The sequence below is a fragment of the Oryza glaberrima genome, chromosome 1 (genome assembly GCF_000147395.1).
Source record: "Oryza glaberrima chromosome 1, OglaRS2, whole genome shotgun sequence".
In the NCBI taxonomy this organism is placed as follows: Eukaryota; Viridiplantae; Streptophyta; class Magnoliopsida; order Poales; family Poaceae; genus Oryza; species Oryza glaberrima.
The window spans coordinates 4,415,148-4,476,095 of record NC_068326.1 but is presented as its reverse complement, the minus strand read 5'-3'; the positions used below and the strand labels follow the sequence as shown (position 1 = coordinate 4,476,095).

At 43.0% G+C, this 60,948-nt stretch overlaps 8 protein-coding genes across 13 annotated transcripts; 5 read left to right on the top strand and 3 right to left on the bottom strand.

The window, feature by feature from the left end:
* The first annotated feature begins 6,821 nt into the window (after positions 1–6,821).
* LOC127760545 (BTB/POZ domain and ankyrin repeat-containing protein NPR1) lies at positions 6,822–11,470 on the top strand. The gene is made up of 4 exons (XM_052284826.1): positions 6,822–7,508; positions 9,233–9,980; positions 10,189–10,389; positions 10,953–11,470. The coding sequence occupies exons 1-4, from the start codon at positions 6,954–6,956 to the stop codon at positions 11,189–11,191; spliced, it is 1,743 nt and encodes a 580-aa protein (XP_052140786.1). The 5' UTR covers positions 6,822–6,953; the 3' UTR covers positions 11,192–11,470.
* A 4,440-nt stretch (positions 11,471–15,910) lies between these two features.
* LOC127761659 (protein IQ-DOMAIN 6-like) lies at positions 15,911–18,659 on the top strand. 2 transcript variants are annotated; one of them, XM_052285995.1, is made up of 5 exons: positions 15,911–16,224; positions 16,762–17,052; positions 17,132–17,359; positions 17,472–17,609; positions 17,811–18,659. In XM_052285995.1, the coding sequence occupies exons 1-5, from the start codon at positions 16,156–16,158 to the stop codon at positions 18,399–18,401; spliced, it is 1,317 nt and encodes a 438-aa protein (XP_052141955.1). In that variant the 5' UTR covers positions 15,911–16,155; the 3' UTR covers positions 18,402–18,659. The 2 variants fall into 2 exon arrangements, with proteins under 2 accessions (XP_052141955.1, XP_052141948.1); XM_052285988.1 differs by having other exon boundaries at positions 15,913–16,224; positions 17,808–18,659.
* Positions 18,660–30,972: 12,313 nt separating this feature from the next.
* LOC127774989 (uncharacterized) lies at positions 30,973–34,643 on the top strand. Its single transcript, XM_052301290.1, has 4 exons — positions 30,973–31,446; positions 32,615–32,809; positions 32,920–33,348; positions 33,449–34,643. The coding sequence occupies exons 1-4, from the start codon at positions 31,102–31,104 to the stop codon at positions 34,292–34,294; spliced, it is 1,815 nt and encodes a 604-aa protein (XP_052157250.1). The 5' UTR covers positions 30,973–31,101; the 3' UTR covers positions 34,295–34,643.
* A 14-nt stretch (positions 34,644–34,657) lies between these two features.
* On the bottom strand, positions 34,658–43,534 carry LOC127774966 (protein ALWAYS EARLY 2-like). 3 transcript variants are annotated; one of them, XM_052301263.1, is made up of 16 exons: positions 43,268–43,534; positions 41,710–41,883; positions 41,489–41,584; positions 41,331–41,393; positions 40,974–41,051; positions 40,273–40,444; positions 39,709–40,092; positions 38,848–38,931; positions 38,602–38,747; positions 37,820–38,080; positions 37,562–37,743; positions 37,187–37,469; positions 35,997–36,191; positions 35,575–35,790; positions 35,344–35,490; positions 34,658–35,254 (listed from the first exon to the last, which is right to left on the bottom strand). In XM_052301263.1, exons 2-16 carry the CDS (start codon positions 41,815–41,817, stop codon positions 35,057–35,059), a joined length of 2,613 nt encoding a protein of 870 aa, XP_052157223.1. In that variant the 5' UTR covers positions 41,818–41,883; positions 43,268–43,534; the 3' UTR covers positions 34,658–35,056. The 3 variants fall into 3 exon arrangements, with proteins under 3 accessions (XP_052157223.1, XP_052157239.1, XP_052157231.1); XM_052301279.1 differs by having other exon boundaries at positions 40,273–40,441; XM_052301271.1 differs by having other exon boundaries at positions 43,295–43,534.
* Positions 43,535–46,157: 2,623 nt separating this feature from the next.
* On the top strand, positions 46,158–50,291 carry LOC127761343 (uncharacterized). 2 transcript variants are annotated; one of them, XM_052285632.1, is made up of 10 exons: positions 46,158–46,792; positions 46,878–47,063; positions 47,609–47,718; positions 48,195–48,303; positions 48,492–48,647; positions 48,808–48,923; positions 49,085–49,251; positions 49,376–49,506; positions 49,604–49,787; positions 50,256–50,291. In XM_052285632.1, the coding sequence occupies exons 1-9, from the start codon at positions 46,199–46,201 to the stop codon at positions 49,709–49,711; spliced, it is 1,677 nt and encodes a 558-aa protein (XP_052141592.1). In that variant the 5' UTR covers positions 46,158–46,198; the 3' UTR covers positions 49,712–49,787; positions 50,256–50,291. The 2 variants fall into 2 exon arrangements, with proteins under 2 accessions (XP_052141592.1, XP_052141584.1); XM_052285624.1 differs by having other exon boundaries at positions 50,248–50,291.
* A 1,459-nt stretch (positions 50,292–51,750) lies between these two features.
* Positions 51,751–53,991, top strand: LOC127760502 (F-box/LRR-repeat protein At4g29420). The gene is made up of 2 exons (XM_052284772.1): positions 51,751–52,297; positions 52,803–53,991. The coding sequence occupies exons 1-2, from the start codon at positions 51,784–51,786 to the stop codon at positions 53,648–53,650; spliced, it is 1,362 nt and encodes a 453-aa protein (XP_052140732.1). The 5' UTR covers positions 51,751–51,783; the 3' UTR covers positions 53,651–53,991.
* Positions 53,992–54,092: 101 nt separating this feature from the next.
* Positions 54,093–55,668, bottom strand: LOC127760503 (uncharacterized). 2 transcript variants are annotated; one of them, XM_052284773.1, is made up of 3 exons: positions 55,534–55,666; positions 54,602–55,434; positions 54,093–54,517 (listed from the first exon to the last, which is right to left on the bottom strand). In XM_052284773.1, the coding sequence occupies exons 2-3, from the start codon at positions 55,423–55,425 to the stop codon at positions 54,229–54,231; spliced, it is 1,113 nt and encodes a 370-aa protein (XP_052140733.1). In that variant the 5' UTR covers positions 55,426–55,434; positions 55,534–55,666; the 3' UTR covers positions 54,093–54,228. The 2 variants fall into 2 exon arrangements, with proteins under 2 accessions (XP_052140733.1, XP_052140734.1); XM_052284774.1 differs by having other exon boundaries at positions 54,602–55,668.
* Positions 55,669–56,152: 484 nt separating this feature from the next.
* On the bottom strand, positions 56,153–57,611 carry LOC127760504 (dof zinc finger protein DOF3.1-like). Its single transcript, XM_052284775.1, has one exon. The coding sequence runs from the start codon at positions 57,238–57,240 to the stop codon at positions 56,593–56,595; it is 648 nt and encodes a 215-aa protein (XP_052140735.1). The 5' UTR covers positions 57,241–57,611; the 3' UTR covers positions 56,153–56,592.
* Positions 57,612–60,948: the final 3,337 nt, after the last annotated feature.

The window sequence follows — 60,948 nt, the reverse complement described above, 5'->3', positions numbered from 1 at the left end:
GGAGGAGGATCCCACCGGCAACGGGTTGTGGGATTTTTTTTCTGACACTTAACAATCGGCGTCACATTGTGCTCTATTCGTTCATCTTTGCCCATTATTCGATTTATGCTCAACTGGAGTTGTCCTAAAAGCAAGTCAGTATCTTGTGGAGTGTCAGTGTTTCATACAGAGAACATGGTTACTTCAAATGAGATCTGAGTGGGCCAAGTTTGAGGAAATGATGAGTTTTTTTTTAAAAAAAAGAAAACTCACATATTTCTTCAATATAGGGAGTTCACATACAGATTGCATAATTGATTTTAACATATCTCAAACAAAGAGAGATTAGGTTGCTCGCAATGAAACAAGCTGATAGACGTACAACAAAACTTGCAAAAGGCCTCCAAGAAATACAAGTTACAGAAGGCCCCTGAAATATGCAAAGGACTCCAAAAGAAATAGAAAGAAGCAACTCAGTCCCTCCCGATTGACCCAAATGTTGAAGCTGACGGAGAAATGACGTTGACCATAAAAGATGGCATCCAACCACAAACTCAACAGGGACCTCGCGAAAGCGAAGGTTGAAGCAGACTCAATGAACTTAGTAAGTTTCAGTTTAATCTTGAAGATGACTCGTCGAAGACATGGAAGGGCACCAAATCGACAGCAGCAACCTTGCCAAAGAGGATTTGAAAGGCCAACGCCACCTCGTCATTGTGGAGGAAGAAGACTTCCCACCACATGGAAAATCTGGTGTGCTTGGCCCAAACAAAGGTGAATAACTCCATAGCAACCTTGCAGACAACATGAGGTGCAACAAGCTCTAGTTGAGCTCAAGCCATCCATGGAAGGAAGCATCCTAGACGAAGAAGACGAGCGTCGACATCTCCTACGAGCTATGTACAAAATGGGAATAGGAAAAACCTACAACGAGATAAACCCGACAGCTCCTTGGACCGTCCCCCTTCGTCGGTGAAAAGCAGCCGTCGGAAGCGAAGGGGAGAGGGCCTTCGACAAAGGGGAAGGAAGTTGCCTTTTCACTTTTCACCGCCAACCGATAGGGAGAGAAAGGATAATGATTCCCGAGGAAAATAACAGTTAAGAATATTTTGATGAATATAGGAAGAGGAAGTTGACGAAATGATATCTACATTTCTTAAATTATTATATTTACCTATAAATTTTAATTAAAAATATAACAGACATACGAGTGCACATAAATAAGTTTATGTTTAGATTCAAATATAGAATTTGACTTTTTATTGGACGAGTCACGGATGGTGTACTCCCTCCGTCCCAAAAAAAAACCAATCCTAGGTTTGAACCTGAATCCATGTGTGGTTCAAACCTAGGATTAGGTTTTCTTTGGGATGGAGGGAGTATATTGTAAGGGGAAAAGGGAAAATGTGAGAAGTACAATACAGTGAACACTATCCACAATTGCATAGCAACCGATACTATCAATGTTCTCAAAAAGAAAAAACTGATACTACCAAGGGGGGCCACCGGACACTGACAGAAGTAGGGAGTAACCATTGGGCAAGCTTCAGCCAGCTGGAGTAACAGCCGGTCAAGCTTAGACTCAGACAGCTACGATCGGACGTGCTGGAGAGGGTACACTTTATCTGTACGGCGACGTATAAAGCGATTGCATCCGTTTGCGACTGCACTCCTCACGATGTATTTGTTCCGTTTCCATTTAAACCCCTGTTTGAAATACATAATCTGGAAAAATAATTACAAAATTTTAGGAGGGGAGAAGATCAAAACCATCCTAAATGGAGTATGACAGACCAACTTTCTTGAAATTTTTAAAAAGTTGAGGCCACGGTAATTTAGTTCCATCTGACATGGGTCACTGCCAAGTGAGTCCATGTATCACTGATATATGAACCCTCTGCCAAGTGAGTCCATGTATCACTGATATATGAACCCTCTACCAAGTGAGTCCACGTATCAGTGACTCGAAGTCAGAAAAAAGTAGGGGACACATCAGGCATGGAGAGACATCTAGAGAGAGTAGTCAAAGGCTGCACAATTGTGATATACTCTTGTCAGTTTTTAACATATGAAATCATTGATTTTTTTATGTTTGATTATTCATCTTACTAAAAAAATATATTTATCATTTATTTGTCTGTGACTTCATTTAGGTTTTAGGCATGACTTATATTATTGATGTTTGCAAAAAGAATTTAACAAGACCAATGATTAAATGTATGTTCAAAAGTTAGTAGTGTCATATTGATAAAACTGGGGAGAAGATAGCCTCAAGGAGTAGGGGAGAGGGGGAGAGGGTTATCATTTACAATATCAAGGATAATCACCAAAAATGTCTGTAGGAATTTGAGCCCCGAGACGATATGCAAGCCCTCAAGTTTGAATCAAACATTTGCATTACTTTCTATTCAATCAATCAATTTGATTGAATTATGATCTACAACTATTCTCAGGGTCATCTCAGCTTACTGGTCAGGACTAGGTTGAGTCGTCATCGGTTGAGGCCGAGGAGTCGAGGATGATGACGAGGTAGCAAGCTCAGCGCTCCCCACTCACTCGTCTGTTGGCCCTAGCCACTCATGCACTTAGGGTCGGGGTGTCATCGTCTCACTTGTTGGTCAACGTGAGTTGTGACGTTGTCGATCTCGGTCGTCCTATCGCATCGAATACTCGTACTTGGAGTCATAGACGCCAGACATACATCCTATTTTTATGGGACTAAAACTTTTAAGTCTCTATCACATCGGATGTTTGGATACTAATTATAAATATTAAACGTAGACTATTAATAAAACCCATCCATAATCTTGGACTAATTCGCGTGACGAATCTATTGAGCCTAATTAATCCATGATTAGCCTATGTGATGCTACAGTAAACATTCTCTAATTATGGATTAATTAGGCTTAAAAAATTTATCTCGCGAATTAGCTTTCATTTATGCAATTAGTTTTGTAAGTAGTCTATATATATTTAATAATTTAAATTAGTGTCTAAATATAGGGATTAAAGTTAAGTCCCTAGATCCAAACACCACCATACTCGTTAGTTAGGAATTTGAATCGACAAGACGCGATTGCGACTCGATCATTTGATCTCTCATCTTGATCTATGAGACTGCTTTCTGCTCAGCCAAGCCCTTTCTGATTTGGGGGTCTCGTGTCGTCGCTAAGCTAGCTCGCACGATATCATCAACTGCTCTAATAACCACTTGTTATCAAGATAAATCCATTTTTATGTGTAGCGGAAAGGGGTTGCGATTTCTTCTTATTCCTATAGAACACCGTGTTCTGGAAATCACTTGGTAATTCGAACAAGTTAAACAAAATCCAAACAAAAATTTATTTTAACTTCACTGGATTTCATCCCATAACCGCTTTGAAATCGTTGCTGAGCGGTTTTCTGAGCCTAAACAATATTATAAGGAGATGGCAAGTCAATCTTTTTACGTATTTTCTTTAGAAGCCCTAACAAAAAGTCACCCTAGTATTTTGCAACTCACGACATTTAATTAGCATTATGGCAACTCATGTTACTTCTCCACGGTACTCCATCAGATAAAACAATCTCTATACCCACGTGTGTCCTACTAAGATCATCGACCGGATGGCACTCACAGCCCGAATTAACTTGTCAGCAAGACATTGTGGTCCATGCTTATCTCCCAGTGGACCAACACTATCTTATATATATATATCTAATCACCCTCTGAACTGTCCCATCAAGCTAATCATAGATTACTGTTTCAACATCTATCTGCTATACTATACTACACTCACTATGCTGCCTCAAAGGAAACTATTATATACTCCCTCCGTTTCAAAATATTTGACACCGTTGACCTTTTAGCACATATTTAACCGTTCGTCTTATTAAAAAAATTTGTGAAATATATAAAACTATATGTGTACATGAAAGTATATTTAACAATGAATCAGATGATATGAAAAGAATAAATAATTACTTTTTTAAATAAGACGAACGGTCAAACACGTGCTAAAAAGTCAACAGTGTTAAACATTTTAAAATGGAGGGAGTACTGTACTACTCCCTAGTACTCCCTCCTTCCCTAAATGTTTGACGCGGTTGACTTTTTTAAATATGTTTGACCGTTCGTCTTATTCGAAAACTTTTGTGAAATGTGTAAAACTATATGTATACATAATAGTATATTTAGCAATAAATCAAATGATAGAAAAAGAATTAATAATTACTTAATTTTTTTAAATAAGACGAACGGTCAAACATTTTTAAAAAAGTGAACGGCGTTAAACATTTTGGGATGGAGGGAGTACGTACTAGTAGTGCATGCATCCAACCAACGCCTGGAGCTACTTACATTAAAGCTAGCTCTTGGACTAAACTAAAGTAGGGTTCGTCTAAACAACGGGCTGAACTGTCCGATTCAGTATATATCTCATAGAGGTAGGACTAGTAATTAATAAGCAGGATGGCCTTGTTTCAAGTAAAGCATGTAGGGGACATTGTATTATGTGAAATGAATTAGTTTAGTATAGTTTAGCTAAGGACTGGGGCTCACACATGCCACTCCCTTCCAACTCCGTGCAAAGTTTGGAGCAATGACAAATGGATCCAACTGGTAGAGTCCATAGCCAAACACAATAAAATTATGGGTACACATCCAAGGCGAAAAAGCAAGTCATTAATCTTTCTCACATCGACGTGTAGATGTGATCTCTTCTTTGTCAATCTTTGTTTTTTCACTTTCTTTAATACGGGCAGCTTCGTTTTGCAATTTGGTCCTTTCAGTTCCTGGAAAATATAGAGTAAACACTCCTGCGTGTGGTGAACTGGTGACAAGTGACAACTCCTTTTATCTCTTCTTTAATTGGAGCTGTTTATTACTTTATTGTAAAACTAATATAAGTTAACTACTCCCACTATTTCATAATATAAAACATGGTTAAATTTGGTACAATCTCCAATACTAATGTTTAGCTTATAATTTCTCATATAAGGTTTGTAGCAACAAAATTATAGACATATGAAAGTAAATTTAAATCTCAAACTAATGATATAATTCTTAGCAAATAAAATTCATTTCATATTATACTAAGTGTTGGTCAAATGTTTTAAATGTTGATTCTTGAAATACGTGCGCGCCTTATATTATGAGATGGAGGGAGTATAATCTTGTATGAAAAGGATAGAAGAAGAAAATTAAGAAATGTGAACTCTTATGTACTGAGCTAACTGTATATTCCATTTTTTAGTTTTTCCAAAAGTGTAAGTCCTATTTGTAGTCACTAAGTGCTAAATTAAATTGTTAATTGGAACCCAAGAAGCCATTCTATTACTTATTCGTTGTATGTTCATTGGTTTTGGAGTATCACACAGTGAATAAATTAATTGCTTCTTAGTCTTGGTGAAAAGAAATAGATTTTAGACTTTTGGAAGGAGGCAGTTCATGCTTCAAGGTAAATATATTAATTATATAGGTGAGAGGAAAAGAGAAAAATAATTGGATGCACCCTCAGAGTAAGTTTAATAGTATAGCTCACTACTAACTCCAATTCATTTATAGCCAATCTAATAGTCAACTTATACAATAGTTGCCTACTATACTATTAATATATGGTCCCACCTGTCATACACATACTGCGTCTTGTAGTCCGTACTGCAGCTGGCTACAGATCTGTAGCCCACTGGTCTTCTCTCTTATCTTTTATCTCATTAAAATATACTTATAGCTGGCTAATAGTCTGCTATTGTACTTGCTCTCATAGCTAATATATTATATATGTTAGTATTAATACTACTTTATGATTGATTTGTAATTATTTTACTACTAGTATTTGCTCTTGCTCCAGTTCATACTGCTTACTCTGTCCACCAATGCAAGAGATTTAAACTAAAAATTATCCATAAACATGTTTAGAGTGTATACAGCTTCACCGACCCACTGGTAGTTTAGTCATTTGGCTTTTCAGTAAGCACTTGATTAATTAATTATTAATTACTATAAATTTGAAAATAAATTTATTTAATATTGTGAAACCTTTTATTTAGAAAAACTAAAACACACTATTTAGATGTTTTGGAGTTTGTTAATAAAAACGAGGGAGTTATCATCCTAATATGCAAAAATAAACTAAGCCCTAGGGGCATAACTTCAACCTTAAACTTTGCCAATAACCTACTCCTTTCATTATAAAATATACTAGTAGGTCTTTACTACAAAACAAACATATGATAAAAACATATTTAATGTTAGATTTAATAAAACTAATTTAATATTTTAAATAGTACTAAATTATTCCATAAATTTGGTCAAATTTAACAAGTTTGACAAAAGAAAAGTTAAACGACTCATAATATGAAACATAGGAGTATAGGTTATTACAGTTGAGGAGAAAATATCTGGGTGTCACATGAGAATTTGTTGGGGTGAGAGGCTAGAGTAAGATAAAAAGAAATTTAAAAAGAGGATGAGGGAGGCTAGAGTAGAATACATAGTATTATGAATACTCCTTCCGTCCTGAAAAAGCTGACCTAGTTAGGGATAGAAGACAACATAGTACGATGAATGTTCATGTCTAGACTTGCTACGTTAGGTTGTGCTCCATCCTTATTATTTTTTTTTTATGAAGGGAATAATTTCTCTCGGAAGAGAGGAGGTGTGTAAGCCATTATTTGTGTGGAAGCAAGAGGTATTTACGTTTGTTGGCTTTCACGAGGCACCACCAATTGTGCATTGTCAGTTACTCCAGTCTGGTCAACGAAGGAATAACCTTGTAAAATCCCTAAATCTACAGGTGCAATGTGCAAAATTGCGCTTTGCACCTCACTCCTCGTTTTACTACTCCATCCCTTTCGCCTTCGACTTCCTCGCGCCTTCCCACCAGCTCGGGCGGGAGGCCTCCTCCTCGCCTCGCCTCGCCTCGCCTCGCCACGCCGCGCCGCGACGCGACGCGCCGTGGTCAGCTGGTCGCCGGTGCGGGTGCGGGTGCGCAATGGAGCCGCCGACCAGCCACGTCACCAACGCGTTCTCCGACTCGGACAGCGCGTCCGTGGAGGAGGGGGGCGCCGACGCGGACGCCGACGTGGAGGCGCTCCGCCGCCTCTCCGACAACCTCGCCGCGGCGTTCCGCTCGCCCGAGGACTTCGCGTTCCTCGCCGACGCGCGCATCGCCGTCCCGGGCGGCGGCGGCGACCTGCGGGTGCACCGCTGCGTGCTCTCCGCGCGGAGCCCCTTCCTGCGCGGCGTCTTCGCGCGCCGCGCCGCCGCCGCCGCCGCCGCCGGCGGCGGCGAGGATGGCGGCGAGAGGCTGGAGCTCCGGGAGCTCCTCGGCGGCGGCGGCGAGGAGGTGGAGGTCGGGTACGAGGCGCTGCGGCTGGTGCTCGACTACCTCTACAGCGGCCGCGTCGGCGACCTGCCCAAGGCGGCGTGCCTCTGCGTCGACAAGGACTGCGCCCACGTCGGGTGCCACCCCGCCGTCGCGTTCATGGCGCAGGTCCTCTTCGCCGCCTCCACCTTCCAGGTCGCCGAGCTCACCAACCTCTTCCAGGTCCGCCTCTTCGCAGCTGCCTCTCCTTTTCCCCTTCCATTCGCGATGCTCATGTCATGCCAGTTCATCTCTTCCCTGTGCTTGCTTGGATGCGTATTGCTCATAGAAGTGGGGGTTTAAAGATGCATTTTTTTAGTTGCGCGCGTGGAGCTTTGCTTTAGGCGGCAAAATGAACTACTTCTGAAGGAGAGGGGAGATGGTCTGAACTGAATCACTCCTAATCACGTTAATCATTGCAATTTGGATTACTGCAATTGGAGGCCTGTGATAATTGCATTGTGATTAACTTGCTGTCATATTGGCGATGAACAGTATTCAGGTTTAGTTGTTTGCGATTTTGGGGATTCACGTGTGCTTGGTGCTGTATGCATTGCAGACAAAAACAAAAGCTAACAGTTGTATGAACGTGTGGATGCGACTCCCTGCTTCAATTGGAAATCGTCCAAAAAGCTAGTACATCTTAAGCCATTAATCAACTCAGATCATGCACTGTTACATCGGTTATGTTTGATCCAATCCTCCTAATCAGTTTATTCTAATGTCTGAATCGAACTGCCTGGCTAACTGTCCTTATCTAACATGTTGCTGCTTACTGATCTTGGGGGTGCTTGCCGTTCTCGTTGTTATTTATCGGATTCTTCTTGGTCATGTTGACGCGAAAATGGAAGTTAACTGTGTTTGATATCCAGCAAGAGTGGTGCTGATATAGTAAAGGTGTTTCTTAACCTTTTCTTTTCTTGCAAAAGAGCAGTTCCTTATTGAAGTATCTTCAGATAAGGCGATTGGACTGTGCACCATCCTATTCTAGGCTGCTTCAAGTACACATGTTTCACTCAATTGTACCATGATAGGGACATACTCACATACCGCACATTATCCTTCCAAATTTGTCAATGCTGCATTAATGTGACAGTGATATTCATGCACAGAAAGCACAATCATATGTTTTCCACTTAAACTTGACTGTATCTCAGTGTTTTTAAATTGAAATGTCACACATATTCGAAGCAATAATAAACGAACAACAAAAAAAAATATGCATGTATCTTATGGTAAAATTTGCCTTGGCTATATTACAGGGGGAAAATGAGTGGCTACACTCCAATCACAGCATGTTTATCCAAGAACACAAAAGGAAATTTCAAAATTTTAAATGTAAAAGCCTAAGGTCACTAATGTTTATATATATATATCAACTTTTATTCTCTTTACAGTCTTTGGAAGTTGTTTTTAGGAGTTATGGGGGTTGTTTTTCAGTAATTCTGTCTCAAAATTATATTGCTTGCGTGGCTGCGCCATACGTGCCAATCTGACAAGAACCAAACATGATTGTACTAATTGTATATATAGCCTAGCTTCCTTTGGTCCAATTGATGGCCCTCAGCCTTGTATTTATATTTATAAATCTTCTGGCGTTAACATTACTCTACATTGAACTTGCTATTTCAAGTATTATGTTGGTGTTTGGCTTGTAATATTTTGGTTTCTAAAAAGAATTAAAACCAGGAAGTTTCCTTTTCTAATAAAAAATGGGCCTTGATGCTACTTGCTTTTGTTGACCTTTGTTTTAGAACGTGGTACTGTTTTTTTCAGATAAGGCTGTTCCATACTGAATCCATTAATTATTGCTAGTCCAATGCATGTCAGTCGGTTATCGTTTGTAATGTTTCACTATTTTAAGAAGCCAGAACCAAAGCAATGATATATTCTTCTTTTTCATGCAGCGGCGTCTCCTTGATGTCCTTGATAAGGTTGAAGTAGATAACCTTCTATTGATCTTATCTGTTGCCAACTTATGCAACAAATCTTGCATGAAACTGCTTGAAAGATGCCTTGATATGGTAGTCCGGTCAAACCTTGACATGATTACTCTTGAGAAGTCATTGCCTCCAGATGTTATCAAGCAGATTATTGATGCACGCCTAAGCCTCGGATTAATTTCACCAGAAAACAAGGGATTTCCTAACAAACATGTGAGGAGGATACACAGAGCCCTTGACTCTGACGATGTAGAGCTAGTCAGGATGCTGCTCACTGAAGGACAGACAAATCTTGATGATGCGTTTGCACTGCACTACGCCGTCGAACATTGTGACTCCAAAATTACAACCGAGCTTTTGGATCTCGCACTTGCAGATGTTAATCATAGAAACCCAAGAGGTTATACTGTTCTTCACATTGCTGCGAGGCGAAGAGAGCCTAAAATCATTGTCTCCCTTTTAACCAAGGGGGCTCGGCCAGCAGATGTTACATTCGATGGGAGAAAAGCGGTTCAAATCTCAAAAAGACTAACAAAACAAGGGGATTACTTTGGGGTTACCGAAGAAGGAAAACCTTCTCCAAAAGATAGGTTATGTATTGAAATACTGGAGCAAGCTGAAAGAAGGGACCCACAACTCGGAGAAGCATCAGTTTCTCTTGCAATGGCAGGTGAGAGTCTACGAGGAAGGTTGCTGTATCTTGAAAACCGAGGTAACCTTCACATATATCATAATGGGTTCATAATGCTGGTTTCTTTGGAATTAACTGTTTTTGGTCTTGGCAACAAAAAGAAGGTTACATTTCAGTTTAGTGTGTTTCATGCAGAGTGCAGTTTCAAGAGTTTCCCAGTGCCCATTTTTTAGAACTTCCATTTTGTTATGAAATTGTATCTTGATATTATAGTTTTTGTACGATGTAGTTGCTTTGGCGAGGATTATGTTTCCGATGGAGGCAAGAGTAGCAATGGATATTGCTCAAGTGGATGGAACTTTGGAATTTAACCTGGGTTCTGGTGCAAATCCACCTCCTGAAAGACAACGGACAACTGTTGATCTAAATGAAAGTCCTTTCATAATGAAAGAAGAACACTTAGCTCGGATGACAGCACTCTCCAAAACAGGTAATACACGGCACCTCTGTTTATTCACACTGCCTCCAAGCGATGTATATTTTGAATCTAATGCTACAAACTTGTGTGGCACACTGCTACACATGCGAATATTTTTGATGTTTCATATTTTCTGATGGAAGCTAAAACTATAGATGCTCCCATTTTGACTGATAGGTTCACTGTTGAATACCCTGAGAGGTTTATGCAATGTTGCATATCTTTTAGCTCTAACACTGTCAATGTGAACCATGGACAATTTTGCTCTTTTTTGTTCATTCAGAATGATAGTTCATACTACCTGAAGATTAAATAATTGACAAAGATATGTACACTTTACTGTGGTAATTTCTAATTTTAATCTGGTCTTGAATAGGTAGCCTAGTTAATCTTTCTTGGGGTGCATGTGTTGTCTATAGACTTTTGTGGTTGAAAAATCTTTGTACATCAAGAGCACAGAATATACTTAGGTATATCTATAGGAACAACTGCTTGAGATTCATCACAGAAGTTGCAAAGACATTACATTCTCTTAATTGGACATAGACTAATTGCAAGCTGAATGTGTATACCAGTGGAGCTCGGGAAACGCTTTTTCCCGCGATGTTCGAACGTGCTCGACAAGATCATGGATGATGAAACTGATCCGGTTTCCCTCGGAAGAGACACGTCCGCGGAGAAGAGGAAGAGGTTTCATGACCTGCAGGATGTTCTTCAGAAGGCATTCCACGAGGACAAGGAGGAGAATGACAGGTCGGGGCTCTCGTCGTCGTCATCATCGACATCGATCGGGGCCATTCGACCAAGGAGATGAACACCATTGCTCCCAAATAGTTGCCATATTGATAGCTAACTGTCCTCCTGGAGCTACTCACCTGATGGTTGCCTTCTGTCAATTGCCCCCCAAATATATTCTCAATGGTTTAGGCTTGTACAGTATTAGTTCTTACAGCTATTGCCCCGTCAATTGTGAAACGCAGAAGTTTCACTAGTGCTTGTACTCGAGGTGTAATACAAGTGCTTGAATTTTGAGTTGTACTTGGAATTTCCAGTGGTTTGCTCGTAAAAATGAGATGATTTCTTGGCTCCCAAATCTGATAGACTGATGAAATAGACTCTCTGCTTGCTAGTGGTCACCAGAGATGGCTGAAGGCCACTGAAGCATCTACTCTACCAGAGATGCACTAAAAACTACACTGTACTTGTTACATCTGGATGAAGCAGTAGAACAGTAAACTCATCTCTTTACTGTTCCCTCTGCCATGTCGAGTGGTAAAAATACAAAATTACATGATGGATCAAACTCTGTTCTTTACTGCTCTCTGTTTCAAGTTTCAACTACTACCAAACTGTGGCCAAATGCCGTTAATGCGAGGCAAGGACCTCCTCCTGAATACTGAATGCAGCAGCTAGCAGACGAATGCAGCATAGGAACTCCAAAAAGCTTGAGCCCTTTTTCCTAAATCAGCTCCAATCCTGGCGCGTAGGAGGAGTAGCCTTTTGGCGCGCAACCACTGGTCCATCGCATTTGCATGCGTTGGTGTCAACCACCTGGAAATTGCACTGATCGTCGCCATTGCAGCAGCAAGAAGGCAAGGAAACCTCATCCAAGAAATCTCTGAATTCTGAAGAGCTCTAGTTTCTGAAGAGTTCAGACTTCATAGTAGTAGTAGTAGGTAGCTGAAAGAATTCAGCAGAGGGTGGAAGTGCAAGTGCGGCTCCGCCATGTTCGATCCATGAGGATTCTAGCTGATGCTCAACTCTCTCTTTCTCTCTGCATTCGCCTTTGATCTCCAGGCTGCTCTCCTCAACGATCCTGTTTGTAGTTTAAAAAAGAAAAAAAATAAAAGAAAACACCCTGTTTGTTGTAGTACGTGGGCCACCTGGTCCAGCACTGTACGCAGTTGCTCTCAAGAAAGCATCTTGGCCCGGCCCAATCATACTGCGGCCCGCTAGGCCTCTCATTGTCCTGTGTACTTGCTGACTCCTAATCATGGACTCATATATGGTCATGGTTTCGTAACTTCACTATTGGGGTTTTAAATATCGGTGACGTGGTTGTACTTCACCATTGCATAATGTAACTTAGGGCTTGTAGATTTATCCTTAATCTCCGTTTTATTTTCGTTGTAGGTGTGTTAGGAGGCGTACTCGTTTGCGACAGACATTTGTAATAAAAAAACACCCAATCAGCATTATCCTTGATAAGCTACCAATGTTAATAATTCAGAGTTGGGTGCTTGACACTGACATGCAGTACTAGAGATAGAGGGGCAGACAGGCTCAACTTTCAAATTACTACTCCTACCTGCTGCTCCTGATTATCTGATCCTAAACAATCTTTCTGGCATTTTGTTTTGGCAGGGTGCACCAATTTGGGATAAAAGCTGATCCATTGTTTCAAATCTCAAGATTCTCTTTACTGCATGCAAATAGCAGGAAACATATTCCTCTCTTTTAACCTTTCTTGCATGATGCCCTTCTCCTTTGAATGAATGGATCAATGCCCCCTTTTCTCTTTTTGAGGCACCAAACACTTTGTCACTCACTCATGTCTGACTCCATTTGCTGGTCTTCCCTCTCTCTTTTCAAATTGGTAGACCATTTTAAACAAGTTTGAACTGATGATCTGTACATGCAAGTAGGGAGCAAATATGCCATAGGCATCAGGGTGGAGTACAATAAGGGCCTCTTCACTGTACTACTGTACCAATCTTGCAGGAACTAGCCAGTGTAGATCTTTTAGATTACTAGTGGTAGTAGTAGTGTACTAGTTCAAACTAAGAGCTTAATCCTACATTGCTCCATTAATAAACTAAGATAAGCTTTGCAGATGATGGGCCCATGATGCCCAAATGATGCCAAGAAAGTGTAGCAGATGGGAAGGATATCAGGCTACCAGCCAAGGGAGCCAAGTGGCTTGTAATGAAGACTTTTTTTGTGCATTTGGTTGGAAGTACATGCTTTTTAGCCCTGCACAAGCCAGGTTTTTGTGAAGGATTGATAGTGTGTCGGACCCTCAAAGTCGGATTTGTGTTCCTTTATTATTATTTTTTGGAATATTCCTCTCTACCTCTAGCAAGTCAGGGTTTGTGTATGGTTCTCTGATGGTTTTGTGATGATGGTTAGTACTTTTGAGTGTGAATTTTTTGGTAGTAATGTGTTAGATTTCAGCTATTTTTTCCTCGAATAATTGTCATTGTTGATTATGGTTGTCTCAATTTAACCATATTTACTTTTAAATGACTATGTTGTAATTAACGAAAAACAAGTGACAACACATTTAGGTAGTTTACATATTTTCAACTATTTACAATGTTTTTTTTAAAAAAAATACAAGTGGTTACGTTTAAACATGAATAGTGTCAGTGTCAATTATTGAAAGGAGTACTACTCCCTCTATTTCAGGTTATAACACATTTTTACTTTGGTCAAAGTCAAAATCCTTTTAAGTTTGTAGAAAAAAATAGTAACATTTTCAACCCAAGACAAATTTATTATGAAAATATATTCAATTATTGATTTGATGAAACTAATTTAGTATTATAAATATTACTATATTTGTTTATAAACTTAGTTAAATTTGAAACAGTTTGACTTTAACCAAAGTCAAAACGTTAACTGAGGAAGTAGTAATCTAGCTCAGATGAATATTGTTGAGGCATGCATAAATATGTTTGGCTCTACTCCAATAGCCATAAATATGCTTTGAAATACTAAACCACACTACTCCTTCAAGCTAATAATATTTGTTGTTTTGAACAAGATCGATGTCAAACTTTAAAATATTTAACTATAAATAATATCTAAATTTATTTGTCTTAGTAATATGGAGACCATATGTATAGATTAGTCTTAATAAGTACTTCAATAAAATTATTTATTGATATTTCTATATATATTTTAATAAAAAAAGTAGTGGTCAGATTTTTTTTAGACTGTGCCCTTGTCAAAATGCCTGGAAGGAGTAATACACACCATAAATACTGGCCCAATCCTTTCTACTCCATCCAATTATTGGCATGGATTACATACCCTTTTAAAATATGTTTTGTCATAAAACTCTTCTATTGCGTTATCTAGACCAATTGTAGTTGTTTAGTTTATTTCTTAGAATATTAAAATTTATCCCAATGATCAACTGTGATAATAAATCCCATGAATAATCTGTTTCAAACGGGGATACATGTTTGATTTATCCCTATGATTAATCCATTTTGTAATGCACTAGGAAAAGGCCATAGAAAAGATACAAAAAGACCCAAACAGCTCCATAGCAATGTTACATCAATCATCCACAGTTGCCAGTGTGGCTAGTATATCCATCAATCAGCCCCCCAAATGTTCCAAATCACATCCTATGTGCATGTTTAGATCCCATAGCAATTTTTTTCACCCTATCACATCGAATGCTTGGACACATGTATAGAGTATTAAATATAGAAAAAAAATAATTATACAGATTACGTATAAAATTGTGAGACGAATCTTTTAAGCTTAATTGTTCCATGATTTGACAATGTGGTGCAACAGTAAACATTTGCGAATGATGGATTAATTAGGCTTAATAAATTCATCTCGTAGTTTACAGTCGAAATCTATAATTTATTTTGTTATTAGAATACGTTTAATATTTGACACAAAGAACAAATTTTCATCGTGGATCAAATCACAGCCTATATCTCCATGCACCATAGTAGGATATGGTCACTCAGTCACAGGTCACACAAGAACAAACTGGAAAGGTGAAACAAACCACTTGACCACCCAGATGCAAGGGTCCCCCAAACCATTGTTTAAGCTTGTTGCACTCTTCACTCAAAGCCAGAAAAGGTGACCAGATGAAGCAGTCTACTCTACTCCACTGACCAAAAACCGCCAATCCAGCTTTTCTTCTCCCTGCACTCACACACATCTCACTTGTGGTGGCTGGCTTTCGCAAGAACCCAGAAAAGGAGGCAAGCAGGCAGCGAGAGCTCCTCTCCTCTCTGTCTCTTCTTCTCGCTGCTCCCAATGCCGATGCAGCGAAACGCCATGAATTTTTCGGGACCAAAATAAAAAGAACACACCCCACATTCAGAGAAAGAAAGAGAGAGAGAGAGAGTAGGAGTAGTATGTGAGAGCTCCAATGAATGTGTCACAGATGTCCATCAGAGTATCAGACCCAAGAACAAAGACAAAAGGATTAAAAAAAAAGAAGAGTAGCCATAGTAAAAAGAGGATCCAATGCAATGCAATGCAATGTGATGTGAAGTTTTACCCGGGAAGTTTTTACATAGGATCCTTCTTGTGCTTCCAAGTTTTTTCCACCCGTGTTTTTGGGCGTCGCTTCTTGAAAGGATACATTTTATCTGTAGCGGCTTTTCACTGGTTGCTTCTTGAAAGTATTTGTCGAGTAGTAGCAGTATTCATTTGTGTGATTAATTAGTGGTGAGTAAACAGTGGTGGTGAGCAGCTGTCTCTCTCTCTCTCTCTCTCTGCTGTGGCTTTTGCATCGCATGCATGCGTGCTTTGCCTGGCTGGTTGCCTCTGCTCTGCTCTCCCTCCATTTCGAATTTCAAATTCACAGCCACCTCCGCTCCCCCAACGCCTAGTTTTTTTTTTTCCTCTCCTCTTCCCTGCAAAGCCAAAGCCCTCGCACGCGTGCCTGCCTCTTCTGTGTCTCTCTGCGACAGCCATCGCCACCGACTTCTTCGTCTTCCTCGTTGGTCTCCTCTCTCTCTCTGTGTTCTTGGTGTTCCCTGTGCTGTTCTTGGGCAAGAAGAAGAAGGAGAGCAGATGGGAGGGTCAGGGAAGTGGGTCAAGTCGCTCATAGGGCTCAAGAAGCCTGACAGGGAGGATTGCAAGGTGAGAGATGGGTGTTCTTGCATCCTTGACATTGGAAAAAATAGATTCGGTTTTCACAAGCTCTTTGTTTCTCTCTCTCTTTTTTTCTTGTGTTAATTTCGATTTGTAAGCTTGTAATGATAAGTAGTACTTGTTTGCATAAACTTATTGGAGTTGGGTTATTGTACTTTCCCCAAAGAGAGGAGGAGTACATCTAAGATTTGGTTAATTGTTGCACTCCCTTAAGGGGCATGAACTTGTATGCCTGAAATGTGCTTCCTTTCTTTTGCTAGTACTTGTCCAAGATTCAACCTCAAGTGTACTCTCCTTCTTGAGGAATAAAGTTAATGATGTACTACAATACCGTATTTAGTTTCAAACCTGAAGTGTATGATTCATCTGGTCAAACTCCTGCTTTGACCAGTTTTTGACCTTTAGTGTTCATTCATGCCAAAGCCCCAATCTTTTTTCATTGAGTATTTCTCTTGGAATCTCAAGAAGTTCAGATGAAAGCAACAAATTTTGATGTGTTTTTTTTTCCTTTTTTTGATGGGATAGGAGAAGCTGCAAGTTCCATCGGTCAATGGCGGAGGAGGAGGCAAGGGGAGGAAGTGGAAGCTGTGGAGGAGCTCCTCCGGCGACCACGGCTCGCTATGGCGGGGCTCGAGGGGCGGCGGCGGCCACCACCGCTCCGCGTCGTCGGACGCCTCCGACGACGCCTCCTCCGCCGCCGCCGACCCCTTCACCGCCGCCGTCGCCACCGTCGCCCGCGCACCGGCCAAGGACTTCATGGCCGTCCGCCAAGAGTGGGCCGCCATCCGCGTCCAGACCGCCTTCCGCGGCTTCCTGGTAAAACCTCACCTCGCCGGAGACCTCGTCGGAGCTCTCCTGCCATCTGGGATTTGATTTGGATTGGATTTGTTCGCAGGCGAGGCGGGCGCTGCGGGCGCTGAAGGGGCTGGTGCGGCTGCAGGCGATCGTGCGGGGGCGGCAGGTGAGGAAGCAGGCGGCGGTGACGCTGCGGTGCATGCAGGCGCTGGTCCGGGTGCAGGCGCGCATCCGCGCTCGCCGCGTGCGCATGTCCACCGAGGGCCAGGCCGTGCAGAAGCTGCTCGAGGCTCGCCGCACCAAGCTCGACATCCTCCGGGAAGCCGAGGTGAACCAGCCCTGACTGATTGCTTCTTTTGGGATGGGATTTGATGAACAATGCAGCGTATTCATGGGGGATTTTGTGTTCATCTGTGTTGTTGTTGTTGTTGTTGTTTCAGGAAGGATGGTGTGATAGCCAGGGAACATTGGAGGATGTGAGAGTGAAGCTTCAGAAGCGTCAGGAAGGCGCGATCAAGCGTGAACGAGCTATCGCGTATGCGTATTCGCAGCAGATCGAAGGCGCTACGAAATGCAATGTATGACTGAATTCCTTGCAGAAATTCTGTGGCAGTAGTTGTGATCTGAATTTTTGCTTTGAACTGCATTCTATTGCAGCAGTTGTGTCCTGAATTTTTGTTTTGAACTGCATTCTATTGCAGTAGTTATGATCTGAATTTGTGTTATTTCAACTGCAGTTTTGGACTGAATGTGTAATCTTTCTTGTCTTTGCTCAGCAGCAACCGAAGCCTACTTCGTATGGTCGGCTGAACCAGTCTGGAATGTTGCTTAAGCACCAACATTTCGACAAGAGCAATGGCAACTGGAGCTGGCTGGAGAGGTGGATGGCGGCGAGGCCTTGGGAGAACAGGCTGATGGAGGAGCACAACCAGACCAACTCCAGCTCGCCGGACCTCCTGTCCTCCAAGAACTGCGAGGATTCGTTCGGCATTCTTGGGGACTTCTCCGAACCAAATTCAGTGAAAGTGCGCAAGAACAATGTCAGCAAGAGGGTCTGCGCGAAACCGCCGGTAGTATCACACCACCAGCGCATCAAAGCTCAGTCGATCTCGTCTCTGAGCACTGAATTGCACAATGATGAGAGCTCGGCATCGTCATCGTCGTGCTTTGCTTCGACACCGATATCGTTCTCCACCTTTGTCACGACGGAGAAGACTGAGGACAGCATCAGGGCAAGGCCAAACTACATGAACATGACGGAGTCGATCAAGGCGAAGCGAAAGGCGTGCAATGCTCAAAGAACGACAGCAGGGAAACTGATGGAGGATAGGAAGGCCTCAGGTGTCGAGTTGAAGGTCGCTCAAGTTTGAATTTGCAATGTTCTTGGAGCTGTAAGCTGAGATGAAGCCAACTTCTACCTCTCTAGGGTGTTTGTTAGGTGGATTGCTCCATCCACAGGTTTTTCGATGTCTTGCTGCTGCATTCTTGAGTTGTGTCTGTGTCGCCAATCTCATGTTCAACATCTTGTTGTCGAGTCATCCCATTTTTGGGGATGTCCTCATTGTCAGTGGCAGTGTCTTTGTAAGATAGCTCTTTGATTGGGAAAAAAATGGTGTGGATTTGTTGCAGATTGTGAATTTCAGAGAAAGGGTGTCATTACCCATCTCACATGATCCTTTAGCACTTCTACCATACTGTACTACTCCTATACTGTGGTCTCAAGCAAGTTTCCAACTTCCAAAGCTGAAAACCAATGTGCTATTACAATGCAGTGGTTCTTAATCATTGACCATTAGGCTTGGAGTTTTCTTGTTATTTAGGGTCCATTCTCTAAAATGACCAATTAGGTTGTGAGAAACTATGTTTATATTTTCTCTTGCCGACAGACACACCTAGCTGAACATGTAGGCTTACATGCCTACTACAGCTTAGGGTCAAATGACTAGAGACAAATGATTCTAAACTTGAACACCTGATGCTAAACTTAAGTACTAGTATAAGACAACAGAAATCCCAGATCACTTAAACAATGGTCGAAAGGCATTACATTTCAGCTTAGCGATTGCCAAGACCAAGAACGGGGCAGCATGACACTGCAGCAGATGCTCGGTAACAACGTGCAGATCGCACGCTTTGAGAACTAATCTATGTCCTGTGTGCACTTTTAACAGGTATAAACTAATGGTTGGGCATTTAATGGCCTCAAATCAATGTAGAATCTGCTCAGAAAAATGACATGGTTAACCTTGTTTGACCTCCTTGAACTGCTGATGTCTCTGTAAACAGGAAATATAGATAATCTCGGTCAAAGAACTGTGTTGTCCCACTGATGACAGAACAAAGCACCTAGCGATCTTAATGGCACATCATATGCTACTAGCATTTTAATAGCAGAGTAATCCGTAAAATACAAGTACACGCACAGTCTTATGTACTTTCTGTAATTAATTGTCACGAGAAGACACTGCTGTTTTCATGTAAGGTAAAAACTGAACTTTTCATCATCTGAGAACTGATGCACTTTCAGAGTTGAGAAAAGCTCAGTATGCATCATGGATCACTTTGTTACTATCGGCAGAGTTATGAAATATTGTGATCATATTTTGCAAAGTGGTTCACCCTTTTGATTTGCTTGAATTGCATGCTGGCCCTGAAATTGTCACTGCAATGATACTCAGTACTGAGTACTGACTGAGTGGGCAAACATTTTTATTGCTGTGCTGAATATGATTCCGGCTGCAACCATACTGAAAGTGCATTGATTGTGCTCGAGGTATCAGAATCTCATTGCGAACTTCAGGACCACCTTATTGGTATCACAATTCAGTCCATCAATGAGTGTATCCACTGGTCCGGACCAGGGTTTCCCTTGCCGCTGGTAACCGCGCAGTTACCGCGGGGGTACGGTAATATAAATATCATGGTAACCTCCTTAAATTTAAATAAATTTAAAAAATAATTTGAATTTTTGATAAATTTTGCACGGTTTTGTACGGTTTTTCACGGTTACCACGGTTACCGCGCGGTAACCGTGCTTACCACCGGGGCGCGGTAACCCCGGGCCCGGCGGTTTGGGAAACCCTGGTCCGGACACACTGGCGCTCTGCCTCGTATAGTGGCATGTAGTAGTAGTAGTAGTAGTAGTAGTAGTAATATTCAGCTCAATTCAGGGGCTGTTTCTAAGCCCCTGTCACATCGGATATTTGGACACTAATTTAGAGTATTAAACATACACTAATTACAAAACACATTTCATAACATTGGACTAATTCGCGAGACGAATCTTTTGAGTCTAATTACGTCATAATTTTAACAATGTGATGCTACAGTAAACTTTTGATAATTATGGATTAATTAGGCTTAAAAAATTCGTCTCGCGGATTAGCTCTCATTTATGAAATTAGTTTTTTATTAGTCTATGTTTAATACTCTAAATTAGCGTCCAAACATCCGATGTGACATGGGCTAAAAGATTTTAGCCCCATCTAAACACCCCCTCAGTCCATCAAAGTTCACTGAAAACTCCATTTTCAGCTAGTGCACAATCAATATTCAGCTCAAAACTCAGCTGTCAAAATGCTTCCTGCAACACAGAAACTTTACAAACATACACATCGCTTGAATAAACTGTTTCTCTTTTTTTTTTTGCGGGGAAATAAACTGTTTCTCTGCAATGTTTCTGCAGAAAGAGCTTCTCTTTTTCTGAATTACTAGAACTGTAAACTGTTAAGTACTCCCTACATAGTCCAATGGAGCTGTTAGTTAAGTACAGTACTCCAAATTATCTCTTTTTACCGTGAGACAGCAACCTGATCCGCAGGTAGGAGTAACTTTTTCAAACTCGATCAGTTTTGAAAGTTGAAACTGGCAGCAGCAGCAGCGATGTCTCTCACGGAGGAACGACGCATTACATGCTGGAACAGTGAACACTAGAGGTAGCAGCAACCAGCAGCTAGCGAAGCGATACAGGTGGTCTCCTGTTGAGTCATTCATGAGAGTACTTACAACGACCCAGTGCAGTCAGAAAGCTGAAGCAAAACTTCTTCTATTCAATGATGAGGCATGACATGAATGCGGCCGCTCTGCTTGTTCATGTTCATGCCCGGATGATCCATGTCATGACGGCCAGCAATTCGTAATCGTATCCTTTGTTAAACATTAGTTGTGCTACGGTAGGTAGTACATCAACATGGTCCTAAATGTTCTTAAAAGAGATGTCATTTTAAGTAGTATTGGTTTTTTGAGTTCAGAGCTGTTGTGAAAGTTCAGTGTTTGTAAGATGATTTTATTTGTTTTCAAGTGTGTGAACATCACAACCACCCTCTTGTTCTAAACTAGTGTATCGTTCTACCAACGTCCAATCCTTTAGGACAAGTAGAGAACAAAATCTCACCGACGTTGCCTACAGTACAGTATTGTTGGAGAATCAGAAAATTCGCATATGTAGTAATTTAGGTTTGAGTAGGATTCGAACCATAAGAAACCATTTCGTCCATATGGTTTTAATACTGAACATGTAAGATCAATGTGTGTTTTGATTCTTATTCTGTGATGAACAATTGGCATCTGTAATTATTGGTTTTAATATTTGGAGATTATCGTCGAAGTGGTTTTGGAGATAATCAATTTTCAGGTGATGATCAGATTCACTGTTATTTTATGTGACCGGTCCGAACGGGTGGAGGTTGCCGGTCAGACCGGCGCTATGTGTGCGGTAAGACCGGCCAGGCCCGCGGTCTGACCGGCCGACGCTGTGTCGGTTTCAGTTTCAGGTTGTTTCTTTGGATATCCGTGATTGTTTCATGGTTATGGCTTCTAGATGATACTATACGTATGTAATACTGTTGTTTGCTACTAAGAGAATAAAATATGAAAAAAAATGAATAACAAATCCTTGGAAACAGTCTTGACGACAAGGACGTATTCGATGTGAGCAAAATAATGGGTGCCGAATCCCTGGAAACAGTCTTGACGACAGTGACGTACTTGGAATAAAAGAGAAAAATATGAGCAAAAAGGCTCAAGAAAAAGAAAAAGTTAAAAATTTCTCTTGGTTGTTTTGTGCAAAAGGTTATTTGAGAAAGAGTGATAAATGCAATAGGTATATGTATTTAGTGTTTATTCTTCAACCTATGTGCTTGTTAAGATGTTGCATTATAAATCGTATGAAATCATGATTTGATTGTTGATTCAAGCTTAATTGTAAAATCTTTGGTTCATAGTTATACTTTAATGCATGCTTGTTCTGTTATAGATGGGTTCATCTTCTTTTTATTGCAACACATGACTTGATATGCTATATGTATGCTAAGCTCTTGAACACTAATGAACATAATTCCTATGCTTGATGAATTCATTGTCAAAAGGGGAAGAAGTAATGTGAAAATTTTTGGATTTTTGGGAAAAGCAAGTTGAATTTTTGAGAAGAGCATGTTTATGTTTTTGGTTCAATTGGGAATTTCTTTCTTTTAAAAAGGGGGAGAAGTTTTCTTTTGGATTTTTTAGCACGATGTGTACATTTGTCCGAAGTGTGTTTTTTACTGATTTTGTTTATATTTTTCCAAACACCAAAATATTTTTGATGAGGTTTGCCAATGTGTTCATCAAAGGGGAGATTGTAAGATCAATGTGTGTTTTGATTCTTATTCTGTGATGAACAATTATCATCTGTGATTATTGGTTTTGATATTTGGAGATTATCGTCGAAGTGGTTTTGGAGATAATCAATTTTCAGGTGATGATCGGATTCACTGTTATTTTATGTGACCGGTCCGACCGGGTGGAGGTTGCCGGTCAGACCGGTGCTATGTGTGCGGTTAGACCGGCCAGGCCCGCGGTCTGACCGGCCGACGCTGTGTCGGTTTCAGTTTCGGGTTGTTTCTTTGGATATCCGTGATTGTTTCATGGTTATGGCTTCTAGATGGATACTATACGTATGTAATACTGTTGTTTGCTACTAATGAGTCAAGTTGGAGATAGCTTGGTCTAGGAATATGGTTTATTTGTTTATTTCATGTGTAGGTGACTCGATGCCTCGGGAGAGTATTTGCGGTGATGGACTGGGAGTCGGTTTGGTGGTAAGACGATGTCCGTGGTGGTCAGATATTATGCGGGATACTAAGGCTAGAGTTGATGCACGTGGTTGATGGAGATTCCATATGGCATACGATGGAGGTATTGTGTGCGTATGGGATGTGGAGTCGAATTTGGAAGGAGTCCAAATTTGGTATGATTGGTTATGTAAAGTTTGTATCTTGTAATAGAGGGTTTCTTAAGGTGTTTAGGACTCTTAGTATGAGTTTGGTTCGTGGATTAGGCTGCCTACCTCATGTATAAATAGAGGGGGAGCGTGAGACTTCCCGGTATCGCTTTTTGAGAGCAATTAGTTGCTAGTTTAGTTAGGGTTTCGAGTTTAGTCGAGATTTTTGTAAGGAGTGCTGTTGGTGCACTTTGTAAACACATAGAGAAGTAATAAAGTTGTCATCTACTTTGAGAGTTCTTCGATTTGTGTTTCACCGGGTTTTCAGCGGTCTAACCGGCGACTCACCGGCGGTCAGACCGGCGACGCTCCAGTGGTCAGACCGGCTAGAGCGAGGCGGTCAGACCGGCGGCGACTTCACACGCGGTAGGCGATTTTCAGGCGGTTGGACCGAGTGATCAACACTGGTCAGACCGGCGGCGCGAGCGCGGTCAGACCGGCGGATCAACTTCGATCAGACCGATCTACATCGAATTTGAGGGTAACTTTTATTTCCGCTAAAAGTTTAGGTTTATGGGTATACCAACCATTCACCCCCCTCTGGTTGGTTTAGTTCTTATGATTCGATCATATAAAACCAACTTACTTTTACAGTTTACATAAACCGAGAATAATCATTCGACGGTTATGTCGTCACTTTGTCATATAGCGGCTAGCGCTAATAAAAATAACTAAAATCATTACTTTCTCAGCTTTATATTATAAAACGTTTTGGTTTTTTCAAAGTTAATCTTCTTTATATTTGACTATCTTTATATTTAACTAATTTTATAGAAATATATAGCAACATTTACCGTATAAGCTTCATTAAATCAAATATTCAATATATTTGATAGAATGATTATTTTGTGTTAAATATATTTCTATATTTTTCTACAAACTTGATAAAATTTAAAGAAATTTGAGTTGAGAAAAAACCAAAGCGACTTAATATAATATAAAACGGAGGTAGTAATTAAATTAAAAGTAGCAACTATCAAACGTTAGAAAACGACATCGATCGACATGTGTCACTGACGGTGGGCCCAGCTCCTACCAGCCATGCTTTTCAATTAGCACATGCTAATTATACTGTTATTATATACTCTGTCTGTTTCGAAATGTTTGACGCTGTTGACTTTTTAGCACATGTTTGACCGTTCGTCTTATTCAAAAAATTTAAGTAATTATTAATTCTTTTCCTATCATTTGATTCATTGTTAAATATATTTTTATGTAGGCATATAATTTTACATATTTCATAAAAGTTTTTGAATAAGACGAACGGTCAAACATGTGTTAAAAAGTTAACGGTGTCAAACATTTCAAAACGGAGGGAGTATAACGGAGAAATTGAAATCCTCCCAAATAGAAAGAAAAGGATGGGCCAGAAGAGGCAGCAGAATCGTTTGTGTGGTTGCACTTGCATAGGATCGGACGACGCCACGACAACGCCCGTGTCGCCGTCGCTTAGCTAGCTGCAGAGCGCGGGTCGCCGTCGTACGCCGGCCACCGCTATAGCTCTCGTCCACGCACAGCGGACGACGGCGACGTCGTTGGTGACGCACGCCGGAGATGAGGTGTGCGTGCAGTGCAGAGACAGGTACACGACGACATATACATCGATGGCTTCCCCTTGTCCTCGCGCTTCCTTTCCGCGCACCAACAATGCCGTTGCGCCGCTGCTGCTGCTGCAGCGAGAGAGAGAGAGAAGGGACAAATGGCGGGTCGCGATCGGCGGTGGCGCGCAGGTGTCATCGACCATGGCGATCGGCGGTGCCTCGCGGTGCGTTTCTCTCCTGGACCACGGGAGGATGGATGCATGTTTAATTCAAAAGTTTAAACTGATTAGAGAAAAAAGGATAATTCATTTTACTCCCTCCGTTTACGTCTTTGATTTTTTTAATCAAACTTACTTAAATTTGATTAAACAATTAGAAAAACTTTGCAACGTATCTAACACCAAATTAGTTTAATTGAAACTAACATTTGAATATATTTTGAGAGCATGTTTGTTTTGTGTCGAAAATATTACTCTCTCCATCCCAAAATTTTTGACGCCGTTGACTTTTTTAAAAATGTTTGACCGTTCGTCTTATTCAAAAAATTTAAGTAATTATTAATTCTTTCCTATCATTTGATTTATTTGATTTATTGTTAGATATACTTTTATGTTTACATATAGTTTTACACATTTCACAAAAGTTTTTGAATAAGACGGACGGTTAAACATGTTTAAAAAATTCAACGGCGTCAAACATTTAGGAAAGGAGGGAGTACTATATTTTTTTATAAAATTGATCAAACTTTTTTTAAAAAATGATTAGAAACAAATGAAAACAAATTCTAATATGAATGAGAGAAGGTATATTCCAACGGAGAGAGCTAAACAAACGCACGTACACATCGCGTTAAGTTTGTGCAGTAGATGGCGATTTGTTTTCTGTTTATTTTGGCATCTGCAGGTCATTGTTGATTTGTTGGCAATTATTGGCATGAACCGGTAAAATACTAAAATCAACGGGGAGGGTTGGATTGACCTGGCCTGGCTGCCTGCCTGCCTGCATAATATATCCCAGCTGGCCCATTATACCATGTGGTCACTGTTACAAATCTACAATATACCAGTTAAATTTAGATAGTCTAGTTGGCATGCACGCGACGGGACACCATACTGCTGCTCCATGTTGGCAATAACTATAATTGACCATTTAGAAAGTGCAGCACATTTCATAAACCAACTTAATATACAATAGTCATTTTGTAAAATGCAACATTATCAATTTCAACAACTTTTACTACCCCAACTTAAGATACAATAATCATTTTGTAAAATGCAACATTATCAATTTCAACAACTTTTAGTACTACTCCGCCTACTCTCATCTAAACCAAGTGGCAGTAGACCGGGGTGAAAATGGTCGGAAACTATAGGAATCTGTAGCATCTCTTCAAAAACAACGCTCGGTTGTCCTCATATTTATCATTTAAACTATTCATTGTCAACATCAATACGATACGAAAAGAAATTACGAAAAATAAATTTTCACCCCATTGCTAATGGGCCCCTAGGCGAGCGTCCATATATTATATTCCTCTATCTTATTGTTTTGAACTGAAACAACAAAAGAACTGTCAAGTATATTTTAATAATTAGGAATAAAAACCCAGGTGTGTTACATCAAAAGAAAACAAAAGTCGATGAGAAAATCCAACGTCAAACATGACTGGCTGAACAAGCATACCGCACACGTAACAACACTTCACACTAGCCCACCGACGCAGCATGCACGCCTAATCTCTCTACCTTATTCTCTCTCTCCAACGCACATGAGATGGCAACTCATCCCATCCATGCACAACGAAGAGAAAAGATGCGGGAGAGTGGCTTCCCTTTGGAGAACCCCCCCCCCCCCCCCTCCCTCCTCCCCCCTTTGGTGAGCTTCCTCCAATGAATAAGAGAACACTCAACGAGTCCCCTCCTCCACCTCCTTCCCACGAGCTTCTCCCAGCAAAATCTGGAAACTAGTTCAGCTTATTTCTTTGTCGCCACCACTCATTGCGCCGCCACCCCCCTCGCTGCCGCGGCCAAAAGTGGTCAAAGTGCTAGAGTGCCCAAGCTTGGCCGGCCTACTTCCCCTCCTCTTTTCCCAACTTTGACCCACCACCATCACTTGTCCATCCCGGCCTTCATGGCAACTGAGCCCGATCCGCTCACTTCCCTCCTCTCCTCCCTACCCACAAAAAACCTTGACCTATTGGAAAGCTTTCGCGCACGTTATGGGAGCGGTTATTTGCGAATTGGGATTTCTAGTTGTTGCTCGCTAGCTAACTCCCACACATACACGTATATACGCGCGTAAGCACGCGCAAAAAAAAAAGTGTTTCTACAACGAATCGACTTCTTGTCGTGTGCATTTGGCATGTTGCCGCACACTAGCTAACTATGAAAAAAATATGTAGTTGCAAATTATATATATAGTGAAAATCTGTAAACTAAATGGACGTTTGAGATTTGTCCATGTTATCCAGAGTGTAAGTTTTACTCCCGGATTCAATCATGAGTAAAAATTTTACCATGAGTAATTTGTTTTTTACTTTTGATGACGTGAATAAATCTCAGTCATCTATTTTTGAATTCAATGATAATTTTTAGATTTGCACTACATGTATTAAGGGGTGAAAACGGTCACGGAAATTCCCAATCGACCAGGCGCCGTTTCCGTTTAAGAGGTACTGTTTCTGACCATACCCTTTTTGCTATTTTTAAATTTTATTTTATCTAATTTCTTTCTGCATTATATTAATATCGATACTGAGCAATTTAAATGATAAATATGGTCTATTACCGGCGAGCATCGTTTCCAAAGAGATGCCACCGATTCGACCGTTGCCTATCGTTTTCACCCCTACATATATTACATATATGCTTTGCGCATTGCGCTGCGTATTTTCCCAGCTGACTCGGCTTGCCAACTCGATCTACCGGCCAATCTCGCGTTCCTCGTGGCGGAGATGAGATGAGATAGATGAGATGAGATGAGTTGAGATCACACCAACGGTAAACCCGCTCGCGCCGCCGCGCCGTGGCGTCCCAGACCGACGTACGTCCTCAACCACGGCAAGCAAACCTACCAACCTACGCGCACGCACTCGCGGCGAAGTAGGCGTACGTAACCTGCAATTTGCACATATTATTGCCTCTCGGCGAAGGCTCCATCGGTTAATTCTCGAGTACACGGATATACTATATGGATGCTAATTAACTCCCCTGCGCTAAGTAATTACGTGTGCGCGTGTTCGATCTAATGCCGGAATTGAAGGTTAATCGATCGTCAAATCGCGTCCAGGTTGGACCGTGCGTACGTGCAGTGCAAACGCAATGCCTGCACGCCGTTAAATTTCCTTCCCGGCACGTACTGACAAATACTACAAGATTAGTTTTCTTTAATTCTTAAGTACTTCCTTCTTACGCACGGTTACCTGGTCTGCAAGCAAGTAAAACCTGGAGACTCGATTAATCTACTCAATTCCTTGTCACCATGCAAAAAGTAACCACAAAACGACGGTCGCTGACCATCGATTAACACATATATGATGTCGCTTTTGCTTCTTACTCCCTCCATTTCAAAATATTTGACACCGTTGACTTTTTAAGTACGTGTTTGACTATTTGTTTTATTCAAAAAAATTTAAGTAATTATTTATTTTTTCATATCATTTGATTTATTGTTAAATATACTTTTATGTACACGTATAGTTTTACATATTTCATAAATTTTATTGAATAAGACAAATGGTCAAACATGTGTTAAAAAGTTAACGGTGTCAAACATTTCGAAACGGAGGGAGTAATTAATTTCCTGGTCTTGCCACAGGCACAAATTACCTGCACGTGCTGATGTCGTTAATTCGTACGTCCATCTATATATCGATCGAGAAGCAAGCATCATCGCCAGCGAGATGATCGAGCTAGCTAGCTCATGTCTGGCCTTGCCCAATGCTCATATTGCTGGAATTAATGCGCCACCATCAGCCGAAATTATGATCCAGATCGATTGATCAATCAAAGGACAACTACAAGATAGCTAGCGTGTTACGCTGTTTCGATCTCTTCATGTACTATGTTGTCCATCCGCCTATTTATATACTCCCTCCATCCCAAAATATTTGACGCCGTTGACTTTTTTAAAAATGTTTGACCGTTCGTCTTATTCAAAAAATTTAAGTAATTATTAATTCTTTTCGTATCATTTGATTTATTGTTAAATATACTTTCATGTATACATATAGTTTTACACATTTCATAAAAGTTTTTGAATAAGACGAACGGTCAAACATATTTAAAAAAGTCAACGGTGTCAAATATTTAGGGATGGAGGGAGTATATCAACCTGATTGACCATCGATCGATCCATATCGAAATTAAGGATGAACAGGTCAGATAGATCTAGATTGTACTATTCATTTCCATAATGTACGATGCTATTGACTTTTTACACAACGTTTAATCATTTATCTTATTTATTTTTTTTAGAATTATACAGTACAACGCAGATACTCACAACACACGCGCACTCACCCCTATGAACACACGCATATAAACAGTATAAGTTAAGTTTATATTTTATAGCATGATAAAACAAATCACAATAAAATTAATGATATTTATATATTTTTAAAATTTATATTTATATATTTTAAAATTGAGGGGGTATATAGCTAGCTAGCGACATAACCCATCGATCCATTCGCTGCCTCTAATTAACTAACGACCGGTGGTCATGCGTTCTGGCGACTTATGTACGCAGTTACGCACGGCCCGGCCGTCGTTCTGGAAGATAGCTATATGATCGTACAACATTATGGAACAGGTCAATTCTTCCATTTTGACAAGGCCTATCCCGGCTCAGTCCACGGTAATAGACCCACTTGATTAATCACCCAGTAATTAACTAATCATTAACAAAGCCACAACTACACGAATCAAAGATCAACTTAATTTGACCTAAATTAGAACTAATAATCATTTAGATCGAGGATTAAGACCCTCATATGAACTCTCTTTGCTAATAAGAACCTATACATGTCACAGTGACTTTAAATTAATCACCTAATCTCAATCCTCAGATCGATGGACGAGTTCAGTACTGTGCTGTTGGCCGTTGGTTCCGTTGCGGCGTACGTACGACCGACGGTCAGAGTTCAGTACGGTGTCATGGCCGTTGTTGGTTGGTTTGCAGAAAAAAATCAGAATATATATATACGTGCAAAATACGGAGTGAGTACGAGCGGCCGTAGATGCAGCCGAGACGTACGCATCTCGGGTCGAATCGAATCAACCCGTCAACCACCCGGACCCCGACCAACCACCTAACCGACCGACCGACTCACTTGGCTTGGCTCTACTACTCTCCATTTCTCTCGCTAGCTTCTCTCGCTGACAGGTGGGCCCCACCGTCTGGCTGTACAGAGAGGCTCTTGCCACCTGTACACATAGCACCGCGCCTACAGCTCACGGACACCAAATACACCATTAACACCATGGCCACCGGTGCTTCGTTGGATTGGAGGAATGGAATGGATCCAGTGGCCAAAGTGCCAAACCACCAAGTCACCAACTGTGCATAAGCTTGTGTTTTGTGTTCATGCTCTAACCTGGCAAGATCTCATGCCCAAACCATCAAATTTTATCAAAAAAAAAGGGCAAATAATAGTTGTAGTAATAGTGATGCTAATAGTACTGACCTGACGGCGACGACTTGAGCAGAATCAGCCTGAGGAGATACACGGTATAAGTGGCCGTATCACCAAGATCACACGCGGGAGAGGGAGAGGTTTTAATCATGCCGTGCATGCGCCATGTGATTCGCGCGCCAAAAAATACACACGCAATAATGACGTGAGAAACAAATCAAATTATATTTACTCCATTTCTTTAAACGCGGCGAGGAAAAAGAAAAGAAAGAAAGAAAAACAGAAAAAAAAAAACGTGCATGTGCGATTGGTTCCCGCCGCGTTTGGGTTTGGTGATGTGGCGCGTGGCCACCGTCGGTGACTTGCCACTGGGCCCCACCCGCGCGGGCGCCCACCGTGTGGATCACTGACGAGTGGGCCCTACCCCCGCGGTATATTCGGGATCCCGTGTGGCCGAGCTATATTAGAGGCGCGCGCGTCCGCAAGGAGAGGCGGAGGCCGCGGCGAAGCCAGCCCGAGTCGTCGTCGTCGTCGTTCGTCCACGCGACACCGCGTCGTCGGCGGCGGCGAGAGGAGAAAGCTCAACGAAGGTGATCGATCGATCGATTGTTTGCGAGGTGGAGGAGGGAGTGGGGATGGTGGAGAGGAGGGCGTCGCCGGCTGCGGCGGTGGCGGGGGGGAGGCGGAGGTGCGGGGTGAGGGTGGGGCCGACGAGGCTGGAGGGCATGCCGGCGGCGTGGCCGGCCGTCGCGGCGGTCAAGGCCAAGTGGCCCGTCTCCGGCGGCGCGCTCTCGCAGATGATCCTCGGGAGGTGCTGGGGCCGCGGGGTCACCGCCGTCGAGCCCGTCGGCGGCGACGGCGTCGTCCGCTGGGACGGCGCCGGCGACGCCAACCGCTTCCGCTTCGACCTCGACCAGCCTTCCGCCGCCGCCGCGCGCGCCGCCCGCCCGGAGCGCGGCGTGTCCTTCTCCATCCTCTATGTGAGCACTCCTTCTTCCTCCCTTCTCTAATCATCTTGATCAATCAAAGATTCAATCAAACCTTCCAATTTCTCATACCAAGGTTGTTTTTCCCCTTCCCAATCGCCACTGAATTCACAGCATCAAATTCATTAACTATAGCAGTTAATCTCAAGCTCAAACTATAATTAATTTAAGCCTGTAGTGGTTAACCTTAAGCATAAGCATGATTACTGCTGATGTTAGCCTGATTTATTATTGTTGTTTTTTTAAAAAAAAATTGATCCTATGATATTTTTCAATCAAATTATTGTCGGTGTTTTGGGGCCAGTGCTCTGAGCTAAGGTGTGGACACCATTTCTTACAAAATGGAGGTTTGTGACCGTAATTGCGATGTATAGAACGCTTCAGGTCAATGCATAGCTTTTTTGCAAGTAGCAGTCAGCAATTTGGAGTGGACAAGTCAATAGTTAGGTTAAGCATGCTTTCATAATTCTTATATCTTTAGTGCGGAGTTGAAGAAAAAGAAAAGGTAAATCTGCTCAAAGTCCGGCGCATTTTGTCTAAAGGAGTAATGCGAGGTTTGAAATTGAGGAGAGGTTGATGTGGCCACGTGGCGCGCTCCGATTGGCCCAGGAGGTTTTGACTTCAGTTATTCTTGTTAATTAGTTTTAGGTGGCAAGATCTATGTCATGATATTAAGTTTTGAGGGTTAAGTTTGAACAGTACCCTTCGCTTTCATGTACGTTAAAGTTGCATTCCATTAGTGCTTCTCTCTGAATCTTTTGTTTTCATATCAGTGTTGATATGTGGAGCATGATTAGTGTGTTTTTTTGTGTGTGTGGTTATGGTTCTTCGCCTATTCATCAACCAACAAAATCATTAGTAAATAGTTCTTTTAGATGTAAATAGTAAATCTTCGGTAACTGTTTTACTATAACCTCCCATGGAAGAGAACCAAAGTAGGAATAAGAGCATATTTTAGGTTCCTTGTAAAGCAGCAGCCTTGAGGAGTACTACAAGCTAGTACTTACTACATGACAGGGAATTGTTGTTCCTTAGTGATCAACCATTGCCGATTTCAGGAAAAATCTTGAAAGTTACAGAGGAATCAGTGTAGCAATCAAGCATCTTTTCTTAGGCTTTTTCGCCAAGTGAGGCTGGCAATAAGAATTGCTTTGTGATGCAGGGATTCCAAGAACAAGGAAGAGGCAAGGACGTGGTGAAGCTTGAGGAGATTGGGACAGCCATGATAAGCCTGGAGGAATGCTGCTGGGAGATGCAACTGCAGCAGCAGCAGAAAAGGGGGGCAACTCAGCAGCAGCTGGTGGTTGTCCCCATCAGGGTGAGGAAAGATGGATGGGCAAGTGATGCCATGCTTTATGTAAGCAAATATCTTCTCCATTTTATTTGCCTCCCAATTACTATATTTCTAGTGAAAAATGTTTGTGGTGCATTTTTTTAATGAGTTGTATGGGTGATGATTGATTTCAGGTGAATGTGGAGCTTGTGGACGCGAACACGCCTTCCGAGAACATCGGAAGGACTGTTTCATTCAGGGAGAGCAGGGCGAGGACGACGACTCCGGCACCGACAATGCGGGACAATAGGAAGAGCTTGGAGGCAGGGACGTACCATGAGGTCCTTGACCTGAAGCAGCTGCTTGATCTGGCTGACAGGGAGCACAAGGTGGCTGTGTACAGCAGGAGCAAGAGGAATTCGGACAGCAGCAGCGTCAGCAGCATGAGCAGTGTCAGCAGCAGCAGCACCATCAGCATCAGCAGCGCCAGCTCGAGCGGCGGCGCCAGCCCGGAGCCCGGCCTGTCGTCGAAACGCCGGCTTCTACCGTGGAGGAGGAGGAGCCGGGACTTCGACAAGAGGAGCAGCGAGTCGCTCTCCCAAGAACTGCCCATGAAATACATGGTGAGAATTGGATTAGCATTTTTTTTCTGATCATGGAATCATGTTTGCATTGGCAATGGTGAATTGGTGATTGATCGAGATGGTGATCTGTGTCTTACAGGATGATGATCTGGCGGGAAGCTGGGAGACTCGGGAGTTCACGAGCAGGGACTCGGAGACGAAGCTGAGGACGCCGGTGTTCTTCGCGTCCATCGACCAGCGAGACGACAGCGCCGGCGGGGAGAGCGCGTGCACGGCGCTGGTGGCCGTGCTGGCGGCGGCGCTGCACGCCAACCACCCGACGATGCCGACGCGGCCGGAGCTGGACGCGCTCATCAGGGACGGCTCGTCGGAGTGGAGGCGGCTCTGCGACGACGAGGCGCACATGGCGGCGTTCCCGAACAGGCACTTCGACCTGGAGACGGTGCTCGCGGCGAGGGCGAGGCCCATCGCCGTGCAGCACGACAGGGCCTTCGTCGGCTTCTTCCAGCCCGAGAGCTTCGCGTCCCTCTCCGGCGCCATGTCGTTCGACGACATCTGGCGCGAGATCGCCGCCTCCGCCGCCGCCGCCGGCGGCGAGCCGGGGCGCGCCGACGTGTACATCGTGAGCTGGAACGACCACTTCTTCGTGCTCAAGGTGGAAGGCGACTGCTACCACGTCGTGGACACGCTCGGCGAGAGGCTCTTCGAGGGCTGCGACAAGGCGTACATGCTCCGGTTCGACGCCACGTCGGAGATGCGCTCCGTGTCGCCGCCGCCGTCGTCGCCGTCGCCGGAGGAGGAGGTGATCGTCACCGGGAAGGAGTGCTGCAGGGAGTTCATCAAGAGGTTCTTGGCGGCCATCCCGCTGAGGGAGGAGCTGGAGATGGAGAGGAAGGGCTGCGCCGACGCGCCGCACCGCCGGCTGCAGATCGAGTTCCACTTCACCGTCCTGAAAGAAGAAGAACAAGACCAAGCAAGAAGATGATGATGATCAGTGGTTGTAGCTCTGCAAGCTGACTCAAAGCTGTAGTCTGTACTAACAAACATTCATGTACATTTCTATACATATACAGTACAAGAGGAACAGGAAATCACAGCATTGATACATACGGATACTACAGGGATTTTTGGATAGTAAATATTATTGTAGGCAGACACAGGAAATTTTTACAGAAAAAAAAACAGAGTTCATGGTTTGTCTTACCTTTTTTTGTTTGGAGGCAGGAATAGGTCCATTTCATCTCACCTGTCAAAGCCATTTTGTAAGCATGCCCAGGACTCACTGCACATTATTTACATTTAGTAAAATCTAGGGGCTTATTTGACCCCGTTTATCAAGATGGTGTTCTTCTCTGTGACACATGGTTTCCTTCTGTGACACATGGTTTTTTCATTCAAGTAAAATCTATTAACTATCAAGATGGTGTTCTCTGTGAATCAACTGGACATTGTATTCATGACTGTAGGAATCGTTATTATTAACTACAACTGGAATGTCGATTCCTCCATTCCTAAAACCATATTGAGAAATCTATGAAACTAAAAACTGTAAGAGCTTATTCCTCTAAAGAGTTTATACACAGTTTACAAGAGAGCTGGACAGTCAACGATGACCCGCCGTCTTCTGATGCTGTAGATCCAAGCTCATACATTTTCAAACCTCCCCCAGACGCTATGGATTCATCAATTCTTCTCGACATCAAGGAACCAGGCACCGCCTCTTCGTCTGCTGGAAGCCTGGAAGTATTTACATGTACATGGGTAGCCTGGCATTGCTTGATGCCGATGGCACAAGAGCTAGTATCTGGTTCTTTATGACAGCGATAAAATTCTCTATTTCGTTATAGATGGGCAGGTTCTCTGCACAGCTTGGTCGCAGCATTAAGCAAGCACGCTCCAGGACGCCTGCTATGTTAGGTGGTGGATGTCGGCCCTCGCTAAAATGCTGCATAATTGAAAAGGAAGATGTACTGACTTGGAATAATTCTAGTAACCATGGAGGATTAGTGCTAGTGAAGCAGGTGAATGTTTTACCTTGATTGCAAGAAGCGTGGCAATGCAGTTGAATATCAGGTTGCGCGGAAGTTCAGAATTAGCAGCAGATTCCGGTTCTGGGCCTTTACACGCTTCATTTGATATGCCTGTTTCTTCTAGAGAACTTTTACCATTCTCAGAGATTTCCTGGCAAAACATCAAATAACATATTGAGTGAGAAATGCAAAATTAGATACCTTGAGGGAATTGATCAGCTAAACTTTAACCTACCTTCATGGCTTCGTCAACCATCTGCTTGGCTTGTGCCAATGACATTTGGACAAAGGAAGTAATATAAGAATCTAGCTCATCATTGTGACCATTCCTGTGCTCTGACAAACCTCTACTCCGTACATTGTCATCAACAGACTGGAGCGGCTGTAATGGTCCACAATTACCAGATGTACTCTTGTTGGATAGTCTTTCAATATCCACAGCAATTTCAACCTGTGATAGTAAATATATTAATCAGCATTAGAACATTTCACAAACGTGAGCAGTTGGCCGGTTGCATTTCATGGAGCAGTCAAGGAACAGGCAGCATTTGCTGCATGGCCATAACTTGTAACCTGCCCATGGATAGATAGACTATGATCGTAATGACTATGATCGTAATGCTTCTTAAAAATAGATTTGGACAGCAAAACCTCAACCTGTTCATCTGAAGTTATGTGCATGGTTTTGGATGGCTCGGCCTCTCCGCTGATATGATCCCAGTTCTCTTTTGAAGTAAGCTTTGGAATTTGCTCAACCTCTACTCTGTTGTGTGAATTATTTGAAAGGAAGCTCCTCTTTTTGAGGTCATCAGGCAGATTATCCAACCAGTTTACAGGCATACAATCAGTGTCCTGAAAAAGAAACAATTACATGTCTTGACATAATCATATAACTGCCATAACAGTATATCTTTATGCTAAAATATCATCTCAAGATTCTTGAATATAAATTATATGAATATGAAATGAATAAGTTGTGAATTGTTGTTAAACAAATGGTTACCAAGTGAAAAATAAAAATGTGAGGAGTCTCATAAATTTATTTCCATGATATAAATAACTGAAGTACCTGACAGCTTTGTGTTGGGCCATATTTTTTTTGTTTGTTTAAAAAAGATGGATAACTCAAATTCGAAGAATGACTGATGGTGAACTCCTGGCAACTATGCATGGATGATTCAGCATACTGTGTGGGATGTAATTAGTTATCCTTAGGAAGACTAAAATTTTATGAACACTACTGGAACTAAAAGGGCAGATCCTCTACTCAAGTGTGGTGGTTATGGTACTGGGGTGTAAAATTTTCTCGTAGTTCAAAAGCTTGATAACATATTTTGATATGAATTACTAACTAAAAAATCACAGAATTCAATTGCAAGGTCAGTGTTTAGTATACTAGAAAGTTTATTCCCTGCCTATAGTTAAAAATAATGGTTGAAATCTTTTGCAGTGGCTGAATTCATTGATTATCCTAGATGTTGGGAAATTTGGAAACACCGAAATGACTGCATATTCAACTGAGTGAATCCAAACGTAATGGAGATGTTGCAGGCAGAGTCAACAGAAGTTAGTCTTTAGTGCCTAGCTGGAGCTCTTGCGCTCCAAGTTTTCCTTTGTACTAGGCTGTCGTAGGGTGGTTTTGGTCATGTGTCGCCTTGTGGGTGTGTTTTGGGTGTAGGGCTTGTGAGCCCTTGGTTGTATGGGTAGTAGTTTCCTTCTTAATGAAATGAACAAAAAAAATCTGTTGCAACAGATATATGAAGAAACAATTATGAGAAAGGACCTAATATCCTACATAGTATAACAATTGGCAATCATGAAATGCAACTGATATTGAAAAGGTGTACCTTTACTTCATCAACACCAAGGTCAGGCCTATCAAACTGGACATTATAACGATCCTGTTCCATCATCACCACTTTACCATCACAAAGTTCCCGTGTACTTGGGTGACGAACGATTACCTGCTGACCAATTGAAAATGGTCGAGCTAGGTCTGGTGGTAGAGAATCCCACGAATCTTCACTTAGTAGAGCATAGTATTGCCTAACTTTTTTGCGATAATTTTCAAGTTTATCTTTTTCTGCCGCCAGAAAATGATCAGAAAAACGTCGGGGTTTGCCAAGTGAGCTGCAGATAAAAATACTTAGTATAGCGAAAACAAAAAGAAGTGAGGACAAAGAAAAACAATGATATAGCTTCCAGAGTTTGCTAGTCAATACCTCCTTATTGTGCTCCACTCGGACCGAGTGAGCCTTGACAGATGGCTCAAATTCGCAAAATTCAAGTAGTTCACAAACTCATTATCCATAAACCATGGATAATCAACTGCGCTGTAAAACCACTCATATGTACACCATCTACGAAGTGACTCAGATGACAAGCAATGCTGCAATCTCCTAGCCTGAAAGTAAGCCAGAATTAAGACTACAGTTGAACTCAATCTGTGGTATACTAGCATTGATGAATGGTGGGTGTACCTGTAAATTATCTGCTCCATTGCAAACGACATACTTAGAACCACAAGGACTTTTGGATTTTCTTTTGCTCCTTCTCGACATATTTATCTCAGGTTTTAATTGTGATGGCAAATCAGGGATTTTGGTAGAAATATTTGCAGTTGATTCAGGTAAATCAACTGTTCCCCTTTCCAGATCAGAATTCAAGGCGCACTCAGTGGCATCAACTTGACGCTCTTCTGGCAAATCTAAATGATTAGAAGTGACTCCTTCAGTAGGCACCTGCAAAAAGAAGTGTGAAAGTAGAAGTGCCATCAGACTAACTGAAGAGAGCAATACGGGAAAGAACACAAATGCTGACTGATTTAAGGTGCACTTCGATCTCAGAAGGGATAAATTATAATCACACTGACAAAATGCACCTTATTAAAATAAAGTGAAGGATGGCTTTCCATTGACACCAAACCCAGAATTTTATGATTTTAAGGGATGCGACGGCAATACTAATTTTAAATGCAAGAATGAAAGCATCTAATTAAAGGATAAAATGTACCCTATAAAAATGAAACGGGATTGACTTTCCATCGACACCAAGCCGAGAATTTTATGAGTTTATGGGGATGCAATGATATACTAAATGTTAGATGCAATGGAAGCATCTAATTGACAGTACAGTAGACTCAGATATAGGCGTCAATTCATCAAATTTGGTTTGTTCCCCATGAGCAAGAAAGGGTTCCTTTAAAAAATACATATATTCATGCTGTACATACAACATAAGCTCACTATTTACGATATCTTACCTCTTCAGCTATTAACTTCTTTCTCCTTTTATTCCTTGTCTTGGAGGCACTGCATTCACCAACTTGCTTCCCTTGTTTGGATCTCTTAACTGAAGGGCCTTCCTCCCTTCTGTGAGACAATGCAGAATCATCCCTTCCAAGTGTACCTGATCAATATACATCAGAAAAGACAGATGCGCAACATGCATGAGATAACGTATGTTATGAAAAAAAGATATACCAGGAGTCTGAAATAATATTACCAACCTGAAGGAATATTAATCTTAGGCTCTGATATTTTACTGGGTACAGTCACTAAACTCTCCAAGACATCTAAGACCAACATCTCATCTGCAAAACAGTGGTTGTCAGTATTTAACATTACGATTAAGCTTAGCAGCTCCAAGAATGACTACTGAAAACTATTATAAGATAAAAGTAGTTGCTCTAGCACCAATCAAAACTGACAAGGAAAATGTTCTGACTTCTGAACAATAATAAGATAGCAGAGGAAATGGACTCAATGAGTAATCAAACACTATGAACATGTTCTCATTAGTTTCATACAGGCTACATTGTTGGCCACCTAATGCGTTAACTAGGCTTGGTGTAATATTTTCTCCTTTCTCACTGGTAGAGGGCAGGAGCAGATATTGTTTGCTGTCAAGGTGTCAATACATGTGAACCAGGGGCTTTGGGTCTCCTTTGTCTTAAAAATGGAAAGATGTGACATAAAGATTGTTTCATTTTGTAGGTCATCTTAGATCATAATCGCACAAAACCATTCAAGATTTTAGATTCCTGAAAGTGTGTTCCAATAACTGAAAGAAATCGAAGATACAAATTAAGGGCATCCCAGTGACATCTTACTTTTGAGCAAATGGCTGATATAAGCTTAGGATAATCTTAGGCACTATTTGCAGTAGCTATCAAGATGTTAAACTATCCACAATGTAAAATGCTGAACAGATTGTATATAACAATGGCAGAGTAAATAATGTGTAGTTCATATAAAATATATTGTTTAGTTTTGTGAACAGAAAATGGAACCAAAAACTCGTATATTTACATGAACTCAACGAAACAATGAGTTTGACATCAATGACGGGGAGAAATGTCTCAAAGTACCTGGAGAAAATAGATTGGTAAGTCTCTGATATTCAGTAAGGTCATTCCCTTCTTTAGCCACCATTGCGGTTTCATGCTCATCTTTAATTGTCTGACCTTGTTCCATACTCTGCTCAATTCTTCTCTTTTTCAAGCTTCCAGTTCCTTTAGCTTCCAGGAAAGTCTGGCCTTGAACAAACTTGGCTGATTCTGAGATTCCAGGACTTCCATGAGATGAGCATTCAAGCTCATTATTGGTAGCTCCACTAGCCTTTTTGGTACAGTTGATGGCATTTTCTGTTTCTGGTATGCCAGCATGAGCAACATTCATGTCTGCAGGAAAAATAACTGGTACACGAGGAGTACGTTTCCCTGAAGGATGTCTTGGAATGTTCTTGACAAGTTCTGGAAAAGCATACAAATTAGTAAAACAATGCAGGCCAGTAGAATAAGTTATTATCCAATAGAAATGTTCTCTTGCATTCAACTAGCTCTTGCTTCTTTCTTTGGTAATTTCATTTTGAGGAGGCCAAGAGAAGATTAAGGGATAAATAAATATATATATATTTGCTTTACAATACTTACCTCCATAGTATCTTTTCTTGAAAGAAGATAATCCAGAAGTTCTTCTTTCATGATAGGAGCGGTGAGCATGAGGTGCTTCCTTCTCTTTCTGCCCTGTAGCTTCACGTTTCCGTACCTTCCCAGATGCTCTAACTGTTTGATCACTTCCTTTATGACTCTTGGATTCATCCTGCTATTTTAAGAATTTCAAGTGATTTAAGGAAAAAGTAGGGCAATTTGTATGTCGATTCAGATAATTCAGACCTTGCAGTAAATAGGTTAATTCAGAATCGAACATAAGAAGAACAAAGCATTGGTACTCATCATTCTTCAGAGACTGTGATGTAGGAAATGCAAAACAATCACCACTATCAATAGTCAACGCACTCTGGATTGGCTGTTAGCTTGTTCTTTCAATGTTAGTAACGTCCATCATCATGATATAGTTATTCTTATGTCACAATATACTAATTGCATCATCATATGGCAAAAACTGTTATAATAAAAATTATAACTAAATCCAAAAGAACCACAATGATCAGGAGTGCTCACACTTGGCCTTTTGCTATAACGAAACTGACCTATGCATGGTAGCTTCAAATAGTACAAATATTCGCACATGATTGAAAACTCTCAAAAAGAAACAACTGAAATTTGGCATATCCAGAAACCAGAAGCATACTCAATAAAACATTCAACAAGTAAACCCATCATAAGCTTACCGAAACATTGTGATGACCAGTTACCAATGCAACAAATCCCATGGCAGTACCTTCACGTTCTGGAAGAGATAAGAAAGTCTACAGCAAGAAATGGCAATGTGTAAATACTTTAGGTTCTATTATCAAATTTAACCTATTACATTTATCTAGGCATGGCTGCAAGGTGAATTATATATTATAACTAAATATTCTTGAACTTCTGCATAAATAATATATCATCAATATACTGTCCTGTTCTAGTCTTCTAGATGAGCAAATTATCAACTTTAGTTCACAAAACCAAGTAAACTGTAGAGGATGCAAGGTGGTAAAGTTCGCAAATAGCTAGGGCATATTAATTATAGAACACAAACTCACCCGGTGCACACTGTAAAGGGCTTCTACTGTATCTGCTGATTTTCCACCCACAGATGCACTGACCTGCAGAGTCAACAAACAACTTTCTTACTTTGGCACCAAAGACACCAATGAAACATGAACACAAAAAATGGTGGTCGGAAAATTGAATAGCAAACCTTTTTCCAGTTTTTTCCATGTCGACGGTAGGCTTCATAAAAGCGCATAAGCTCATCCTTGCTCCATTGAGGACCTAAATCTGACATTTTTCTCTTCTGCAAAATCAAAACATTTTAGTGAAACGGAAAAAGATCATGTCTACACATTGTTGCTGAGTTGGATGATATTTTAAGAGACTACAATTACTGGGTGTCATCTAAAAAGTATCAATTCATCTTACTTTTAGTTTAACCTTGCTTGAACTATTTGGATCCTCGTCATGCTGTCGATCGTCATACCCCTTTATTGTGATCTTGGTAATTGTGCGAGAACCTTTTGCTGGACCCATGGAAATTTTCCTTGGCTTGTTTTAGAGAGAAAAAGACTTCCTTGACTTGAGGCCCAACAAATATTGCTGCAAGTGAGAGAGAAAGCTCACTAACACTATGTTTCCCAAAAAAAACAAAAAAACAAAGAAAGCTCACTAACACAATAATTAGTGTAGCATATATACATTGGACTATAGACTACAACGAAAACTAAAACATGAACTATATTACTCCTAGTAAGTTATATTAATCTAGCTTCTAAGTTTCACATCCTAACTCTAATAATGCAAAATAAGACTTTGCAAACTAAACTAATGCCAGGCTGCAAAGAGAATGTCAATTGTCCAAGTACGAAATTTAAACAAGGGTCAGATTAAAACAAAACTCATGATGCGGCCCATTTAGTAATCAGATTAAGCAAGTCATCAACTGTGACAAGGACTTCATAAAGAAAAAGATTCCGGGCAGCCAGTAGAAAAGCAAGAAACTTTGGTAAAATCTTCACACAAACTGAGTAGAACATTATAAATATAGCCAAAAATCATCGAAATTTACACATAAGCTATATTTGACATGCCAACAAATCCAAACATCAAGAAATATAAAATTGCCGCTCAATCCACATCCAAGTAAATAGACCTTTCCAGGGGACAAGTCATAGCGAAAGCCTGGACTTTGCAGAACCAACAATAACCAAACAAACACTTTACGGATCCCCAACCACGAGATGAGAAATATGGTGGGAAATGAAAATTCTCTGCAGCAGATACCTAATTAGAGACCCGATTAGCGAGGTAAAGGTGGTGTATGACGCCAACCGGAGAAGCTACAGTGAAGAACCCCCAAAAGTCCCACGCCGCCGCAGCACAAGTCAAGGAGGAGGAGGGGAAGGCCAAGCAAAATCGAAGCCACGATCTTAAGGGATACTACCAGAGATGAAATCCGGTAAGCGTCGCATCGGGGATCACGGCGCACCCAAAAAAAAACAGACAGATTCGCAGCAGAAGAACGCCTTGCGCGATGAACTTGGGGAGGGAAACCAAATCGTCTTCCAGAAATCCTGAAATCCAAGCAGACGAAGCAAGCATCTGCTCGGGGGGAGAAGGAGAAAACAAACCACCCACCCAAAGCCGCACCTCGCAGTTCCCAATTCCCCCCATCCACATCCACTACTCTTCTCTCGAGGACTAACACTAGAGGAAAAATTTTCGAAACCCCCCAACGCGAGCAAACCATGGAGAGAGAGAGAGAGGGGAAAGCCGCACGAGATCAAGCATACATCTGCTCGTCAAAACCACGGGAACACCACGAGCAGCCGCGAAATCCGCGAATTCCCAGCCGAAAAACCACCCACCGCCCCCAAATCCCCGCGACATCCCAAACCCCGAAAAGCCTTCTTCATCCCCCCGCACCGCATCTCACCCCCACAGATTGCACCAAACCCCCACCCCGACGAAGAATTCCCCTCACCTTCCTCGGATCAGGGCTGAATCTCACCGCCCGCGGAAGAGCACCACCGCGACGCAGCTCGGTCCGGCTCGGCCACCGGTGCGACGCGCGCGCTCCCGCTCCCGCTCTCCCTCTACCGCGCGGCGCCGTCCGTCCCTCCGCCCCCCGCCGCCACCCCGCGCGCGTGCACCAGGTGGAGGGCGTCGTCGACGGGGCGCTAGGGTTTCCCGCGGCGTGGATGGATCGGAGGTGGAGGTGGTGGTGGTCGGTTGCGTTTGCCTTTGCGGTGGCTTGGCGTTGGCGGGCGCTGGATACAAGTAGAGGGAGGAGGACGACGAGGGGGATGGGGGACGGATTTGCGAGGTGGGTGGGGTTCTAGGGGGCTACGTGTAAATGTGCTTTTTGAAAATTAGGTTGAGCAAAGGAAGGAGTAGGATGGTAATCCCGGACGCGGCGTAGCGTGGGCCTTGCTGGGCTGATGTGCGGGCCGTGGGCCTTCGGAGGTTTCAGTGCGCAGGTAATAGGCAGGTTTCTTTTTTACGAAACCGAATTTCGAATTTCGTCGTTCAATCGGAAAAACGGATACAGCGGGTCTCTCTCAACTGTTAAAATATAAAATAGGTGCAAAATAAGAGCAAGGTCAATAATATAGCTAGCTATTGGCTCCAAAAAATTTCATGTCATCTACAGCCATAATTAGAGACGTATTATACAAAAGTAAGCTGCAGTAAACAGATTTCTGAATATTACTATTCATTTTATTTATTGCATTGCACGTTCTTCATTTGCATATAGTAAGGCCAACTGCTGCTCACCTATTTACTAGCCAATCACTGAATCTTTGCACTGTCTTGGAGTCGTGAGGAGTTGGCGATAATTTAGTCGCCGGCTAAATCTCTCTCTCTTCAACTTTTGATTTTAACTCAGTTTTTTAAGCCACGGTGGACAGCTATCACCAGCTTGAAGCATCTATTGTACCTGCTCTAACAAGTCTTAAGGCGGCTTGAAGGGCGGTTTCAGCTGACGTGGTATCTACATGGCTAATTTGACTCGGTCTTCATCTGACATTGCATTGACGTGGCACATGAAGTAAAATTTAACAATTTAAAAAATAAAACAAAATATTTGGACCCACATGTCAGGCAAATACTAATAAGGTTAAAAAATAGTTAGTGAGTCCCACTTCCTCCACATCTCCCCTCTCTACCTCCATTTCCTCCAGCTCTTCATCGGTGAGGGGACTTCCTCCAGCTCTTCATCGGCGAGGGGACAGGGCGCGTCGCGCAGGCGGCCGACGGGAGAAGAGGTAGCGGCGCACGGTGACCTGTGGAAGAGGAGCGACGTGCGGCGGCCCACGGGAAAGGAGCAGCGGCCAATCTCCCGGTCTCTTCCTTCTCCGCCGCAGCATGGATCCTTCGCTGAGCTGCCGGATTTGCACAGCCGCGAGGACGGTCCGCTCCAGCCCACACCTTGACACATAAGCAGCACATGGTGAGCAGGTAGAGCGGCCACTGCCATCGTCCTCCCCTTTCTCCACGATGTCGAATCCGAGCAGCAACATCGCCTCAGGATACGAGCCAACATGTCGGCGATGGTGAGCAACTGCAAGTAGGACGTGGCTATTATGGCCGTCCAAGAATCGCTACAACAACGCCATTGCAGACCAACCAACTGTCACGGGGAATAAGCAAAGGGAGAGGTCGGTGCCGAAGGTGCGCACAAACAATAGCTCCGGAGCAGCACACGGAGGTGCAGGAGGGAGTGTAGACCGTCTCCATGCCGGCATCGGTGAGGAGGTCATCGAGGGAAACCGCTAGCAGCATGGCGGTGGCGACGCAGGATGAGACAATGAGGACACCGCGGCAGAGCGTGCAACATGGGCGTTTGATGTCGGCGAAGGTGACGAGCGTGGCTGCGACGCCATGGTGGTTGACGAGCCGCCACCACACCCTCCCGCTCCACCCTCTCCGCCTCTGCCACCACCTCTCCCGTTCGGTTGTCGTCGATGGCGTGCGTGCGTATGGGAAGGGAGGGAGAGAATTACTTTTAATAAACGGTGTAGCATATTACGATGGTTTATTTAGTGATAAATCTAGTAACATCATTCTCACATGATCGATAGTGAGAAATCTAAGAAGTTTTACGATAGTTTATTTAGTGATAAATCTACTGCGTTCGGCCCAAGGAGATTGTGAGAAAGTTTGTTTGTTTTTCTGCGCGCACGCTTCCTGAACTACTAAACGGTGTATTTTTTACAAAAAAAATCTATACGAAAGTTACTTAAAAAAATCATATTAATCTTATTTTGAAGTTTAAAATAGTTTATACTTAATTAATCATGCGCTAATAGCTCGTCTCGTTTTGCGTATCTTCTCAATCTTCTCTTTTCCTCTCCTCTCAAACTCACTTACTCCATCCGTCCCAAAATATAAGAAGTTTTATAATTGGATACCGTTATTAAGAAAGTAGATAGAAGTGTATGGTGTAGGGTTGTGATTGAATGAGTAGTGGAGGTAGGTGGGAACTAGGAAAAATGAATGGTGGAGGGTTATGATTGGTTGGGAAGATAATGTTGGTGGATAAATTGTTATATTTTTTGGATAAATTGTAGAGTTAAAAATTATTATATTTTGAGATGGAGGGAGCAGAGGTTTCTAGAAAGCGTGACCAAAACTTGAGCAAGTAACTTCATGGAAACTTCACGTTAAACAATCCAAATTGGAGTATTTGAAAAGATTCCCCATTTCGAAAGGTAGTACTCCGAGTAGTAATGATTTTGCTAAACAGCAGGGTTCATGGCCATAATGTGACTTCTGTGATTCTGTCAAGTGGGTCCTCTTGGACAGAGCACCTTACCACCGGTGACACCAGCATCATCGTCGGTTTTCTCTCCCTCCGCGCCATCTCCACCGTCCATTCTCCATCCGAACCGCGCCACCACCCGCCGCCCTCATGGCCACGGCCGCCGCCGCCGCCGCCGCCGCCGCCTTCTCCCCGCTCCGCCGCCGCCTCCCGCTTCACCACCGCGGCCGCCGCCTTCTCGCCGTCGCGGCCGCCCTCTCCCCGGAACCCCCCGCGCCTACCCCCACCACCTCGCCGCCTCCCCCGCCCCGCAAGGGCTACTTCCCGAAGCGCAACGAGGTGCTCGAGCTGACATGCGAGGGGCTCGCGTTCAAGGGGAAGGGCGTCTGCAGGGTGGACGGCTCCACCTTCGTCCTGCTCTGCGACGGCGCGCTCCCCGGGGAGCGCCTCCTCGCCCGCGTCCGCCGCATCCGCCGGGGCGCCTTCGCCGAGGCCGCCAAGCTCCGGACGCTCGAGCCCCACCGCGACGCCGTCGACGCGCCATGCCCGCTCGCCGCCGACTGCGGCGGCTGCAAGGCCCAGTCCCTCGCGTACGCCGCGCAGATCCGCCACAAGCACCTCCAGGTCCGCGAGCTGCTCGTGAACTTTGGCAAGTTCGATCCCCGGAAGATGGAGAGCTCGGAGCCCGATGCTATCTTGAAACCCATCGTGCCGTGCGACGAGATATTTCGGTACAGGAACAAGGTGAATTTCTGGTGTGGGGGTTTAGGAGGGTTTAGGAGGGGGGTTTTTGGCGCAAAAGATGAGTTGTTTTTTCTCTTGTTTCCAGATGGAGTTCTCTTTTGGAACAAAGAGATGGATGCAAAGAGAGTGGAAGGAGGAGAAGGATGATGAGGTGGTGAAGGAGGAAAAAGTTGAAGGTGATGGCTATTCGCTTGGATTGCACGCGCCAGGGTTCTTCGACAAGGTGCTGCATGTCGAGAAATGCTTGCTGCAGAGCGAGCCGGCAGATAAGGTAAAAAAGAAAAGGTCAATAATGATGTATTGGATTATGTCCATTTTGTTGTAGATTTAAAATTTTAGATTTTGTTGAATTGTGTTACTTGGTGGTTGCAGCATCACCACTATTTAACATTTATAGTTAGATTTGGTTGGCTAGCTTGAAGTTGCATTGGCAACACATCCTTTGTATAACTTCCCAACAAGAGCAGCTTAGGCAGCATGCTGTTGACACCAATTAACGAGATTGTGCATTGGAATAACATACTTTGGACAAACAAACACTATTCACTTGTGTTGCTAGGATGGTATTGTTTATGATTGTCACAAAATGATATAAGTAGAACTGCGTAACATGATAATTATTTAAAAGCTAAATTGCTTGTGTCATGCCGCATAAAGCTACACATATTGAGAGTCAGTTTAAGTACGTACACAGATACATTGCCTGGACCATCGTGCTAATTATTTGGAGTTGGAAGCAATTGTCAAACTAGTGAGCAGAGTGGTTCTGAGGACTTTCCTTTTGATGTTTAATTTATTATCTGCTGATTTTTACAGGTTCTTGCCATTGTTCAAGAAACATGGTTGGATCCAGCTCTTGGTCTCACACCTTATGATGTGCACAAGCATGTTGGATTTCTCAAACATCTTATGATAAGAACTGGAAGGTATGGTGTCCTATCTGATTGTGAGTTCCACCTATGAATGTATGATGCCCTCCTGCATTTTTACCATGTAGCAGTATATCTATAAAGACTATAGTGCATGCAGATGTTATTCGGTTTACAGTCATGGGCACTATATTTCTAGCACTAGGATATTGATGAACTTCTTTTACAACAGAGCAAATCTTTTGATCATTGGTACAGCATCATTTTGGTATTTAAACATGTTACTGAAGTTAGTGCATTTGGCTTCATTAGCTGCTGCCAAATATCTCGGTCTACAAACACATTCTCTATAATTGTTCAGTTAAAAGTAAATTTATTTGATAGGACAGGGATGACCAAACAAGTCATGTTGTTTCCCTCCCCAAACAAATAAATTTTTAACCTTTTGTTACCAATTGAACATTTCTTTTCTTACCTTTTTTTTTTTTGCATGATGAACACTTTTGAACATTGGTTTTTTGTTAATTTTCCAGAAATATCACCACTGGAGCTCCAGAAGTCATGGTTAATTTTGTCACATCATGTTATAAGCCAGAGCTATTGGAGCCTCTTGTTAACAATATCACAAAAATACCAGAAGTGGTATGTAATTGGTGCCTTCTCATTTTAAGTGTACTATGTCGAACAGTGTAATGTTTAAAATACTTTTCATGTACTGACTATTATGTCACTCAGAGTTCTACTGTACAGAAATCCCGTTGGGTTTTAAGCCAAATAAATAATTAATTACTTCTTCCTACAATATTGATATGCCTGTAGTGTTGATGTAGGTCAGTATCATGAATAATGTGAATACGTCTGTTGGCAATACATCTGTGGGGGAAGAAGAATATACCTTGTATGGGAAACCAACCATTACAGAGATGTTGAGAGGACTTACATTCCAGATATCTGCCAACTCCTTTTTCCAGACTAATACAAAACAGGTTTGTTAATGCTCTGTTAGGTTCGAAGTATTGACATATCTATGTCATGTGACTTACATTCCAGTTCATGTATCAGTTATTTCCACGTGATGCTAAAATTTTGGTGTCTAGTGCTTGAGCATTTCCAACAGTTTTTCCTGCATGGTTGCATGTACTGCAGGCTGATGTTCTGTACAAGCTTATTGGGGAATCTGCTGGGCTTAAGGGAGATGGCTCTGAGATTATCCTTGACTTGTTCTGTGGAACCGGAACCATTGGTCTTACCCTTGCTAGAAGGTAAATTTTCTCACTATTATAATGCTGTTGGAGAGCAGTTGCTACTATGTGAGGCCATTTTTTTTCATTTGTTTCAAGTCTTAGCACAAAACTTTGAGCATTCGTCATTCGGTCACCCATTTATTGAAAAGCATGATTAGATGTTCTTCTGATTTGACCAGGGCAAAGCATGTCTATGGATATGAAGTAGTTCCTGAAGCCATTTCAGATGCTCAAAAGAACGCTAAGCTGAATGGTATCAGCAATGCTACATTTGTTCAGGGAGACCTTAATAAAATCAATGAAACATTTGGGAAGGAATTTCCGAAACCTGACATAATCATATCAGGTTTGTCTTGGCACATATCTGTTAGTACATATTTTTTGTAGCAATTCGAGTTATCCCTGATGAGTAGAATCTACAATGCTTTCACTGCTTTGCTAGATCCTAATAGACATCATTAAATTTGCAGATCCTAATCGGCCAGGGATGCACATGAAGCTAATCAAGTGGCTACTAGAAGTTAAAGCCCCTCGAATAGTGTACGTTTCATGTAATCCAGCTACCTGTGCACGGGATTTGGATTACTTATGTCATGGTGTGGTATGTTTTTGTCCTATTATTGAAGATACCCATTACTTCACATTATTTTAGCTCTTAGTGCATAGCCACTTCAATTAAATACTTAATTTGTCTACAGGAGGAAAAAGATTTGAAAGGATGCTACGAGCTGAAGACTGTAATACCTGTAGATATGTTCCCCCACACTCCTCATATCGAATGTATCTGCGTGCTGGAGCTGTGTTGATTGTCAGTTCTGTTCATCCAAAAGAAACCACAAGGATTTCAAATGCTTCATCTTGCCCTCATTTCCTGACTACTAGGTGATTATTTATGCCTTTTGCTCTATATTTACTGTTGTCCTTTGTCCTTTGATTGCAGAGATTTTCATATACTGGAAAAGAACATTCTTTTCACCTTTGTGATATAAAGCACGAAGTTGCATACTGATGTATTTGTTCTGGCATTTCCAATACTAGCCAAATGCCCTTTGATCGCAACGGATTATTAAAAATAGCAAAATTAAGTCCTTGTTGAAAATATTTTTAATTGGTTGAAACAAGACCTTTCATCTTAAAGAACAAACAAAAATGCTATGCTTAGAAAATTAAAGAGCTGCAGTTCGACTATACTCACCCAAATCCCAATATCTTGTCCCACATGTCAGTGATGGTTGAAGACTCAGCACCACCACTACTTTCTTTTTATAGTAGTATAGATGATGAACACTTGCGTGATGCACACCTGATTGAGAAACCTGTTTTTATTTCTCTTTTATGGTAGACTTGCAGGTTGGAAATTGGATCGCAGTCTGCAAAGCCATGTTGTTGGTGTTTTTACAAGATATAGAGTATTCATTTACTGAAACTCCCACATTGGGTTTTATAGTTGTGGGGGACGCAGCTTAGCTGAATGAGTTCTTCAATTGACATATCTCATGCAGAAGAGAAGAGAGGTTCTCTTAAAGAACAAGCAGATGGGAAGAGGCAACCAAACTACCAAAGTTGATGTAGTTCCTCATCCTCAATTGTGATTGGAGCTACCCATGCGTCAATGAAATGTTGTCAGATCTTTTCTTGTGTGAAAATTTGTAGCTAATGCTAAATTCTCAAACTATCACTGATGGCTATACCGAAGAGTTTTTGAAACTTTTGTAGGGAGCAAAATTAGAAGCAAAATGCAGGATAGTTTGAGAAAGTATGCATTTTTTTTTGTCGAATCCCCTAAATTTCCAGATTGATAAATTAGTGAAGCTTTAAGGTACAAACTCATTATACAGAAGATACACGAATCACTGTGCCATTGATAAATTGATTGATACTACGAAAGTACTCAGGATTGTTTTTTTTTGTTTGAGGAAGTAATGCTAGCACCGCTCAATATGATAAATTTCTATGTCAGAGTATCCTTTTATCACTATATGGAGGATTTTATAATTTAATTGTTGGTACGGAGTAAATTGGTGTAGTAGACAATATTTACTGAGTAAAAGTAACAAGTTTAATAGATGTACGTTTTATCGCAAACCTTTTTCTTCCTGAAGTGTGAATAACTGAATATATGAACTAAAAAAGAAAAGGAGATTTGGATACTATATATTTTCTCGTATTCAATCTTGAGTCCATATAGTGTTGGATAACAGTTCTATACGGAAATAACTAGAAAAAAATTAGAGATGCGATTATGTATATATTTTGCATACCTGTTCAAAACTCTACAATCCATAAGAGGACATAAAAAGAGTGAACATATGCACATAAAAATATTAACAAACGGATGTTTCCATTCCAAAATACACCAACTTTTATCTGGACAAGAATTTATCCATATTCATTACCAAATATTTCTATTTTTTGAGACATGTGTAGTATTTACCAGCTCTTTTTGGATATGACAATTGACCATTCATGCCCCTTCATCTTATTAAAAGACTATATGTACATGTTCAAAATTCTGGAAAGGTTCTATTCGAACCCCCCCCCCCCTCCCCATATGATATAATTTCGGTCAATATTTTTAATTTTTTTTCATTTACTGTGAATTTGATAATATTTTGATTAAATTTGACTAAATTTTGTTTAAAATTTCGGACCGAAACTTCCGAAAGGTGTATCGGCACCTTCCGATAGAAACGCTGAAAACGAAAAATTGAACCCTGTATATATATCATTTCTTATGTTGTATTTTTATTAAATTTTAAATAGGACAATCAATAAAAGTCATAAAAAATTAATAATAACGTATATTTAAAAACAGGGGGAATTCGTTTTCTCCGTGAGCCGAACATATGAGAAGCTGAGAAGGCAAAGCGGGCTACACATGTCAGCAGACGGCGGCGACCCCTTCGATTCTCTACCGGCGGCGATCGCCGCCGACGTCCTCGGCCGCGTCGCCGACGGGGCCGACATCGCGGCGTGCCGCCTCGCCTCGCGGGCCTTCCTCGCCGCCTCCTACGCCTGCTCCCGTGTCCGCCTCCGCGCCGCCGCGCTCGCACGGCGCCGCTCCGTCGCCCTCGCCGGAGGGGGCGGGGGCGGGCCCCCCGGCGGCTCCGCCATCCGAGCGGCCGCCGGGAACGCCGCGTCCCTCCTCGGGCCGCACCTCCGCTCCCTCGAGCTCGACGCGTCCGAGGGGTGGGGCCACCCGGACGACGCGACGTGGGTGGAGGAGGGGGAGTTCGACGAGGGCGGCGACCTCCACCTCACGGCCCGGGAGGCCGTGGTGGCGTGGGCGGACACCGCCGCCGGCAACGCTCTCCGGGAGGTGGACGTCGCCGACTACTGGCCGCAGTCGTGCTGGCGGAAGGCGGAGGCGCTTCCTGTCATCTCCCACTTCTGTAATTCTCTCTTATCTCTGCATTTTTTTACTGCTTGTTTCATGTTCCTTGTTGTGATGATATCATTGCTCTGTTTGTTTGAAAATCTCGTGGTAGAGTTAGCTTCTCACATAAGCAAATGCTTGCACAAAGGAAATTTATGGTTAAACCTGTTGCTCTTATATTAGATTTTAGTTTGTGTGTGCAATTGTATTTCACTTGTGCATAATGCTTAAGAAAGTGTGGCTTATTATCCTCCGAAAATTTAGCTTATTCTTGCTGCTCGCCAATCACCAGCCCACTTTGGAAGTTTGAATAAAAAGATGGCCATGAACGATGAGAAACAAGTAATAGAATCTATTGTACTCATAACATTATCATGTGAAAACTTGATCTTGCTTACCTGATGCTGGAATGCATAGTAAATGTGCATACACTTTATATGTCATTCAGTTCTTGATATTTCAACAGTCAATTTGGTCCACCTTGGTATGGTCTCAGATTGAAACTTCGGCTATACATGCAGGTCATAGTCTTTTGAAATTGCGTCTGAAAAACGCATGGCTATCCGTTGACGGGCTAAAGATAATGCCTAATCTGACTCATCTGACACTTGAGTTCATTAGATTAGATGATGAGGATCTCAACAAATTGAATGAGTGCTTCCCTTGCCTTCAGATCCTCAATCTTATTGGAGTTGGAGGGCTCAAGGACCCTAAGATTCACCTTCATCAACTAAAGACTTGCCACTGGGAGGTATCAAATGTTCCACGGTCATTAACAATCCGTGCGCCTAACTTGGTTCGTCTTGAGCTGAAATGTGTTCGACCAGATATGCTCATTTTGGATACCCCATCCATGTTTACTCTGAAGTTAACAGTTGATAAACTTGGACCAAATGTCCAAGCCGATGGCCTTGTGAGTTTGAAAAATCTGTGGATAGAGTCATTGGATCTAAAGTCCCTCTTGCAAGTATTTGCAGAGAATCATGATATCACTACATTAGAACTTGAGCTGCCCACTTCTACAAACAAATATGAACTTTTTGAAGCAGTGAAGCCCGAGTATCTTCTTCAGCTGTTTGCCGGCATCAGCGAAGTCAAGTTGGCCCCTCGGTTTTCATGTGAAATGACGCATTGCCTGATGTTATGCACCAGCAACCAGTTTAGAAGCTGTTTGAGGAGACTCCTGTTTCATCTACCGCCATTGAAGGATGTTCCTCATCTTGCACCCTTGTTTAATAACTGTGCTCCATCTTGCGAGGTGACCATTCTTTTCCATGCCGACTCCAGCAATGATATCCGCCAAGCCGCGACATCAGTTTGGACGCTAAGGTATCCGGGGATCAGATGGCAATGGGGTACCTGGAACTAATCCCTGCATATGTGCATCAACATGAAGATAAAGGATCACATGTGACAGGACTAACACTACATCTCGCACCTTTTGTTAACATAGTAGCCTCTTCTAAAGTATTGCAAGATGTTATTCTGTTAGGCTTGCTATTGCTAGTAGTACTGATTAATGTTGGTGAGCAGATGGATGCTCAATTTGCTCATAGGGCTTTGTTTGCCCATAGCAACTGTGCGCAAATGTGCCAAGATAACTAACTTTTGGTTGTTTTCTGTGCTTGTACATCCTACTTAATGTTGGAATTATATACTCCTACATTAGAATATGTACTTTTCTCTTGGATACCAGGATATTGTTTGTTACCTCAGCCCATCTGCAGGTTAGCATAACATTTCCTTGTCAACAGTGAACAATATCATCTTCATCTTTTTACCCATCTGCACATGCATACATATGATATGATCCTCTCATGCAGTGGTGCCTAATCTGGTAGCAATAATTAATTTAACTATGGCTGTCTCAGGATTAGCCGAGTTGGTCTCGGTTTTTTCCCTTCATCTTTTCCCGCCAAAAATGTCTTGGTCAGGAGCAGAGAGGCACTAGTTGCGGCGGCAGAAGGTTGGGCAGCTGCAGCTGCAGCGGCTGCACCACCGCCACCGGCAGCAGCAGCAGCACGACGACCACGAGCAGGCGAACCAGCAGCAGCCGCAGCACTCGCCGCAGCAGCAGCACCACCAGCTCCGCCGCCGCCGCCGCTCCTCCTCCGTCGTCATCTCCTCGAACGCCGACGCCGGCGACGCCGCCTGCTGCTGCTCCGCCTCCTTCTTCAGCGGATGGTACATCCCGCCGTAGTCCCTCTTCCTCGGCGACGTCGTCGTCTCCGCCAATCTGCAATGGAGATGAGGGGGGTTAGTTTTCTTTCTCGTGATGATGATGATGAAGAGGACGACAATGGCGTCGTCGGCGGCGTACATGGGGAAGGCGAAGGAGAAGTTGCTCGAGCTGCCGGCGGAGCCGCTCTCGTGGCGGCGGAAGTCGATGGCCGCCTTTTGCTTGGCCGCGCCGCCGCCGCCGTCGGTGGCGTCCGACCGCGCGCTGCCACCAGGCGACCCTTCGGCGACGGTGGCCAGCTTCCAGTCCGACGTGTGGTCGCCGGCGGCGCCGGCCATGGCCTCGTCGTAGAAGTAGTCGAAATGCGACCTGCTCTCGCCGGCGTAGAAGCCGCAGAGGTCGCCGGACGGCCGGGCGCCGTGGTGGATGCTGAACAGCGACTCGTTCGACGCCACGCTCCACTCCGCCTGCGACGACGACCCCGGCGGCTTCGCCTGGAAGATGGACTTGGGGATCCTCTCCGGATCGAACCCCGCCACCGCCGCCGGCTGCTGCGACATCGTCTGGATCTCCGGCGCCGCCTGCGTCGTCGCCGCCGCTACGTCGTCGACGGTCTGAGCCGGCTGCTGCGGCCACGATGCCCAATCGTCCGGTCTGACCACGGCCTCATCGTCGTGTTTGATAACGTCCCCGCCGTCACCGGAAGCGACGGCGGCGGCCTCATCGTCCGGCGAGGCGGCGACCACCGACGGGACGACGACGCTGGTCTCTACCGCGACGTCCTTGGACACCTCCTTCTCCTCCGACGACGACGACGACGAAGACGATGAAGATGATTGCCTATCAGGCTTAACGCCGGCCTCCTCCTCCTCCGCCGCCACCTCATCTGACGGCGGCGGCGGCGGCTCTAGCACCATAGGCGCGGGCAGCTCGGCGGTCTCCGGCGAGCCGGGCTGGGGCTCCATGACCACGCCCTGCCATTAATTGACACACCATGATCGATCACGCAAGATTACAACACGAAATCAATCGATCGATCACGAAATGTAAGAATCGAATTGTCGGTGGCTCACCGGAAGAAGAGGCCGGCCGGAGCCCCGAGTCGAAATGGAGGGAGGAGTCGAGTCGGTCGGCCGTTTGCGGCTAAAGTGCGGCGATTCGAGACCCCCAAGCTATTTTTGGTTGACTCGTCACGCTGCAACATTGCCACGCTACGAGCGCGGGAAACCACCCAACTCGCGCCAACAAAGCCACTAAAATCATCGTGCTGTTTGAACCAAACCAAGATAGCGCAGCTCGTGCTGTTTTTTTTTTTTTTGGAAGGATTTTTAGTCCAGATGCAGTCTGGGCCGCAATCTATACTAGTGGTCCGGCCCAGATTTGAATCGCGGTTTTTGCCCTGTACATCAAACAAGTCTAACCCCAAACTTAAGAAAATCATCCAAAAATAATCTAGTGGTAACAATATTGAAAAGTCGTATAGGTTGTCCATATTTTCTAATAAGCCATTTTATTAGAGAATATAAATTAATTCATGGTAAAACTTTTATATATTTATTCGTAGCGATTTAAAAGTCAACAATAAAAAAATTACATTAAAAATATCTTAAAATCAAATTTAAAATCAAGTTAAAAATTCAAATTTTAATATTTTGACATCATTTTGATATTTGCTTTGGCTTATTAGGCCAACTGATGGGCTCGAAGGCCTGAGGCAATCAGCATTCAACGCAAGCAGTAAACCGGAATTCCATGGATTCAAAGATCGAAATGAACTGCATGCATCATCTCAACCACAACAAAAAAAAAAAAAGGGACGGCAATTAATTAAAAACCACCATGGATCATGTTCATAGCCCAAGCTCTGAAGCTTTGATACAAGAGACGACACGGATTGACATGGCTATCATGCATCAACCATCTTAATTCGAGTAAACCCTCCTAATTAACCCTCTTTGATTACTTAACCTAGGCGATTAACACTATGCTACTGACTTCTTCTACTGGGCCGAAACCCCTCAAAAAAGATAACTTTTGGTGCAACTACGAACACACCAGATGAAACTTGGGAGTGATGGCTAGATTAGTGGCGAGTTGTTGCCAATGGTGATCAGAGCTCGACGACGACGATCCTAGATGGAGAGGTGCGGCCACCCCATGGCCCAGATGCTGTCCGACACCGGCGGGTGTGCGGCCGGCGCGGGAGACGGTGTAGAAGTGGCCGGCGGCGGCGGCGGCGGCGGCGGCGCCGACGACATGGTGCCCAGCAGGAAGCCGGTGGTGAAGTGGCCGTTGTGCAGCTGGGCCGGCGCGAGCAGCGAGGTGAAGCTGCCGCCGAGGTCGAGCAGGCGGCGGTCGGGGTCCACGGCCGCCAGCGGCAGCGGCGGCGGCGGCGGCAGGAACGGCAGCTCGTACGCCACCGCCGGCGGCATGAGCGGCAGCGGCGCGGACGACGCCGTCGTCGTCGGCGGCGGCGCCGCGGCGTGCGCGGCGTGGGCGGCGCGCTTGCGGCGGCCGGTGCACGGCGCCGGGGCGACCTTGTTGCGGGTGCCGCCGCCGACGGGGACGTTGCGGAGCGCGCCGCCGCGCGTCCAGTAGCGGCGGCACGCCTTGCAGAAGTGGCGCGGCTGCGCCAGGTTGTAGTTGTTGTAGTAGCAGAACTTGGTGTTGGTGGACTCGCACCTCGGGCACGCCAACCCCTCCGCCTCCGTCCTCGCCCCTCCTCCCAATCCTCCACCACCTGCCGCCGCCGCCACCGTCCTCCCCTCCGCCACCTCCATTACCAGAAAAGAAAAGAAGAGATGAAGATTCAAGAAACGCAACAAGACAAAGAAGCTTGGCACTGGCGTTCTCGGTGATGAGGCAAATAAGTAGTAGGAGGTGGAGGAAGAAGACAAGGTGGGTGGAAGTGGAAGAGATGGAGCGAGAGGACATGTACAAGAAGCATCTCTGAGCTCCGAGCTGCTCTCCGATGGCGTCGCGGCGCAGTGTGGCAGCAGGGACAGGTGGGGGCAGGTGGCAGAGAGGGAGACTGGACTGGGTTTGAATGGTCCGGACTTCTATTCTTGGGAAGGCGACAAAAAGCGTTGCGGCTTGCAGGGTTGCTGAAATGAAACCGCCAGTCAAAGCGGAGGGTGGGTTTGTTGGTTGGGTTGCTGCAGAATGTTGCGGCAGCTATGGCTGATCAGTGTTTGATTCTCTTCTCTCCTTCACCTCTCTAGGAGTACTGCACTATAGGACAAAGGATACGGATCCTTGTGTCAGTGCCTGATTGCCAATGCAATCAATGTCATTAGTTTAGTGCTAACTAAGCCCATCACAACAACATGATGGGAGTATTACAAGTAATACCACATTATTTTTAGTCCCCTACTACTCTTTCTATAGAATTGTGTGTTTATCTTTTTGCTTATGCTTATATTTATCAGCTAAAATTTGAATATTTGATCGTTAAATCTGGAGTTGATTTCGGGGTTTTTTTCATCGAAATTTATTTTCAGTTTTTGCTTTTAGATCGCTAAGACACATATATAAAATTTTTATTCACAAATTATTTTCCGTTTACAAGTATGCCGAAATGATGGGTCTGATGGTGCTTTTTACTATTGGTAATGAATTGACGTACGAACCTTCTACGTGTTTGAGAAGAGAACAATTTTATTCACTTACCAAAATGCTATATATATAATCACATGGGAAATATTGCAGAGCACCGTATAAAACTCGTTTTGAATTAATAGAGCAACCGCGATTAGTACACGGTGGGTAGGGTGTAGTATGCGATTGGAAGGGGTGCCGGGTCAGAATCGAAGTAGTGATCAGGGGTCAGTACTCAGAGTGATCGAATAGACGTACAACAACCATGAGGAGTGGCTATTACGTGTACCGTGAATCGCCTGTTTTGCCCACATTCATCCCGCGCGTACTCCGCAAGCGTACGTTTCGATAAAGATAATAGTAGAATTTTAGCGTGACTAAAACGAGATAACTTATTAATGTATGATTAGACTTTAAAATTTTTTATTCCATCTTTTATATAGAATGTTTTTACTAAAACTCATTGTATATATAGGAGTCTAAAAAACATATGCTAAAATATCAAGATGAAATCTACGTCTCAATCAGAAAATATTATGGCCTTAGTCCGTGGAAGTAATTGAACTCCATTAGATATGCCACGATTGATTTAGCAGTGCATGTCGTTTAGTTTGCATAGGAATACATTTGGCCAGTTAACCGGGCACCAGAGCAGGAGAAGACAAATGCAGAATGGTGAACTGGAGTACATGAGTAATACTCCTGTAGTGTACGCTGTGTATTGTTAAAAGCGGCGTATAGAAGGAACGTTGATCTAGGATTATTAGAGCAGGTACAATTAATAGCAGACTACAAACCAGTTATAAACATATTTTAAAAAGATAAAAGAAGAGAGAGAAGAGCAGCGGGCTATAGATTTATAGCCAGCTGTAGCAATGGCTCCAAGATACATGTGCGTATGTTAAGGAAAACTATGTATTAATTGTGTACTATATAACTTATATGTTATAGGTAACTATTGCATTTATTAGCTATTAAATTAACTATAGATGATTTAGAGCCTGTGGGTGGATACTATTAAACTTGCTCTTACTCGAGTGGTAACTGAAATGATCTGAACGTGCTGGGCCGGGAGACAGACCAGAGGGAGGGCAGTACTACTACTGTAGAGCTAGTCTGGAGTCGCAGGGCACGCCATGAAACACAAGGAAGGAAAGGCATCAACTCGTACAGATATGCTCCTGCCCAACTGACAAAGTCCGATACAACCAATCTCACAGCTCTCTCTTCTCTCTCTCTGTCTCTGGGGTTTGGGTTTGGCAAGTCGCAGCAGCAGAGAGAAACGGCAACAGAAGCCAAGCCAAGCCAAGCAGCAGGCACGTCGTGGCGTGGCATGCAGATGGAGATGCAGATGCAGTGCAAAGTGCAGGGGTTGGACTGGGCAACGGCTGGCTGATGCTGTGGATCAGTGGAGTGGAGTGCAGGAAATTGTCAGTTTGCGGCTGCACTCCTGTGGCTGTGGCTGCCACCGGCAGAGGAGGCCAACCGCCCAGATTCCCCTGAGTGCCCGGTCTTCAGCTGCAGCCTCTGCAGCAGCAGCGGCAGCTGCAGCCTCTCCCTCCCACTCCCAGACCTCATGCAGGAGCAGGACGCGGCAGAGTGAGTTGTGTGCAGCACCGATTGCACAACGATGGAGGAGGCCATCCAGGTTTGCAAGACAAAGAGCAAACTGCATATGCCATGCCGAGTACTCCTACAGTAGGAGTAGTAGTAACATCGTTGCAATGAGGTGGTGTTTGAATTAGGGACTAAATTTTAGTCCCATGTCATATCGGATGAATTTAGAGTATTAAACATATACTCCCTCATTCCTTAAATGTTTGAAGCCGTTGACTTTTTAAAATATGTTTGACCATTCGTCTTATTGAAAAACTTTTGTGAAATATGTAAAACTATATGTATACATAAAAGTATATTTAACAATAAATTAAATGATAGAAAAAGAATTAATAATTACTTAAAATTTTTGAATAAGACGAACGATCAAACATGTTTAAAAAAGTCAACGACGTTAAACATTTAGGAATGGAGGAAGTACTACTTATAAAACTAATTATATAAACGAGAGCTAATTCGCGTGACAAATTTTTTAAGCCTAGTTAATCCATAATTAGCGCATGTTTACTGTAGCATCACATAGGCTAATCATGGATTAATTAGGCTCAATAGATTTGTCTCGCGAATTAGTTCAAGGTTATAGAATAGGTTTTATTAATATTCTACGTTTAATATTTATAATTAGTTTTCAAACATTCAAGATATGATAGACACTTAAAAAGTTTTATTCCCATCTTGTCCGAGAGACGTGGCAACGTTTAAGAATTCCCAGGACGCTCGCGGTGGCTGCACGGGCCGACCACCGGATATACAGGTGCCGAGGTGCGCGAGCGTCGCGTCGCGTCCCATCCTGTCGCGCCTCCTCCTGATCGGCCGCCCGGCCGGCGCGTGCGTACGATGGCGTTTCGCTACCTCGCAGTATCGCAGGAGTAGCTGCGAGTACTGTACATTTCTACCGGGAGGAGTACTCCATTTTTTGCGTTGGAGACGTGTGTCAGCGAACGCGCACATGGACTCGGCTTAGAGAGTACTCCCTCCGTCGAAAAAAAAAAGTTTCCGTATCCAACGTTTAACCGTCTGTTTTATTTTAAAAAATTATAAAAAAAATTAAAAAGACAAGTCACACACAAAGTATTAATTATGATTTATCATCTAACAACAATAAAAATACTAATTATAAAAAAATTCATATAAGACGGACAGTCAAACGTTGGACACGAAAACCCATGGTTTGTTTTTTTAAAACAGAGAGTACTAGGAGTGAACTACATAAACTCACAACTACACTTATAATAGAAATGATTGAGTACTGAGTATTGCACTATGGCTAAATT

Coding starts and splice junctions, on each gene's coding strand:
- LOC127761659 (XM_052285988.1), top strand. CDS start 16,156: ATGGGAGGGTCAGGGAAGTGGGTCAAGTCGCTCATAGGGCTCAAGAAG. Junction 16,225..16,761: donor CTGACAGGGAGGATTGCAAG/GTGAGAGATGGG, acceptor TTGATGGGATAG/GAGAAGCTGCAAGTTCCATC. Junction 17,360..17,471: donor ACATCCTCCGGGAAGCCGAG/GTGAACCAGCCC, acceptor TTGTTGTTTCAG/GAAGGATGGTGTGATAGCCA.
- LOC127760502 (XM_052284772.1), top strand. CDS start 51,784: ATGTCAGCAGACGGCGGCGACCCCTTCGATTCTCTACCGGCGGCGATC. Junction 52,298..52,802: donor TCCTGTCATCTCCCACTTCT/GTAATTCTCTCT, acceptor CTATACATGCAG/GTCATAGTCTTTTGAAATTG.
- LOC127774989 (XM_052301290.1), top strand. CDS start 31,102: ATGGTGGAGAGGAGGGCGTCGCCGGCTGCGGCGGTGGCGGGGGGGAGG. Junction 31,447..32,614: donor TGTCCTTCTCCATCCTCTAT/GTGAGCACTCCT, acceptor TTTGTGATGCAG/GGATTCCAAGAACAAGGAAG. Junction 33,349..33,448: donor AACTGCCCATGAAATACATG/GTGAGAATTGGA, acceptor TGTGTCTTACAG/GATGATGATCTGGCGGGAAG.
- LOC127760504 (XM_052284775.1), bottom strand. CDS start 57,240: ATGGAGGTGGCGGAGGGGAGGACGGTGGCGGCGGCGGCAGGTGGTGGA.
- LOC127760503 (XM_052284774.1), bottom strand. CDS start 55,425: ATGGAGCCCCAGCCCGGCTCGCCGGAGACCGCCGAGCTGCCCGCGCCT. Junction 54,518..54,601: donor TTCTCCTTCGCCTTCCCCAT/GTACGCCGCCGA, acceptor TCTCCATTGCAG/ATTGGCGGAGACGACGACGT.
- LOC127760545 (XM_052284826.1), top strand. CDS start 6,954: ATGGAGCCGCCGACCAGCCACGTCACCAACGCGTTCTCCGACTCGGAC. Junction 9,981..10,188: donor GCTGTATCTTGAAAACCGAG/GTAACCTTCACA, acceptor TGTACGATGTAG/TTGCTTTGGCGAGGATTATG. Junction 10,390..10,952: donor GACAGCACTCTCCAAAACAG/GTAATACACGGC, acceptor TGTGTATACCAG/TGGAGCTCGGGAAACGCTTT.
- LOC127774966 (XM_052301263.1), bottom strand. CDS start 41,817: ATGGGTCCAGCAAAAGGTTCTCGCACAATTACCAAGATCACAATAAAG. Junction 40,093..40,272: donor CAAGAAAAGATACTATGGAG/GTAAGTATTGTA, acceptor ATGCTTTTCCAG/AACTTGTCAAGAACATTCCA. Junction 38,748..38,847: donor TAAGATTAATATTCCTTCAG/GTTGGTAATATT, acceptor TATATTGATCAG/GTACACTTGGAAGGGATGAT.
- LOC127761343 (XM_052285632.1), top strand. CDS start 46,199: ATGGCCACGGCCGCCGCCGCCGCCGCCGCCGCCGCCTTCTCCCCGCTC. Junction 48,648..48,807: donor TCCAGACTAATACAAAACAG/GTTTGTTAATGC, acceptor CATGTACTGCAG/GCTGATGTTCTGTACAAGCT. Junction 49,507..49,603: donor ATTACTTATGTCATGGTGTG/GTATGTTTTTGT, acceptor ATTTGTCTACAG/GAGGAAAAAGATTTGAAAGG.